Below are 70881 nucleotides of genomic sequence, written 5' to 3'. Positions count from 1 at the left end.
GCGTTGCCCGTCGTCGCCGCCACCAGAGCAAACGCCACCGCCACCGCCGCAGCACACGCCGCCATAGCAGAGGGGCTAGCTAGCTAGCTAGTAGCTGACACGGCTAATTAACCGTACAAGCTTAATTAATTAGCTGCGACAACTTAATTAGTTTGCTGGTTGATTAAACTTGAGTGCGTGGAAGCAGAAGAAAATGGAGAGCTTATATAGCTCACCGAGTTGACCTCGCCGACTCGAATAGTGCAGACAGCCGTGTTTATTTGATATAAGTTGTACAATGTGTTATCAATCTGGTTATTTGTATAATATTTAATATATTATTTTTATATTTTATATTTATTGCACTAATGATAAAGATTTTCCTGTAAAAAAGTACATGTCCAAGCAGTAGTCAAACGAATATATAACGATATTTAATTTTTTTTCTTAAGTTAATGATGTCACTTATGATAATTAATTTAATGTGAATGTATATAGACGATCATTGTCTCACTATTGTACCTGTGACACATGTAATTAAGAAGCAAAGATGAACTTATTCAGTTAATTAATTAATCAGGGTTTCGAAATGGTAGGTAGGAAAATCAAAGGGAATTCGTTGGATGTGGATGCAAATGGAGATCGTGGATTGAGTGAGGTGGGGCTTCTTGTCAAAAGAAGTGACTTTAATAACTAATTAAAAGTGATGGATCGATCGATGTGGTTTGCTATGTAATGCATGACGAAAGCCGGCAACTAATCGCGCGAGCTGCCGCCTTCGATTTGCTCAGCGAGCTTGAAACGATGGTGACCAACCACAAACTAACTCACAGCTAGCCAGCTGGTACTCTCTCTACTTTTAGAAGTTTTAGTTGTCGATCCACCACTAAAACACAGTAATTTTAGCTAATCGATAAATGAAGTACTGAAAGTTCAAAAAACATTGTGTGCTTTATTAAGGTGCAGTGAGAACGAGGAGGAGAAAACAAGAAGGAAATGCTATTGATTCTGTGACTAAAACAAAATAAAATAAGCAGTATTAAAGATGTATAATGAAACCTATTTTAAAAATACACTCTTGATATAAAAAAATTCTTAAAACTAAAACTATACTCCTACCACCCGAAAAGTAGGAATCACACATTTCAGAGTGAAAATGAGTTTCAGAGACCAAAATTCCAACATATTTTTAGACTTTTTTTAGATGTTAAAATAAAAGATCCCAGCCTATGTGTCATTTGATGAATATAGGGAAACATAATTTCAGAAATTCAAAAGGTTTCACTGAATTTGAAAAAAAAATCGCTAAAATGGATGGAGTAGTCTGGCGGGCAATTCCGAAATTTCACACCCTAATTAACGGTGGTGAGCAATATCTAATTTAGTGAGTAGGTCAGGAAGGTGGCAATAGTCCACTCCCTCTATTTTATATTATACTCTCTCCCCCGATTATTTTGAATTTGATCAAAAGATTTGTCCCAAATAAGTGGCTACTTAGGGCTTCAAGGGAAAAAAAAACAGAGTAAATTGAAGCACCCGCTGTTATTACACCCGTTGGAAAGTAATGTTGACGTATCTTTTAATCACTATTTTACATTAGCACTAATTTATCTGAAATTGGTCCAAAATAGTCATTTATTTGGGATGGAAGAAATAAGACGATTTGACTTTTTTTTTCTTTAGTCAAACTTAGTTAAGAGGGTGATTGGTTACCGGCCACACTTTGTCATATTTTACCATGCCGTAGGTTAGACAAATTTTGTAGGTATTTGGTTACAACTATAGTTATGACAAAATTTTCATCCAGCAAACTAGATCTCACATGTCCGTGGTTTAAACTAAGTGTGCCAAAATTTGACTCAAACGAGTGTGCCAAAATTTTCTTAGACATATGGCTAAGAATTTAATACTATCAGCTAGTTAAGTATGTTTAAAAAAATGATAACATCAATTAGTCAAGTTTGACAATGATTATTGACACGTGGTGATAAAGTATGGCCAGCAATCAAACAGAGCCTAAATTTAATCAAGTTTTTTAAAGAACATAGCAATCTCTATGACAGCAAATTAGTTTTCTAAATTCATTGTCAGACATATTTTATTTGTATATTTGTATTTATTAAAATTATTTTTATATTTACCAATAATTTTTTTAAAGTTAAAAATACTTTAGAAATAAAAAGCAAAACGCCTTACCATAAACAGAGGGAGTACTCAATGTTGCCATCCAGTTGGTGTACTGTACTGTTATAAAAAAAAAAAGTGTACCACGTACTACCATATCATCGTCTAGCTACAGTTAATAGAAATTAGTACTATTGTTTCTGCTCACTGTTGTGTTCCAGAATTATCTTGAATCGTTCGTTTTTAAATAAATAAATAAAGAAATGAACATGTGTCCATACATATGCAGAGCAGCTCAACTGATTAATTATCCGAATCTTTGTTTTGGCGGTGTGGTTGAACCAATTCTCAAGCTTACATGGAGAAGCTGACTGTGGTTTGCCCATAGTTTTCACACTGTGATACACCCTACTATTATTGAAATTCAGAAATGTATGGCGTTTTCAAAACCGAATTTTGTTATCTTCAATCATATATCGAATGGTGCGTTCCTGTGAAAATGAATCAAAATATGTTACTCCTATAACAACAGAACAAATTTGATAGTTTTTCACTAGCAGCATGTATGTGCAATCAGTTTACTCGGTTTGAGGCCAACCAAAAAAAAATGGGCTCAAAATTCTCTTCCATATCCAACAACTTCTCTATAATTAGATCTCAACAGTTTCTTACATACGTTTTTCGCTTCTGTTTATCCTTACAAACCAAAATTTATATTTTTAATCTTAAATTTAAAATTTATTTTAAGTTTTTCACTAAATTTTATTTTAGTTTTAACTTTTAAACCACTAAAAGTACATATATAAAATTTTATATACATAAATTATTTTGTTTATAAATATGCGGTTACTAATCACTCTAGTTGGCTAGTCCTATTGATCGATTTCTCGTCGCGGAGGGTCTGTCGCCGCTACTGCACAACGGCGCCCCGGTACTGCCATCGCCTCCGCTACTATTGTCTGCACTCTCGCGTGGAAAAGTAGAATTCTGAGACCACTTAAGAACAAACTTGTGTATAGAACTTTTCAGACATTTGTTCTTCCTTGAAGACTGCAGTGAGTACCTCTCAAAATTCACATCATTATTAAGAGTCTTCAGAACGTCATATATTGGATAAAGAAACAAGGTAGGGAAGAGATTTATAACACTGTTTGTCAAAAGACCATAGATAAAACTGAATTTTGTAGCCTCTAGATAGACCTGTATAATGCTAATGACAAGCATGTACTCACACATTCAAGTATATCGACTGAAAACTAGCTTGTGCTCACAACTCCTCCCAATAACTAAATATAACTATAAATAGATCGGATATTACCATCAAACATAGGTAGTTTGTATTAATCAGATATTGCTGTCTCATGGCCTCTCCTCTCCTTATCCTTTCAAATGGGCGGAGCTACAGTGCAGATATCAGGGTCTGGGTCTGACACCAACGACCTCCAACGAAATCTATGATTAAATTGTTTAACCAATAAAGATGACACTAAAAATAAAATAAGATTAATGTATTATGACACTGGATAACACCAATGATTTCTAGCTTTGCTAGTCAAGGCCACATAATTGCAAAATAAAAAGGAACATGATCAGTGAGCAAGAAGGCCAAATATCATGCCACTGGTATACTGTGATATAGTTTCCAAACTGTAGAAAGCCAAGTTCTGGTCAATTTTCAGAGTGTAGATCAAAGAGCTTTACACTAGTATCAGCATGTCACTACAAAACCAATCACCCAGGTATCAATTTATCATAATAGCCGACAATGATTAACTGATTATAAATAACCAGAAACAAAAGCCTGCACTTAAAACAAAAATCGGCCCTCCACAGCATCCTGTGCATAATCAAAGAAACAATTCCACTATTCCAGGAGATTCGCAACGATGGGTTTTAACACAAGTCTGAAACATCAACTCCCATTTTTTTTTCATGGGATACATCAGCATTAGCGGTGAAAAGAAAACATATCACATAAACCTTGAAGGATTTGCTTGAAAAAAAATCTCCTGATGGATTTTTATTAGACTGACCAAACAAACCTTAACTTTCATACGAATCCCCTGAGCGCAATGCAATTTGCTCATTAACAATTTGCCCGTATATCCAAATCAATGTGTCATTGTTTGCAGGGGCGGAACTACGAAATTTATTAAGCCTAGGGCTTAACAATGAAATATAAATCTTTTGAATAAATTTTAATTAAAAAATAGTGATTTTTCAATGCGATTTTTAGGCTAGGCGTGAGGCTTCAACCCAAGCTACCCCACGCCTGGTACCACCCCTGATTGTTTGTATAGAAATCGACAATGTTATGAATTTTGAAAACTTTAGAACAATCATATAACTGAATCGGGGAATCAAATCAGTTGTTTCTGAACCCAGGGCAATAGTTCTAAGCAAAAAGTTTTTCTTGAATGATTCTTCTTACTCCTGAACTTCACATTCGCCGATCACATCAAATTAATTATCAAGCGCAACAGGCCTAAGACCTGGTGTTCGGAATACAGTTCGTCAGTATACCAACATCAACCGGCATTCATATTGCAACTGAAACACATTTGTATTTTTTTTTTAATAGATCACCGATGAAGCGGTCTCAAATTAAGCAGGACTTGTTCATCCGATGAGGCAGACATGCAAGGAGGGGAGCGAAGACGACGAGGCATACCGATGGCCTCTCGCGGCGGTCTCTGCAAGCGAGCGAAGAGTGTCAACGAGAGATGAGGATGCAATGGCGTGGGGGGTAAAAATTTCCCCGGGGGAATACAGTGGCAAAACAATTAAATGCACAGGAGAGAAAACTGGAAGGGGGATTCGGTATCTGTTAGAGGACTGATTTTGGACTTAATTCCTGAGATAAATTAAGTTGACTCGTTTTGGGTACTACCTCTAGCCAAAAATAAATTTATTTTTCACTCCTACACATGCCCCAATAAAAATAAAAAACTAGAATATCCATCACTTTATTATATCTCATTGCAATTATTATCTACTTACGATCATTATTTTCCTACATTTATAAATTCAGATGCAAAGATGGCTAAAAATAAACTTATTTTAGAAAAAAATAGAGAAAAGGGTCCGCCTAGTGATTAAATGTTTGAAAATTTTAATTGCTTCAATCAAATCCAGTCACTGCCGTTGAATGATAATCCGAAGGCGTGCACGCAAGTAAAAAAACCCATACATACTCCCACCCCATAACCCCCGGTGTATTGTGCGTGTGTTTGACAGAAAAAAAGTCAAATATTTAATCAATAGTAAAAGTATAAAAATTTTGATTTAGGATATAGTATGACTATGTCCGTCCGAATCCGCTCTGTTAACATCCCTAATACAAACTACCTATGTTTGATAGCAACATTCAATTTATTTAATGCAAACTAGTTATATTTTGTTTCATTTATATTGCACTATTCAAAACTGCAAAATGAAATCTTACGCTAAGAATGGTCTAAGAGCAAGTTTAATCCCTCTATCTCTGCTTAAAAATGCTAAATTATTCTGCCTAAGTATTTTAAGGGATGAAACTATTATGGTTTTCACTGCACATTTGATCGTTTGTATTACTCAAACAAACTTGTGAAATTGTCATTTATTTTATTATGATTGGATTTATTACGAAATATATAATACTTATAGATTATACTTTTACATATTTATATATTTTTTAATAATACGAGTGATCAAATGTTTGACAAAAAATCAACATCGTTATTTATTAAAATAAGTAGGGTGTGTTAAGTTAGGCCTCAAAATCCTAAAGCATTAAATGCAAAGGGATAAATAAAATTATTTCACTAGAGTTGTAATAAAAAATCATACTTTTAATATTACAACATATAATAGTATTTAGGTGCAAATTATAGACGATAAAAATTCAATATGGTACGCAAGATATTTGACTAGACAGAGTACTTAATATGCAAGTGGTTTCGTACCGTACTTTCATCTACATGTTTATGCAGATTGAAATGCAAATACAAACGTAACATGGAGAAATTATACAGTACCCGATCTTCTCCCCGATCTGGCCCCGTGTTTTCCCTTTTCCATCTTTTCTTTTTTAGAGAGAATCAATTTTTTCTTCTTATTTAGCGAGATCTTGCACTTTTTGTATAACAGACCGGCCCGTTGCCCATTCGCATGGCGCGAGCGCGGATAGGCCTCGGCCTGTGAAGAACCGGCCCAACATCTGATCGCGTTTTAAACCTGAACCGAGTCAGAGTCCGCGGCCGTTCACGTCACCGCATCGGAGAATGGGGTCCGACTCCGACTCAGCTTCGTGCCTTCGCGGGCGATATAATGCGGGCGCCACCCGCCCATCCACCATTCCACCCCCGCGTTTCACCAGCTCTCGTCCAGTCGTCTCTCTCGATCTTCCGCACCCGGAGCTCCCATCCTTCCCCCGGTGAACGCATCCACGGCGGCATCCTCCGTTCGTGAGTCCGGCGATCCAGGCCAACTCGACCGAGGCTATGGCGGTGTACTACAGGTACAGGAGCGGGGCGGACACCTTCTCCGTGCCCGTGCCGGGGTCTTCCGTGTCCGTCGCCGAGCTCAAGCGCCTCATCATTGTTGGTTGATTTATCGGTTAGCCGATATTTAGGAAAGGATATAACCACCGTAATCCTATCCGTAATCCATCTCTAACTCTGAAATTCGTAACCCTTATGGGCCGTAACTGCGATCGGTGGTTACGGGTCAGAATCGGATTAGGAAAAGCTCCCGAGGCCCACCAGTGCTATATAAAAAAAGAGGAGCCCACGGGGACGCTCGTGTCGCTTATTCTCAAAACCAGAAATTCGAAATCAAGCTCTCCCGATCAGAGAAGCGCTGGAAGGGTTTCGTGCGGCGATTCCAGGACAGTGCCGTTGGAGACCCGAAGGTCGGAGATTCAAATCAGATCACCGGCGACCTAATCTTGCCGGAGACGAAGGAAAGAAGACAGAATTGAGGAAGAGAAAAGAAGGGAATCAGATGGCTTCACCTGCAGGTTATTTTGTTTTTCCGCATTTGAATTAATCGGTGATCATGTGCTGATTAGGGTTTAAATTCGTAATCTATTGTTTATGATTGAATTGAATTATCTAACATTGTGGTATCAGAGCTTTCCTACTCGTACTTGGTCCCATATAATCAATTTTCGGCCTAATTGATGTTGCAATCGGATTAGATTTTGAGTTTATAACACTGGTTGTTTAACATATAGAGTAATTGATTCGAATTCCAATCCGAGAAATCAAATAAACCCTAGATCAAAAAACCCCAAAATTCATTCACTAAAATCAATTCGATTCGATTGAATGTATTGAATCGAAGAATTTACCGGAGTGGAAGTAGTAATCGTCGTCGCCGTCGTGTGGACTTTGGTCACTGCACGGTGCCGTCGCCGTTGTTGCTGCTGCCTCCGCTTCGGGGAAATAGACCGCCGCTGCCGTGCGGGCTTCGCCCCGCGCGTGCGTGCACGCGGTCGTCGCCGCCGCCATGCGGGCTTCGCCGCGCGTGCGCGCGCGCCACCGCCTCCGCTCTCCTCCTCCGGCCACGCCAGCTCCGCCGTGCGTGCGCCGTCACCGTCGCCGGGTCTCCACGTCGACGGGAACGGCCGGCTTGGGCGCCGCCGCTTTCGGGCGCGCTCGCCCCCCCCAGCCGGTGGGTGATGGTCCGCGCTTTTGGCGCACGCCCTCCCCGCCGGACCGCCGCGCCATCACCATCTTGCGCCATGGATGCTCGCCGTTCGCCGCCAGAGAAAGGGGAGAGAGAGGAGTTCGATTTTTTGGGCTAGGGTTAGGGTTTGGAGCCGCCGGCTCCTTTTGCCCATGTCCTGCTGAATCTCAGCCGTCCGATCCGATCGGACGGCTGAGATCAATCCTGGGCCGTCGCCGCTATTTGGGCCGAGGGCGCCGCGTGGGCCGTTGTCCCCCCGCGCGCGCTGCCTAACGGGCCGACCTCTTGTAGGCCGGCCCGGTAACTGGATGGGCCGAAAATTTAATTTAATTTTGTTTAAATTATTTTTTAATTTCAGAAATCAATTTATACCTTGTTTGGGCTGTTTAAAATTGCTAAAAAAATGATAAAATATATTTTATTGCTCAGAAAATTATTTCTAGTCAAATGGATCCAACGGGAAGTTTGCTAGAAAGAATTTATGATGTGAAGTTATTTATTGACCAACGTTATTTATGATTTCACGTCAATTTAAATTTGATTATTTCTTCCTTGATTATTTCTGCCCAACGGTGATATAATTAAGGATTTATTTTATTTTTCTAAGTCTTTTCTGCCCAACGGTGATTAGATTTGGAGAAGTATTATACACATATTATTTTATTTTTGATCAAATGTTTTACAGTATAAATTGTCATCTGCAGCTTTGTCAGAGCTCAAAAGGATTGAGCCACTTGATGGGGCTAATTATGCTGAATGGAAAAACAACATGCTCCTGAATTTGGGGCTGTTGGAAAATGATCTCGCACTTAGAGAGGATCCACTTGTGGAACCAAAATTAGCTGACTTCATGGATGAGAATGATGAGGAATACATCAATCTCAAGTGGGCTTACGATGAAAAGTGGTCCGCTTGGGAGAAATCAAACAGAGTGTCCCTAATGTACATCAAGAGCAACATCTCTCCTTCTATTATAGGGGGGATTGCTGTCTCTGACAATGTTAAGACGTATCTGGCAAACATTGAATCAAACTACAAGGCGTGTACCAAAACCTATGTCAGTACTCTTATCATGAAAATGGGCTCTTCTGTCTATGATGGAAAGAAAGGCATCCGACAACACATCATGGAAATGTCACACATGGCTCATCAACTAAAAACGATGGACATGGAAATTTCGGAAGCCTATCTTGTCCATTTCATTCTGAACTCACTAAACTCTGATTATGATCCATTCAAAATTCACTACAATACTCAAAGAGAAAAGTGGACCATTTCAGAGCTTATCTCCCACGCAGTGGAAGAGGAAGAGCGTCAAAAGGCCAAAAGGCAGAAACACATTGACCAGCTCAACCTCGTCAACTCTAAGGGCAAGAGGAAGTTCCATCAAGGAGAAGCCTCTGGATCAAAGAAAAAGGGCAAGCCACCTCATCCTCCGAAACAAGGAGGGAGTAAGGCTGCTCAATCAACTGCTCAACCTTTAGCTGGGCCAAAATTCAAGAATCCTCACTGCACTTTCTGTGACAGTGATGGACATTGGCACAAAGACTGCCCCCGCTTCAAGAAGTGGTTGGCCCGTAAAGGTATAAATGAAATTAATGAAATTTCCAACGTTAATGAATCCCTATATATTGAGTTTTCCCGGAATTCTTGGTGGGTTGACTCAGGTGCCACCGTGCACGTTACTAATTCATTACAGGGATTGAATGGCGTCCAGACGCTAAGAAAGGGGGAGCACATCCTAAGAGTAGCTGATGGAGCAGAGATTGAAGTGGAGGCTGTTGGAGACCTCGTACTCAAGCTTCCCAGTGGCTACAATTTAATACTTAATAATGTCTTAGTTGCTCCTTCCGTTAAAAGAAATCTTATTTCAGTCAGAGTCCTAGCAGAGTCAGGATATGACTGTTATTTTTCCAAGAGAACTTGTTACATTAAGCATCTAAATAAAGTAATTGGTCTTGCCTTCGTGCGAGACAAACTCTACTTGCTCTCTTTGGATCATACTGTGATGAATGTCATAAATGCCTCCAATGATAAAAATGAGACTTCATCGAAATTGTGGCACTGTCGCTTAGGCCACATTTCTAGGGGGAGAATCGAACGTCTCATTAAAGAAGAATTATTACTCCCCTTAGATTTTTCTGACGCTGATCATTGCATAGATTGCATTAAAGGAAAATTTGCTAAATCAATTAAGAAAGGAGCCACTAGGAGCACGAGTCCACTAGAAATAATTCACACTGATATTTGTGGACCGTTCCCAGTGACATCTGTAGATGGTTTTGATTCATTCATTACATTTACGGATGATTACTCTCGTTATGGATATATTTACACCATAAGCGATCGTTCTGAATCTTTCGAAAAATTCAAAATATTCAAAGCAGAAGTTGAAAACCAGCACAACGCGAAAATTAAAATAGTGAGATCAGACCGTGGTGGTGAGTACTATGGGAAACATGCTCTATTTGGATAAAGTCCTGGTCCATTTGCTCAATATCTTCAGATTCATGGGATTATTGCACAATATTCCATGCCTGGGGAGCCTCAACAAAATAGAGTGGCAGAAAGACGCAACCGCACACTCATGGAGATGGTGCGGAGCATGCTTAGTCACTCCAACTTATCAAATAAATTATGGATTGAGGCATTAAAAACGGCTGCACACATACTAAACAGAGTTCCAAGCAAGTCCGTGCCAAAAACTTCGTATGAACTGTGGACCGGAAGAAAACCGACATTAAATTATTTGAAAGTGTGGGGCTGCCGTACAGAAGCGAAATTATTCAACCCCAATTAAAAAAACTAGACCCCAAGACTGTGAGCTGTCATTTTATCGGTTACCCGTCACATTCTAAGGGATATCGATTTTACTGTCCAGACTGTGTCACTAAATTTGTAGAAACCAGACACGCTGTCTTCTTGGAAAATTATGAAATGGGGAGCTCACAGGAAAGGGAAATTAATCTTGAGGAAATTCGGGTGAGTGTTTTTTCTCCTCCGGAAATCCAAGAGAATAATGTCCCTATTTTTCATAATGTACCACAAACTGTAGTTCCCACAGTTGGCGCTACGGCTACTGCTGAGGAAAATATTGAAACCCATGAAAATAATGAGCCTCAACAGAGTCCTATGATACATAATGAAAAAGAGATTCCGCAACCTGATCCTGAACCGTCTGTGGTCAATAATGAAAATCAAGAATTAAGACGATCACAACGGAACAGGAGATCTGCCATCCCTAATTATTATGAAATTTACATGGGTGAAGATATTGGGAAGGTAGACGACCCCACCTCATTTAAAGAAGCCATAAGCAGTAAAAATTCATCCAAGTGGGTTCAAGCCATGGAAGATGAACTCAAATCAATGAGCCAAAATAAAGTGTGGAATCTAGTAGAAATTCCTAAAGGAGTAAAAACAGTAGGCTGCAAATGGGTCTACAAAACTAAATTGGACTCCAAAGGAAATATCGAACGATTCAAAGCAAGGCTTGTGGCAAAGGGTTTTTCGCAGAGAGAAGGAATTGATTACAATGAAACATTCTCTCCTGTCTCTAAGAAAGACTCATTCAGAATTGTCATGGCGCTAGTGGCACATTATGATTTAGAACTCCATCAAATGGATGTGAAAATAACATTTCTAAATGGCGACTTAAATGAAAATGTTTACATGGCTCAACCGGAAGGTTTTGTTGTGGAAGGAAAGAGCCATATGGGATGCAAGCTTAAGAAATCCATCTATGGACTTAAACAGGCGTCAAGGCAATGGAACCTTAAGTTCGATGAAATTATAAAGAAATTCGGATTTAAGGAAAATAAGGTGGACAACTGCATTTATACCAAAATTAAAGGTGGGAAATTTATTATACTAGTACTCTATGTAGATGACATTTTATTAGCAAGCAGTGACAAGAATCTGCTGCGAGAAACCAAGGAATTTTTGTCATCGAAATTTGATATGAAAGATCTCGGTGATGCATCATACGTTTTGGGTATTGAGATTCACCGAGACAGGTCCAAAGGGGTGCTAGGTTTATCACAGAAATCATATATTTCCAGAGTATTGGAAAGATATAATATGAGCAAATGCTCGACATCACCTGCTCCAATTATGAAAGGGGACAAGTTTGGTTCATTCCAAAGTCCGAGAAATGAATTGGAAGAAAAAGAAATGACTAAGGTACCATATGCTTCAGCTGTCGGAAGCTTAATGTATGCTCAAGTTTGTACGCGACCAGACTTGGCGTTTGTAACCGGGATGCTTGGCAGATATCTGTCTAAACCAGGTATGGACCACTGGAAGGCAGTAAAGAAAGTATTGCGTTATTTGCAAGGAACTAAACATTACATGCTCACATACAAAAAATCTGATAAGCTTGAAGTTATAGGCTATTCGGATGCTGACTTCGCAGGGTGTTTAGATACCAAGAAATCTACTTCTGGGTATATATTCACTCTTGCGGGGGGAGCCATTTCATGGAAAAGTACTAAACAAACACTGACTGCATCGTCGACAATGCAGGCAGAATTTGTGGCATGTTATCACGCAACGGGGCAGGCTGTATGGCTTAAAAATTTTATCCCGGGATTACAAGTGGTTGACAGCATTGAAAAACCACTGACGATATACTGCGACAATGAGGCCGCAGTGTTCCATACGAGTAACAACAAGTCAAGTGAAGCTGCCAAACACATTGACATTAAATACCATGTTGTGAAAGATAGAGTACAGGATCAAACAATCAAAATTAAATACATAAACACTAAATCAATGCTTGCGGATCCGTTAACTAAAGGCTTACCTCCCAACTTGTTCAAAGAACATGTGGCCAACATGGGATTGTGTAATGACCTTGAATAAAGATCCTGGAAACCGGGGCAATTAAGTTCAGTCAACACCCGCTTAATTAATCAAGGGTTTATTCGTATTATATTGTGAACTATAAGTCTTGTCGTCTCAATGATGCGAAATGTTGTTGTGACACATTGCTTTAGGGAGCTGTATTGTATGAATGACTCGTAATTAACCTCTAAATCAAGGGGAGAATGTTGGTTGATTTATCGGTTAGCCGATATTTAGGAAAGGATATAACCACCGTAATCCTATCCGTAATCCATCTCTAACTCTGAAATTCGTAACCCTTATGGGCCGTAACTGCGATCGGTGGTTACGGGTCAGAATCGGATTAGGAAAAGCCCCCGAGGCCCACCAGTGCTATATAAAAGAAGAGGAGCCCATGGGGACACTCGTGTCGCTTATTCTCAAAACCAGAAATTCGAAATCAAGCTCTCCTGATCAGAGAAGCGCTGGAAGGGTTTCGTGCGGCGATTTCAGGGCAGTGCCGTTGGAGACCCGAAGGTCGGAGATTCAAATCAGATCACCGGCGACCTAATCTTGCCGGAGACGAAGGAAAGAAGACAGAATTGAGGAAGAGAAAAGAAGGGAATCAGATGGCTTCACCTGCAGGTTATTTTGTTTTTCCGCATTTGAATTAATCGGTGATCATGTGCTGATTAGGGTTTAAATTCATAATCTATTGTTTATGATTGAATTAAATTATCTAACAATCATGGCCACCGCGGGACAGGGCCACGGCCGGTCGCGCGGCCGCGGCCCAAGGGAGACCATCGCGCTGTACCGCGACAAGACCGGCGAGGAGTACACGGAGGAGGCCAAGCCGATCCCGACCGGCTCCATGGTCGTGGTGCGACGCCGAGTCGCCGGGCCTCCTGCAGAGACGATTGTCGACTCGTCCCTAAAGAAACCGCTGTCGCAGGGTGGTGGTGGTGGTTCTTCGTCGGACTCTGGTGCGTCGTCGACGGAGGCTGAAGCAGTCGACGAGGAGAGAGCCATCAGCGCCGTGATCGAGGCTGCAGAGCTCAAGTGGGAGGCCCCCTCCCAGGGAGGCCACTGCTATGGTCACAGCAGCACGCACGCATGGAGGGCGCCACCGGCCGGATACGTCTGCCACAGGTGCCGCGTCCCGGGGCATTTCATCCAGGACTGCCCCACCAACGGCGACCCAAGATTTGGAATCCGGAGGGTGGCCCCTGCTCCGGCGTCCTCAACAGTGCTGCCTGCGTCCGGGGATCCTGAGGGCGTCGTCGTCCCCGCGGAGCTCTACTGCAGGATTTGCAAGAAGGTGATGACCGACGCGATGTTGGCGAGCAAGTGCTGCTTCGACAGCTTCTGCGACATGTGCATCAGGGAGCACATCGCCGGCAAGTCCAAGTGCGCGTGCGGGGCACAGGCGCGCATCGACGGCCTGATCCCCAACCTGACGCTCCGAACCACCATCGCCAACCTGCTCGCCACCACCGGCGCCGCAAGCGTTTCAAGGGGAACAGAGAAGCCGAGGAGCTCCGCCGGCAGCAACGCGGCAGAGCCGGCGCCTCCTCACAGCCCAGCCGCTTCCCAGGCGAGCCGCGGCAACGTGAGTTCCTTGACGTCCACGCACAGCGACGGCGGCGCGTCGGCCACGTCCAAGAAGAGCGCCACGATCTCAGGTGTTCTCCGGCAAAGGAAGGCACGTGAAACAGACGGCGACCACTCCGCAGAATCCAGATCGCCAGCCATCGACGGCAACCGCCACGGCGCCTACGGCGCCCCGTTCTGCCCGGCGCCAGGCTACGTCGACCCCTTCTTCGGCGGCATGCCTTTCGGAGCAGCCTACTACGGCGGCGTGCCTTACGGTTGTGGTGGTGGTGCTGCTGCTTACAGCTACTACGGCGAGGAGCGCTGTAACATGAAGAGGACACGCCTACGATGATCGCACGTCACCGGTCCATTGTTGCCTGCTGCTTGCTGCCGAACCCTAGCTTGGAGATTTTTTTCTTCTCTCTCCCTTGTGTGTTTTCTGACGACTCAGATCTCTGAAGACACGTAGAGAATGTGCAACACTGTAGTAGTGTAGTACATGAGCATTTCAGTCTTCTTGTGTTTGTACTAAGTAATGTTATGAATGCATGTGATTCTTTTTTGCCAAATCAAAAACATGTTTGTCTCTGTACAACTGTATGATTCTTCTTTAGAAGGAACCCCTGCCGCTCAAAGGCAAGAGTTCACTAGGCACAGCCGCATAAAGCACCAGACGAACGTGGCGTTTGATAGCGTTAGAGCGGGGTGGGTCTAATGGGCGCGCGATTGGTTTTATAAATGCTTATATTTTAGAATGGTGAGAGTATTACCTAACCTAGCACGTGTACATTTACACTGTCCTCAATGGCTGGTGCTTTAAACTTGGTTATGTATAATCTTCTTATATTTGGTGTATTTTGCAAAAAATTCTATGCAAATGCTTGAAGGTCTTGTAAGCAGGGGTAATAATAACATTAGCTGATAACTTTTGTATATCATGCAATCTAGATCTATATGTGCTCATTAAACATTTAAAATGACATTAAATTAATTCTTAGTTAGGACTTATATTTAAATTTCAGAGAATAAAATTTGCTCAAATAATCTTAATAAAAATTGGTAAAATTTGACGCAATTTCTTTTTTTTTCTCCTTCCTTTTTCGTTGTTTTTCCCTTTTCTTTTTTCTCGTTTCCTTTTTTTTTCCACCTTGGCCGAACTCCTCCTCCTTCCTGTATTGTACGATCCCCTCCTCCTCCCCTCAACAGCCGTGAGTCAGCCCCCATCCACACCTCAAAACTAATTCCAATAAATTAGAACTCTAATTTTTATCCCTTTGAAACCTTATATATTCCTTGTTAACAGAAGATGGGTAACTAGATTTATCTCTAGCACCCCCTATAAATACCCCCTAGGGCCTCGCCTTTTACCTCTTCCGTTTCACTCCCGTGCGCAAGCCCTGCCGCACCCATGCCCTAGCCTTCACCGGTCTTGTTCGTCGCTGTCTCCCTGTGGGGCGGTCCAGATGGTCACCGCCGGCCATGCCTCTCTCCCAGCCAATTAATCTCTGCCCTGCGCCCTGCTGGTCGTTCCCATGCTGCAGCTGTGCTATTCCTGTTCAACATAACAGCAGCCAGGCAGCCTGCTGCCCCCATTCGCAGCACGTCGCCGCCGGTTTTTCTCCACCAAATCTCAGGTTCGCATAATTTTATTCTTGCGAATCAATCTAAACTCATCTACCATTTAATTGTTCAGGTTTTCTAGCCAAACAGCGAGGAACAACAGCAATCCGTCACTGACCTCTCCACCAAATCTCAGGTTCGCATACGTTTTGCTCATGTGAATCAATCTATCTTTGACCTATCCTGTAATTGCTTAGATTTTCTAATCTAATTAGCTAGCGTGAAGTTGATCTACAGTATGAAATTCAATTTCGTACACGTAGATTGATTTTACGTTAAAATCGTTTAATTTCTAGTTTAGCGAGTCGTTAAATCTCGATTTAACATGTCGTTAATCCTATCGTTGTTCCGCTAACAGTCCACGGTTTCACGTTTCGAATCTAATTCGTTGTGCGAATCCCTGATTTGTGCACGTTTTGGTTCTGTTACGTGTATACGTTATCTGCTTGCGATTTCCCGAGCCGTGGCCCAACCGCGCTCGAAGTCTGCATCGTATCCTCCGGCCCACTCCCGCCTCCCTCCTCTCTCTTCCCTCCCGCTCCGGGCCGAGCCATGTTGTGGCCCAATCTGCGCCCGAAGTCTACCTCACATCCCTCCCTCTCTCCCGGTGCCGACAGGTGGACCCTACCTATCGGGCTTGCCTTCTACCTTCGGCCGCCGCTCTCCTCCGCGTCGTGCCGCCGCAATGCCTTGCCGTGAGCGCATCCTGCTAGCTGCCACGCCGGTCGCGACCTCGTCGTGGTTGCCGCCTTGTCGGCCGCGCCTTATCGTCCCGCTGTAGTGTGCCGATAGCCGCCACGCGCCGGCGATCCGACGTCGCGCCAATGCGCCACACCCCGCCACCAAGCCTCCACTACCGGCGTGTCGCGTGCGCCGCTGCCTTGCCTGCTCGCCGCAACGCCATTGAGCCGGCCGTGCCACGCTACCATCGCCATCTGCGCCGCGTCGCCACGCCGTCTCGCCCGCGGTGTGCCCGCGTCCTCGCCGCACCGCCGTTGGCCGCTAGCTGCGCCACGCCCTCGCGCCCACGCCTCTGCCTTGCCGCATGCGCCACGCGTTTGCTCGCCACGTCGTCGCCTCGCCCACGCCCGCGCTGCTACTCTACTCTGCGCCGTCGCGCCACGTCGCCGACGTGTCTCGCCTCTGCCCGCTCGCCCCGCCACGCGCCGGCTTGCGCCGCCGCCTTTGGCGCGTTCCGTGCCCGCATCCTCGCCTCCGCATCCGCCCGCTGCTTGGCCTTGCCGCCGGACGACGATCGCGCGCCCGCGCCGTCGCTCTGTCGGTTTGCGCCGAGCCGCCGCTCTGCCAAGCTCGCCGAGCCTATCGCGCCCTCGCCGAGCCCCGGCCGCGCCACCTCCTCCCGCACGTGACCGCCGCTCCATTTTCCCCGAGCACCGCCGAATCCGAGCGCATGCCCGCGCCGGCCCAACGGCCATGCCACTTTTCCCGGCACCGCCGCCAATAACCCCACCGCAACCACCGTCGTGGATTCTCTACCTGCGTCGGCCCTGCGCTCGCTAACCGCCGGCCGCAACTAGCGCGCCGCCACGCTAACAACCAGCCCGCCTCCACCGCCACGCTAACCACCTCCCGGACGCGCCGGCCGCCACCATAAAATCCTCCCCTCGGCCGCCGCTCGCTCCCCTTCGGCTCGCGCTCGTGCCGCCGCGCTAGTGCCGCCGAGCGATCTCCATCGCCGTCGCCGATCTTCCTCGCCGCCGGTCATCACCACTTGTCCTCGGCCCTCACCGACTTGCCGCTGCCGTCCCCACCGCCGGTAAGTCATCGTCGTCCTCCCCCTCCTTCTCTTTTCCTCTCCGCCCGTGGACGCCGAGCCAGTGCCGCCGCCGTGCCCTCGCGCACTCCGGCTGTCGCCACCGTCCGTCCCGGCGCCACCTCCCTCGCCTGACCATCGCCGATGCGACCCCGCCGTTGCCGGGGTGCGCCCGCATTCGCCGTGTCGTCGCCGTCTCCGCCCCGCGCCATCGGCCGATGTCCTCCCCTCCGCGCCGCCCGTCGGTCACGGCCCACCATGCGCCGCCATCGCCGTCTAGTCGCCTGCTGTCGTCCACCACCGCCCGCTCCCCTCCTCTGATCGGCCGCTCCATCCCCCTCCTCTGCTCTCTCCCTCTGTCAAGTAGGCCCGACTCGTCAGTCCTCCCCTATCCTCTCTCTCACCGAACCATGGGGCCCACCTGTCAGGTCCTCTTTTCACTTTTGTCTCTCTCTCCTCGCGAGCCCCACATGTCATCTCCTCCACTTCTCTTTCTGTCACTGCCAGTGGGTCCCAAGCCGTCAGCAATTCCTCTCTCCTCTCATGCTGACGTCACCTTCCAATTAATTGCGCAATTAAATGCATTAAGGTTTTCTGTTTAGTTTAAAAACACAGTTAATCTTCTAAAATTCATAGCTAATTCATATAGTCTCTGTTTTAGTCCATTCAAGTTTCACTAAATCAAGAAAATACCAAGAATCCATTAAAAATAGTTTCTTTCTTTGTTTAGTAGTTTTATAGTCTGTTTTTCCTTGTTTTGCCTTGTTTGTCGTAGGTTTTGACCCCGTCGCAGCGCCGTTCGTTCTCGAAGTCGTCGCCGAAGTTCCTCGTGGGTTAGAGCAAGGCAAGTGGCACCCTTCTTTGATCATATTGAACCTATGATTATAAAATGCCCCGCTTTTACATTCAAACATGCATTGTACTCAAATGTATTTACTTTATTTATCTATTGGGCAATTACCACCCGTTGATTTCCATTTATTATTGTTATCCCAGGGTTAATTTGACTAGAATTAGGGTTAGTCAATGCTTAGTTCAACTAGCTCACCAATTATTTAATTATTGATTAAACTTTGATAGACCTTTAATGGTTGTGATCATTACTAATCTCCCGATGTGGATTAATATAACTAAAATATTGCTTATGGTGGGCTGTGGGTGCATGGTTTTGAAAGTCGTGCCCATGGCAGTTAAGAACCGGTTCTCAGGAAACCCTAGAAGTCTTACACGTACTAACCACAAGCCAAAGTGGGCAACGGTGAGACTTGTAGTCTAGCTTGTCCCTATTCGACGTACCTAGGCAAGGGTGGGCGTGATGGAGTATGGATGGGAATCGTGGTGTAACGATGGTCCTATGCTGCTTCCGGATTCACCTAGGCACAAGAGGGGGCTGCCCGACTTGGTGTAAAGGAGGGGGCGAAACCTGAAGTGTGGTACGATTGTCTAGGGATTGTTAGGTGAAAGGTCTTATCATGGTTTCCGTACTGAGGTATCGTGGTGATACGTTGGGGCATGGTAACATGCTTGGGAGCCATGTCTTGTGGGTAAAGTTGTACACCTCTGCAAAGTAAAACTATTCGAATAGCCGTGCCCACAGTTATTGGGTGAACTGACAGATTCACTGGGATTAGTTGAACCATTAATAACCTGATCAATCTTAGAACTGGTTTGACCCTGCGCAACGTGGTGTAACGTTGGCAATGGTTTGGTTCTGTCGCAATGTGGTTTAACGTTATACAGAGGGTTGACCCTGTTGAAGTGTGGTGTAATGCTGGACAGTGGTTTGGGCCTGTTGCAACGTGGTGTAACGTTGGACAGCGGATGATTATTTTAAATGTTACTTTACTTTTATTTTAGTCTATTTTTATCTATTATTTTGCTAAATTACTACAGCTTTGTGCAATTTAACCTTAGCCTATCCTTGATACCCTATTGCATTCATGATTGTTCCTCTCCTGGGTGTTACTTGTTGAGTATGGTGGTTTGTACTCAGCCTTGCTTAATTTTTCCCCCACCATAGCAAGTGCCAGGGCCTGAGTCAGAAGGTTGTTCCAAAGGTTGAAGTGAGGTTCAGTCCGCCGTAGAGAATGCCTGTGGTGTGGAGACGTCATCGCCAGCTAAAGCTGAAGATTAGATGGTTTAGTTTGTTTTCCTTTTCCGCTGCATTTCGATAGATAATTATTTTTATTTGTTTTTAAGTCGTGTAACTGTGTAGTAATTTGTCATAGTGTGTACTCGGGCTGATTCCTGGACCGAGATTTAATACATGCTATTGTTCAGAAATTTGGTGTAAATTTCTAGGCGTGACATCAAACCAGTTTCAAATTAATCAGGTTATTGAAGGGGTTCAACTAATCCCAGCGAATCTATCAGTTCGCCCAATAACCGCAGGCAAGGCTGTTCGAATAGTTTTACTCTGCAGAAGTGTACAACTTTACCCACAAGACATGGCTCCCAAGCATGTTACCATGCCCCAACGTATCACCACGATACCTCAGTACGAAACCATGATAAGACCTTTCACCTAACCCTCCCTAGACAATCGCACCACACTTCAGGTTTCGCCCACTCCTTAACACCAAGTCGGGCAGCCCCTCTTGTGCCTAGGTGAATCCGAAAGCAGCATAGGACCATCGTTACACCACGATTCTCATCCATACTCTATCACGCCCACCCTTGCCTAGGTACGTCGAATAGGGACAAGCTAGATTATAAGTCTGACCGTTGCCCATTCTGGCTTGTGGTTAGTACGTGTAAGACTTCTAGGGTTTCCTGAGAACCGGTCCTTAATTACCATGGGCACGACTCTCAAAACCATGCACCCATAGCCCACCATAAGCAATATTTTAATTGTATTTAATCCACATCGAGAAATTCGTCATGATCAAAACCATTAAAGGTCTATCAAGTCTAGCAGAAATTAAATAAGAATTGGTGAGCTAGTTGAACTAAGCATGGCTAAGCATTGCCTAAGCCTATTTGTAGTCAAATTAACCCTGGGATGAGAATAATAATAAGTGGGAATCAACGGATATAAAGGTAAATGCCCAATAGATAAAAAAAATAAATACATTTGCATAAAACAATGCATAGGTTTAATATGATCAAAGAAGGGTGCCACTTGCCTTGCTTAGACCCACGAGTAACTTCAGCGACGACTTCGGAAACGGACGGTGCTACGACGAGGGAAAAACCTACGACAAACAGAGCAAAACAAGCAAAACAGACTATAAAACTACTGAAACAAAGAAAGAAATTATTTTTAATGGATTCTTGGCATTTTTCTGGATTTAATGAAACTTGAATGGACTAAAACGGAGACTAGATGAATTAGTTGTGAATTTTAGAAGATTAACTGTGTTTTTAAACTAAACAGAAAAGCCTTATTGATTTATTGCGCAACTATTGGAGGCGCTAACATCAGCACAGGAGAGAGAGAGAGTGCTGACTGGATGGGCCCACCGGGCAGTGGCACAGCGGAGGGGAAGGGAGTATGACCAGTGGGGCCGACGAGTCAGAAGTGAGCCCATGGACCAGGTGTGAGAGAGGAGAGGGAGGCTAACTCGCGGGCCCGCGGGGAGAGAGAAGAGGGATGCTGGTGTGCGGGCCCGGCATGGCATAGAGTGAAAACAGAGAGGAGGGGAGAGCTCGATCGAGCGGCGGCGGCTAGCTCGGCGATGGCCGGGGAGAGGAGAGGCGGCGATGGTGCTCGGTCGGGCGGTGGCGCGGTGGCGACGGCCGGCGACCGGCGTGACGACGGAGCGGGCGGCACGGCAGCGGCACCAGAGCTCGGCAGCCAAGCGGAGGCGACGGCTCACGGGCAGCGATGCGGAGGCAAGCGGCGATGCGATTAGCAGCCGCGGTTGAGGAGAAAAGTGGCGGCGGTGGAAGTGGCGTCGGCGGCGCGAGCGTGGCGAGGGCAGGGGGCGACGTGGCCGCCGGGGAAAGGGCAGCATGAGGATGGGGAGACGGCGGCGCGAGGAGGAGGAAGGGGGAGACGGTGGTGACGGCCGGCGGCGCGTTGGCTAGCGACGGTGGCGGCAACAGCTTGCACGCGTGTAGGCGGCAAGAGGAGGAAAGGGAGTGGACGGGGAAGGGGTGGCAGTGTCGGCGGCGTGACGACACGATGTCGGGCGGGGCGGCGTGACGGTGGCGACGCGGCGCGACGGTGAGCGCCGAGGGAGAGAGGGAGGAGGAAGGGGAGAGGGGCTCACCGGCGACGAGAACGGTTGTAGCGGGTCGGCGTGGAGGAGGCAGAGGCAGCGTCAGGGTTGCGCGGCTCGAAGCGATGGCGTGCGGTGGAATCGAGTGGCAGCGGCATCGGCCGAGCGACGCGACGGCGAGCAACCGATACGGGCGTGGCGGCATGGGAGAAAGAAGGGGAGGGGAGAGGGCGACACTCGCAGGTAGAGAAGAACAGCTAGGAGGAGCGATGAGGGCGGCGCTTAGCAGCAGCGATCGGCGCTCGATGACGAAGGCTGACGACGAGCGGGACGGCGGGGACGATGGTGCGAAAGGAGAGCGGCGACACGGCCGGGGGGATTTAAAGGTGGCAGCCGGCGTGTAGGGCGGGGAGGTAGTTAATGGCGGACGCGTGGATCGCGACTGGCGATTGCGGGGTTGTTGGCGGTGGCGGTTAGCCGGCGCGGGCGGGACCTTGTGCCGGGATGTGTTGGGGTGTTTACGCCGGCGCGAGTGGTGTGCGCGCACGGTCACGGCTGCACGACACGCTGCGGGCGAGTGGCACGCTGCTCGACACGAAAGCGGGCATGCGACGAGCGTGGCAAAGTGGCGAAGAGGCGCGGGGCAGCGGCAGTGGTGCAACTTGGCAAGCACACAGTGACGCTGGCGCGACGGCGAGGCAGGCGCGCGGGCGTAGAGCGATGGTGCGCAAGGCGGCGGGCCGGTGAAGTGGCGACACAACTTGGCGGCCGAGCGGCGGGCGCAACCGGAGCGGCGGCGCACGGCGACGGCGCGACCGACAGACGTGTCAGCGACATAGGCATGGCGTCGCGGCACTAGCGTGGGTGGAAAGCGGCGCAAGCAGAGGCAAGGTGAGGCGTCAAGGGGTGCGGCCGACAGCGCGACGCGGAGCGCGGCGTAGAGGCACGGCGAGGCGACGTGGGCACGAGGGCACGGCGCGGCTAGCGGCGCGCAACGCGGTGGCGACGGCCACGGCGAGGCGGCACAGCGAGACGGAGGCGGGGAGGATGCGAAGGGCAGCGGCCGAGGTGCACACGGCTATGGTGGCGGCGAGGCCGATGCGCGGCGTGGCTGTCGTGCGGGCGAGCGGGTGGACAGAGGAAGGAGACGCCTCCGATAGGTGGGCCCCACCTGTCAGCGGCCAGGAGAGGGGGAGGTTAGCTGGACTTCGGGGCGCTAGTGGGCTACGGCCTATGGGCCAGCCCAGCAGGGGGGTAGGGAGGAGAGGACTAAGAGGAGGCCGGAAGGGAGGAGTGGGCCGGGGCTGTGGTGCCGGGAGGAGCGGAAAAAGAGGAGTGGGCTTCGAGCGTGGGTTGGGTCATGGCTCGAGAAATTTGCGAACAGCACAGTATTCGCATAACAAATCCAAAACGTGCACGGATTAGAGATTCGTACGACGACTCGAATTCGAAACGCGAAACCATGAACTGTTAGCGGCACAACGGCAGGAGTTAACGACCCGTTAAATCGAGATTTAACGACTCGCTAAACCGGAAACTAAATGATTTTAACGTAAAACCAATCTACGTGTACGAAATTAAAGTCCGCACTGTAGATCAATCTCACGTTAGCTAATAGATTAGAAAATTTAAACAGTTACATGATAGATCAAAGATAGAGATATTCGCATGAGTAAAACGTATGCGAACCTGAGATTTGGTGGAGACATCAGCGACGGATTGCGGCTGTTCCTCGCTGTTCGACTAGAAAACCTAAACAATTAAACGGTAGTTAAATTTAGATTGATTCGCAAGAATAAAAATATACGAAGCTGAGATTTGGTGGAGAAAACCGGCGAACGGCTGGTGCGAATAGGGAGCAGCAGGGCTGGCGACGGCTTGTTGTCATGCCAAACAGGGGCGGCACAGCAGTAGCGGAGGCGCTGGAGGTGCCCGGGAGAGGGAGACGGGGAAAAGAGGTGAGGCTCTAGGGGTATTTATAGGGGAGAGTTATAGATAAATCTAGTTATCCATTTCCTATAAAAAGAGAATAGATAAAGTTTCAAAAGGATAAGAAATAGAAATCTAATTGATAGGAATTAATTTTAAGTGGGAGAGATGGAGATGGGGTGACTTACGGCTGGCATGGGGGAGTTGGAGGTGGCGCACAAGCAGGGTGGTGGGGACAGAGGGATGTGCGATGGCTTGGGGGTTGGAGTTCGTACGGGGGAATAGGGGAGAGGAGGGGTTCAGCCAGGGAAAAAAAAGAGAAAAAGAAATGGGAAAAAGGAGAAAGAAAGGAGGGAAAAAAAGAAAAAGGAATGAGGAAAAAAAAGAAATTGCCTCTAATTTTGTTGATTTTTATTAAGTTTATTAAAACAAATTTTATTTACTGAAATTCAAATTTAAATCCTGTTAATAATTTAAAATACCTTCAGGGCATTTTAAAACATCCGAAAAGCTTCCAATTAAATTAAATTAATTTACACGGAGTTTTCTCTTGAACTTTAATTAAACAAATTATTTTTAATATATTATTTAATTATTTTTTGGCTAAGATAAAACTCAGGGCGTAACAGTTTTGGACTGTGTTTTCTTAGTGCTCTGGGAGTGGATGTTCTAGCTAGTCTTACGACGATCCTAGTGGGTGTCGTTTCCCTGCTACGCTTTTGATGTAAGCTGGTGTTCCCGGCAAATTGTTTTGTTTACTGTGGCTTTAAAAAAGCATGGCCCTGTGCCTTTTTTCTAAACAAAATGTTTAAGCTAATGCACCATATATACTTGCAGCTTTTGTAAATGCCAGTAGTCCGGAGTGCGATTACAAAGCCATCGATCGCAACCTCGGTCCATCCCCAACCCTCCGTATCATCTAATTTCTATACCATAAAATACATGGTTACATAAGCAAAAATTTTATGTGGTAATGGAGTTAATAAGGAGAGAGAAAAAGATGAATTAACCATTTCTCATACAAGAAACCATCTTCACATAAGAACCAATAACAAATTAAAATAAGATGATAGGTGGATAAAAGAAAAGAGATGAGAGACGATTGAATGAGAATTTAATTTAAAGACACCATTCATTAAATACATAGTTTCTATATATAATGCATGATAAGTTCCTGCGTTGGGAAGACTTTGCATTGTGCAGCTACAGTGAGGGCCACCTTTGGGACCTGCTGACAGCACAGTGCACACAACAGGAGAGGATGCTCCCACCCTTTCAAACCTAAACAGTTAGCGTCTTCCCCGATATTCGTAGTGTCTCGAAAAATCTATTTATCTATTGAGGAAAAGATCGATATATCTGTTTTATATATGTGACTTAATAGTGTAGTAAAATAAATTAATTTATAATATAGCACTCCACAAAATAGAAATTTAAATTTGACTTGTACTACCACTAGAGAGAAATAAGAACACTGTTGAGAAAATCCACTAGTTTTGTACATGTCATTTGAGAAAATCTATTTATCTATTAAGGAAAAGATCGATATATCTGTTTTATATATGTGACTTAATAGTGTAGTAAAATAAATTAATTTATAATATAGCACTCCACAAACATAGAAATTTAAATTTGACTTGTACTACCACTAGAGAGAAATAAGAACACTGTTGAGAAAATCCACTAGTTTTGTACATGTCATTTGAGAATATTACGGTAACATAAACTAATTTATTATATATCACTTCATAAACATATAAATTTGAATTTGACTTATGCTAACACCAGAAATAAAAATGCCACTGAGAGAAGATCCAGTTTTTTACATGCCATTCAACAATATCATACTAAGATAAATTAATGTATAATATATCACTCCACAAATATTTTAAAAAAATTAAGTTTCACTTATACTACAACTGGAAAAAAATTAACTATGATTCTGAATAGAATTCCATCCTTTTTAAAATACAAGCACTTTCCAGTATTTAAAAAGTACACCAAAATATAAGTACTTTTAGTTCTACTAACAACACCAAAATATAAGTACTTTTAGTTCTACTAACAATACCACTTATATCATCAATTACCTGTTATTCACTTATTTTTCATCCTATTCCCGATCACGCCCTTCCAACCTCGACCATTTCTTATTTATTGAGGGATACCAAAATATTTTCTCCCCTACTTAATCTATGGTAAACAATCCAAAAATGTATTATTTTGGAGCGGAAGAAGTACACACCATTGTCACTCATATTTATTTTTTTGTTTTTATTTATATAAGTTGAATTCAAACTTAAATATTTCTTTTGTATAGTGGTACATATGTGTCACGTTGATCTATCTTATCAATTATTTTAAATTTTTGAAATAGCCTTTTGCGTGAGATGCATAAAACCCCCAGTGGATGTCAAAGATCATTTACCTTATTATCGTTTCCATATCTTGTCATCATGGACGATCAAGTCAATATTGATCTACTCTGGTGTAAAGGACACATGTAGGATCTCAATTCTAGTAAATTACTACTAGATATAATTTAGTGTAGTAGGCATGCATGTTTTGATATGTATAGGACAACCTATTACTATGGTTCCTAATGCTCATATGCCTACTTCACGTACCGTGCAAAAACAAACAGATATGGAAGCCATTTTGAGAGATTCACTGGAAAAGGAATGAGGACATGCTCATCTTGTCCATATATAAGAAAGAAACAAACGTTCTCCAATCTCATTTGGTGGCTTCTTTTTTGGCATGGAGTAGGAGTATCTGCACCGATGGCTTCTTCTCCGGTGACAAGTGGCACCAATAGTTGAAGAACACATTGATCAGCTTCATTTCCCATCTTCAAGTATAAAACTTTTCTGAACTTTCTGTTAATATCTATATATTACCAATCTTACAAAACTAAAACAATTATAATTTACATGGTGGTAGTAACTTAGGGTATTAATTACTCCCTCCAATTTTTTGTTTGCCGCTATTGACTTTATGATTTACATTTGACCATTTGTCTTTTTTTTCAAAATTTTTTTGCACATATGTAAAATTATAAGTTATTTCTGAAATTTCTTTAGTAATAAATCAATCATAAAACAATTAAAATTTTATAAATATTTTGAATAAGTTGAATGGTCGAACGTACACCTAAAGGTCAACGGCATCGAATTAAAAAAAAACTGTATGGGGGTATATAATTACAGTGAAATGAGCTTCCATCCTGTCCAACTGTGTACAAAGAAAAAAAACACTTTTGCTATTGATCAAACGTTTGATTTTTTGTTCTTCTGTCAAACACGCGTGCAATCAGGGGCGGATTTGGTATGGGGGCGGCGGGGGCTCGAGTTTAAGCCATTAGAGGCCCCACGAAGCCCCTTTAAAATTTATGGCAAAGATCAATAGAAAGGGGTTCAAACTCTATCTAACTTATTCAGACCTCCTAATATCGCTGCCTAGATCCGCCATCGCGTGGAATGTATGGGGATTGAGGGGGAGGGTGTGTATGGGTATTTTGACTTACGTGCACGCCTTTAGATTATCATCCAACAGCAGGGACCGGATTTGATTGATGAAATTAAAAATTTCAAACATTTGATCACTGGGCGGACAAAAAAAAAAGTACACCTCCATACATTTGTCGCTATCTCAAGATTATAATTTCAGTCGTCGACTTTATCAAACTGAGAAACAAAATACATTTCCAAGGCCATACAATAAATAATTCCAACTTTGTCAAACCAACTTTTTCAAGGCCACACACCAATCCAACATACACTGTTCATCCATAATGAATTCCATGGAAACCCTTACTCCAACACCAGAACGTACTACTCCAGAGTCTCTTTCAGTACAGTTAGGCAGTAGAAGCTAGGTCAGATTAAGCCCCTCGTTGTGATCAAGACAAGCTAATCGAGTCTGATACTCTGATCAGCGAGTGACAGGGAGTGAGATCAAGTGAGCGAGCTGCAGCTGGAGTGATAACCTACCCGACTTAATTAGCAGCAGTTACTACCACCTGCTTCGCAACCCCCACCGCCATTAATGTCGTGATCGATCGACCTGCTGCTGTGCTGCTGCTACTGTGCTACCACCACTCTCTCCTCCTCTCCTCTCCTTGAGCTTGAGCTGCAGGTAGCTGTAGCTGGCGAGCGATGCTCGTGGCCGCCACCTCCCCAACTGTGAATTGAAACGGAGGGAAATGGTGGGAGGAGCAGCATAAAATCCAGCGTGATGCTCTGGGCTGGCCGTGTCTAAGCGCTCGGCTCTCTCTCTTCTTCTTCGTGCTGTTGTTTCTCTCTCTCTGTCTATCTGTCTCGCTGTCTCTCGACTCCATTAATGGGCGGCGCCGTGGGTAGCTGAGCTCTTTGCTGCGTTCCTCGCTTGGCTGCGCTGGCCGGGGTGAGCTAGCTAGCTAACCTAGCTTGCCTAGCTGGGGAGACAGAGAGGAGGAGGAGGAGATCGAGAGCATAAGGGCATCGATCTTGGAGGTGAGGAGAGAGGACAGGAGGAGGAGGTAGGGGGAGATGGAATACGGCGGCCGGGAAGGAGGAGGAGGAGGGATGAACGGCGGAGGCGGCGGGTCGGCGTGGGACGGGGCGCTGTCCCCGGCGGCGAGGTACGCGGAGTCCGGCGGCGCGAGCCTGACGTGGGAGAACCTGACGGCCGTGCTCCCCGGCGCCGGCGGCCGGGCGACCAAGAAGCTCGTGCAGGGGCTGTACGGCTACGCCGTCCCCGGCAGGGTGGTCGCCATCATGGGCCCCTCCGGCTCCGGCAAGTCCACCCTCCTCGACGCCCTCTCCGGTATGCTGTCCATTCTCATCTCATTCACCTCCATCTCTTCTTACTCCATGCATGCCCATCCTCCAACAAAATATAAAAAAAAAATTCAACACGGTTTTATTAAATTATTATTATTCGAGCAAGGTTTGAATTAACAAATTCATCGAACAGTACAGTTCAAATTTGCATTGTTTTTTGTGCTAGGAAAGGATTTGTATTTTAATTTAAGGCAAGGATTCGATAGATGGACATGGGTTTGATTGATTCAATGATTCTGTTTGAGTGAGGCTGCAGGGAGGCTGGCGAGGAATGTGCTCCTGACCGGGAAGGTGCTGCTCAACGGCAAGAAGAGGCGACTCGACTATGGCGTCGTGGTGAGCTACTAGCAAATTAACTAGCTCACAACTTCAGCATGCATGGATATATATATATTTATATATCCACACAATTTTCTAATTTTCACTCTGAAAATCTGAATCTTGATTGTTCACCAAAAAAAAAATCTGAATCTTGCTATGTTAATTAAGATGCTCATCAACCAATTAAGTTCATATTTTATCCAATTTCTCATTAACCAATTCCTCAGCTGGACTAGTGTCCTATGTTTGATCACTGATCAGTGTTAAATTATGCTCAAAAGATTTGATAAATCCCAACCTCACCAGCTAGCAGCTGCAAAGGACGAACAATGTGGACTTAGCAGTGGAACAAATTAATATAGGTTCAGATCTTGTTTGGAAGGAGTGGGATAAGTTATAGATTTGGTGTGTGTGAGTGTGTGTGACTGCCTGATGACTGCCAGAACTACGACACGTGTAGCCAATCGGTGCGTCGAATCGAGTATTCGACGGCTGAGGATGCATGTAGATATACACTAGCAATAGCACCCAGCCTAGATTCAGTCATACAGTACAGTAGGGAGCATGGCACCCCATGTGCACACTCTTAATTTTAGTTGAAACAATGTTACAAATGCAATTATGCATGGTACCAAAGTAGCATATACCAAACCAAGCCATTAATTTCGGGTTAGGGGGGGTGCAACAAGAGCTTTTATTTGATCTCCCAGTAGCTGATTAGTTTCCCTGTTCATGGTGGTTTCCTCTTCAGAGGGTCCTACATATGCTCCTTTCACCTTAAATACAAAGTGTTCTAATTTTTGCTGTCTTATATATCTTCAAAAAGCCAGGTCATCTCCAGTGGATATTAGTGTATATGGTGCTTAAAAATATCTATCACTGTAAGGCTCTTTGCAGCAGTCTGTGCAGTTACACTCAGAATGGATGGACTGTGAGAGTGACAGTTTGGTACTGCCCAACTAATTGTTCATTAATTCATTCCAATTAATAAGTGGACACATACACAGCATTGCAAATGTAGTTGTGAGTCGCTTTCATATATCTCAATGTGTGCATGCATGCCATGCATGCACTGTCACTGAAATTGCAAAGCCAGATGGGATGCCAAATACACAGGTACTCGATCCCTCCGGTCATAAGTCATAAAAATGTGTCCTTTTCAACATCCTAAGTCAAGCTTTGAAACACTAAACATTTTTATGTTTCAGATATTTGGGTTACATTTATGTAAATCACAAGAGTAGATTTATTTTGAGAAGTATTTTTTGTAATACTAAAATATTATAATAGAAATTAGTGGCCTGATACTATGTTATGGAAACTGTATAGTTATTTGAATAACATGTTTTCGTGACCGGAGGAGGGATTAATTCTGAAGATATTTCAGTATAAATGTCAATGGGAATTATAATTCTGCTAGTGCAAAACTTTAATTTGCAAACTCAAACACGTATTAGTTGTGACAGAGGTCTTCGCATAGTTAGCTGTCAGAGGTGAGAGAGGCCAGAAATCGCTTTACTGAGGTTGTGCTAATAAATTTTCATCAATATTCTTACAGTTAATTCATAACTGTTTTAGGAGCATTTCTAGCTTTTGTGAAGAAAACATGTCTGCAGAGCGATCGATTGACTATTCTCAAATCTATTACATACTACTAAAAGCTACTATCTCCGTTTACGTTTTACAATATAAGATGTTTGTCTTTTTTATTGTAATATTTGACTATTCGTTTTATTCAAAAGTTTAGTACAAATATAAAAAATGATAAGTCGTGCTTAAAGTTCTTTTGGTAATAAAGTAAGTCACAAGCAAAATAAATGATATTTCTATAACTTTTTAAATAAAACAAATGATCAAATATTACAAGCAAAAAAGTCAAACATCTTACATTATGAAACGAAGGGGTACTTTCAATACCTATATATGGAAACTAAATTAAGATTACTTACCTTTTCAGAGCCCTTTGGAACCTCAGTATAATTTCATAAGACCTTAGCAAAAATAAACAATATGATTAATTCTTGTATACATAAGCACTGCAACAAATCCATTATCATCTCAAATTTAGTTAGCCAAATACTCCACTAATTTAATTAACTTGTTAAGGCAAGAATAAATAAATAAAATCAATTAATCAGTGAAGAATAATTAACTGGAGATACATCGATCGATAGATGTAAGTGTGACACGTAGGGGTGTGTGTGGAGCAGGCGTACGTGACACAGGAGAACGTGCTGCTGGGGACGCTGACCGTCCGGGAGACGGTGACCTACTCGGCGCTGCTCCGGCTGCCGTCGTCCATGTCGAAGGCGGAGGTCCGGCGGGTGGTGGACGACACGCTGGACGAGATGGGGCTCCGGGAGTGCGCCGACCGCAGCATCGGCAACTGGCACCTCCGGGGGATCAGCGGCGGCGAGAAGAAGCGGCTGAGCATCGCGCTGGAGATCCTCACCCGCCCGAGGCTGCTCTTCCTCGACGAGCCCACCAGCGGCCTCGACAGCGCCGCCGCCTTCTCCGTCATCGAGACGCTGCGCCAGCTCGCCGTCGACGGCGGCCGCACCGTCATCTCGTCGGTGCACCAGCCCAGCAGCGAGGTCTTCGCCCTCTTCGACGACCTCTGCCTCCTCTCCAGCGGCGAGTGCGTCTACTTCGGTGACGCCAAGCTTGCTCCACAGGTACGTGTGTCATTAAATAAATCTTCACAAACATCCCACAAATAATCTTCCAGCCTGGTCTTTTCACTCCGGTGTATATTTATAAACTAAAATTTAAATTTTTAATCTTAAATTTAAATAGATTTTATGGTTATTTATTGGAGTTTATTTTTCAAAGCTTGAACACATATATAAAACTTTTATTCTTAAATTATTTTTCATTTGTAAATATGTCGTTTGAATTTTTTCCTAAATAAGCTAAATAATCACCGCCTTTTAGATTTTGGGTTTGTTTCATCATAATTATTTTTTAGGCTTGACTTCTAGGTTGCCGAGACTTCTAGACTAGTGAGAAACTAGAGTTTTATTTATAAATTATTTTTTATTTATAAATATATATTTTTTGACTTTTTTTCTACGGTCACCCACTCCAATTTTTGTCTAGCTTGCAATGAACAAGATGATTGAAACTAGAGTTTAGGCATCATTTATGTGACGGTTTCTGCAAATTTTTGTTGTTCTTGCAGTTCTTCGCAGAAACCGGGTTCCCCTGTCCTAGCCGGAGGAACCCGTCCGACCACTTCCTCCGGTGCGTCAACGCCGACTTCGACGACGTCGCCGCCGCCATGAAAGGGTCCATGAAGCTGCGAGCAGTACGTCTAGCTAACTGCTGCATGCTGTCCAGCTGCCAAACTTAATTATCCTAATCTTTTGTAAATGTGGCTGGTAAACGAACTGAATTTCGGACAATTCTGTCTTCCAGGAGGCAGATTTCGATCCACTCCTCAAGTACTCGACGTCAGAGATCAGGGAACGGCTGGTGGAGAAGTACAGGATCTCCGAGTACGCCATGACGGTCAGGAACACGATACACGAGATCAGCAAAATCGTAAGAGCAAAAAATCAAACTAATCATTAACCTGACCATCGATCTTGATATTGATAAGAGAAAAAAAATAGAGTCGAAATGGAAATCAATCAATTTCGATGCTCGAAAAATGGATGTGCAGGAGGGAGTGATCGAGGAGGCGGTGAAGGGGAGCCAGGCGAGCTGGTGCAAGCAGCTGACGACGCTGACGCGGCGGTCCTTCACCAACATGTCGCGCGACTTCGGCTACTACTGGCTGCGCATCGTCATCTACGTGCTCATGGCGGTGTGCCTGGGCACCATCTACTACGACGTCGGCACGAGCTACGCGGCGATCCAGGCGAGGGCGTCGTGCGGCGGCTTCGTCTCCGGCTTCATGACGTTCATGTCCATCGGGGGGTTCCCGTCCTTCATCGAGGAGATGAGGATGTTCACGCTGGAGCGGCAGAACGGGCACTACGGCGTCGCCGCCTACATCATCTCCAACTTCCTCTCCTCCATGCCCTTCCTCCTCGCCGTCTCCTGGGCCAGCTCCTCCATCACCTACTGGATGGTCAAGTTCCGCCCCGGCTTCAGCTACTTCGCCTTCTTCGCGCTCAACCTCTACGGTGGCGTCTCCGTCATCGAGAGCCTCATGATGATCATCTCCGCCCTCGTCCCCAACTTCCTCATGGGCCTCATCCTCGGCGCCGGCGTCATTGTTAGCTACCCTACCTGCACATTTCCACCATTGCTGTTAACTTGTTGGTGCATGTACTAATGTCTTCCCATGGATGTAGGGGATCATGATGCTGACTTCTGGATTCTTCCGGCTGCTTCCGGAGCTCCCCAAGATCTTCTGGCGATACCCGGTGTCCTACATTGTCTACGGCTCGTGGGGCTTGAAAGTAATTGATTTACTTTGTGCATAGATCGATGTAGCTTCGTGAACGAGCATGGCCATGGTGTTGATCACTGGGAATTGCAGGGAGCGTACAAGAATGACCTGATCGGGCTGGAGTTCGAGCCGATGATGCCGGGGCAGCCGAAGCTGACGGGGGAGTACATCATCACCAAGATGATGGGGCTGAGCCTCAACCACTCCAAGTGGCTGGACCTCGCCATGATCTTCGTCCTCCTCTTCGCCTACCGCCTCATCTTCTTCCTCGTCCTCAAGGCCAAGGAGGCCGCCTCCCCCTACATCCGCGTCGCCTACGCCCGCTTCACCATCAGGCGCCTCGAGCGCCGCGCCTCCTTCCGGAAGACGCTCGCCATGTCGACCTCCATGTCCAAGCGGCACAACCCGCCGCACCCCATGGCCGCGCAGGAGGGGCTCAACTCCCCATTGCCATACTGATCAAGAGGAGGAGGAAGAAGACGACGATTGATTGATCAATGGAGCAAGAAAGCCGGATAGTTTGGGGCGATCTTGCGACGACGAAGATGACAAGATGATCATATAGATGTTCGTGTGCCACGAATCGATTAAATTAATACTTGTGTATGTGTTGGCCCATGTTGGGCTCGTTTTGCAGCTCGTTGGAAGCTGCAAGGGTTCATAAAAGATACTGATAGCAGATTCTTTTTTTACAAGCTTGTTTTTTTACTGTAAGAACTCGGTCTCAGCTGAGACCAATACACATACAGAAGAATGCTGTATCTAGCTACTTGAGTGTTTCCTGCTGCTATTTTCTGGTTGCTTTATCTGAACATGATTGTACTTTTCACAAGAGTGAACTGTGTTCATCATTTGGGTCTGCACTCTGCAGTTGCTACATAGATGACTATGGCAAAACTGTGAAAAAAATATTTACTTATTTGCTTGAATTTTAGAATCAAATGTTTAGATTTGGATTTTTTTAGAGTACCTTTGGATAGACGTGAACCGTCCATTGTACCACATCCAACAAACGAGATGCTTATCTACCATACCTATTAGATTGTGCAGTGGTGTAGTACTAGGGTTATTTTGGAAAAAAAAACATGGCATTCCTGTGAATATACAATTGATGAAATGCATGTCTGTTTGTTTCTCTTCTATGTAGCTTAGGTTGGCCCGATTGATGATGGCCCTTGCGGCGGAGCGGGCGGTGGATGGAGACGGATGGATGCGACGATGAATCGAGGAAATAGGAGTGGCAGCAACGACGTCTGATTTCTTTCTCTTTTTTTTTGTGTTTTCTTCTTTCCTTTTTTGTGTGTTTAACTCACGGCATGTTAGGCTTACTACTAAACTCAGCCCAATTAATTTAAAAGACTAATTTGACCCTCTCATTACTTAAGCAAATGACAAAGTATCCCTAAAAATCAATGGTGACAAATTTATCTACTACACTGCCACTCTCCTAAATAGGAGGTACCGTAAAAACGCCTTTACATTTTAGATGCATCTGTTGTTCTTGAGGACAAAATGGATTCAAAATTATTATAGTAAGAGGGGTAAAGAGGATATACATTATCTACTCATATTACTAACAAGGTGTGTCATTTCACTGTGTGTGATGGAATATCTGAGGGAGATAAGTTACATATAAAGCAGGGTACTGAACAATCCAATATTTATAATTGCAGGAAAGAAAAAGCTCAATTCATTCGTTGTACTTTACTTCTTGGGGGTGTCGCAATATTAGAGGATTATGCGACTGCAAAACTTTTAGTTGCTTTTTTTTACCTATATGGATGAGAGCCGGTGATTGTCCCATCCCTATTATCTTTTAAACTATTGGACGATTAGAATTTTTACTGTGTTTGCGTATCCAAAGATATTGAGGGGTGGTCCAACATTGGTCGTTGATCAAGAGAGGGTTAAGGTGAAAACTAGAATTGTTGTAAGTGGTGGCAATGTGCTAATTAATATAGTGGCAATTACCTTCATAGACAAAACAAATGAACAGAACAGAGATGATTTCAGACAGAAGGGGGTCGGGAAGAACTTTGTTCATGTGTTCTCCATATATTTTCCTTCTCTAGGGTTTTGAATGCCGTCAGGGAGGCATGATCGATAGAGAGGCAGTGTCTTGGATGATGTTTTGAATGTGAGTAGGTCCTGCCGACTCCTATGAGATCGGAAGCACATATGGTAAAATCCATTCGACTTTTTTACATGGTAAATTGGTTAGTTACGTAGGTCTCAAGCCCTTCGCATTCATGCAGAGAAGTGACTTAGTCGATCCCTTCAGCTTATTCACATGGTTGATTAGTTAGTTATGTAGGTCTCAAATCCTTCTTTTACATGCAAAGAAGTAACTAAATCGAGAACCGGTCCTCTTATCCTATTATTTATTCTAGGGTTTGATCATGGTGCACTTGGAATGAGGCATTTTAGGGAGGGGAGCGGCGGCATGAAATAGTTTTTTTTATCATACACAATGTCGAATTTGAACACAATTGCATTGGGTAAGAAGTTCTCTTATAATTTACGCACTTGGTTTTTTATTTATGCATTTTCATGTTACTCCGGATTACTGCCGATAATGGGATGAATCAACGATGAATTTAGTTACTATTTTTCATAATTAGTATTATTTTTAAAGTTGACTATCGACTCCATCCATCCCTGTTTTTTTCTAGTTCATTTCACAAAACTTTGTCAATTTATATGGCCCAAAACTGGTTTGATCATTAACCTAACATAAAAAATTCTTATTTGTATACATTTCTTCTAGTTTATGCAATTCAGGTAGGGTAGTATAGAGGAAATTGCTACGTTGCAGAACCTTTTTATGGTTAAGTAACAAAACAAAGGTCATTTGGTTCTAAAATATGTATAATGGTAATTGCAGGGATATGTGACTAGGATTACTGGGATATTGTTTGAGAGTCTATCGGAGTATGAACAAATTGTATGCAAAACATTAAATACTAAGGAATAAGGAGTTCATTTCTACAAATACACATAGGATAAAGGATTTAGCATAAGAATATCTATGCTAAAAGAGAAAATGTTGCAAAAGATGTCACAAGGAGAGTGATTGTTTGTAGCAAGCAGGAATTTCAAGAATACAAGCATGTACACAGAGACAACAAGATGAGGAAGGTAAGAAACATAACAATTGGTTGTAGGGTCATACTAGAAATAAAGTTTAGCAAGGGCACGAGCCAATGGTAGGTCAAGGACTTTGTTGATTACCATAATCATTTGTTAGTTGCTTGAGACATGCTTCCTACATTCCTATAGGATTATTAGTGATGTGCAGAAGGAGTATTAGTTGGGATGAAGATTGCAGGAGTAAAGAAAAAATTTATGAATATTATGAAAAAACAGTATGGTAGTTATGAGAGTGTTGGTTTTATAGATATTGATCTATATAACTTATGTCATAAACACGTCACGGAAACAATAATGCATGTAGAGGAGAAATATGTAGATTTCTTCTTCATATTTGAGGTCGATGAGGATTGTCATGTGAAGTGACTATTTTGGGCAAATATTTAGTCTCGTCTAGATTATGAAGCTTTTGTAGAAATGATTGTATTTGACAGTACATATAAAACCAACAAATATAAGTTTTCATCCATTCCTTTTGTTGGAATGAATCTACATCGAAGCTTATTTGTGTTTGGTTGTGAGAAATTGTGAAATGATGTAAAAGTCTATGAATGGTGAAGTTGTTGGTGGTGACCTTGTGATGTAGAGTGATATAAGGTTTGTTTTACTGTATTACAACCACTAGCTATGCATATTGAGCATACCATAATAAATTATTTTCATGGTTCTAAAACCAACAAGGAATTATGATAATTTTTATATGATACATATTCTATTGAGTATATATAGCCTTTAGAGTAATAAACAAGATTCTTGGCTATCATGCATGGTTCAAGATGATGTTGGAGATGAGGCATCTAAGGCCTACAACATATCAAGTAGGTCATTGTTTCTTGAGTTCGAAGAGCAACCGATACATCGAGAGCCTAAACTCCACATTGCATAATCATCTTAATAGTCAAATGGCATTGTAGAGAATGTTTGAGCACTATGAATTGTGCCTATCAAATCTCCAATTATTGGAGGTAAAATTAGATTGTGTTGCATTCATTCAGTCCCATTTACTGAACCTTTTTGTGATGAATTTGAGAAATACATCTATCATTTTTTGCAATGGTGAAGAAAGAGATTGAACACACAAGAAATCATGGCATTGGGAAAATACTTGATGGTTGTGATTCACAGCATATATCATTCGCCCCAAGGGAAAATGGGAGAGAAAATTTGAAGTTGATTGTTTGGTCAATGGAAACACTTTGGATAGTGTGATCTACCCTTGTTGTAAGCTATAGTGTGAACACATATCAGTGGGCACATTTTTTGTGTTCTACAAGTTTTGGGATCTCAAAAAATCCCAAGTGTTGTGTTCTTTATAGGGAGAATATTAGAGCAAAGTGTCTACTTATGTCAATAAGTAAGAGTGGCTTGTATGAATGGTCAAAGTGTCTTGAGAGGTACTGAGAACTACACAAGTGCGGGAAGTGACATCTTTAATAGCATCTTAATCTACCGAAGGGTGTAAAATGATGAAGAATTATGAGAGAAACAATTAAGCACACAAGCATGTACCAAACACACCAATAAGACAAGGTATCATGGTTCTGAAGTGCATAATAGTGTCCAATCTAAAGCAAATGATTCAACAAAAGTTTTTTTTTATCCAATCCCGGTTAAATCGAGACGTGCTAAAAGGAATCAAGACATTTAGCATTGTTACAATCACGGATCAATGTTACACCACATTGAACAAGGTCCAACTTACCACTAGTACTATGCTACACTACGCAATACTAGCTTCACCTGTTTATGCTAGCCAGGTTATTACATTAGGTTTAATTGATAAAAGGTGGAACTAATCATGGTGATGCTCAATTGATTGCCCATAATTATGGGCATGGATAAAATAGTTTCACTCAAACCGGAGGCACACAACTTTATTCATAAGACAACCCCAACACATGTTCCAATAAGCCAGCGTGCCACCACAGCATCCCGATAAGAGATTATGACATGACCACTCGCATAACCATCCACACCACACGAGGTTCCACCCCACACACAGGCTACCCCATTGTCAACAAGCTACTTCCTTGCGTCACGGTAGATCCAAAAGCCGATTAAATCTTTTTCATGCCAACCCAACTCTTTCACTCCTATTCATGATTACCCCAGTAGATAAGAAAAATCTCATAAGGATTTCCTGCGAACCACTCATTAACTACCATCGGTGCCAGTAGCAAAACCAGGTACCCTCCTCTAGGTCTACGATGTCATGTTTTAGTTGATTGGTTAAAACCATTAGCCGGAACTCAAACAATTATGAGCTCGAAGCTCAAGAACTATAAAGTTTGAATGAGTTTATATGGTTCAATGCAGTTAAAATTTCATAAATTCATACAAAATCTAAACAGTTCATTCAACTTGCAAAATCTTAAATACCTATTGCCGATTGTTTTTCATTTTTGTCAGTTGCAATGCCCGAGCAAATTTTCATAGTATCAACACAATATCTGTAAGAAAACAACTAAAAGGAAAAAAACTCACATGGTTGTGGACTTCTGTGGTGGGTTGCTGCTTTGGTGGTGTGTCCTCACTCCCCAGTGACTGCGCGAGGCCCCATCGTCGTCGTCATTGGAGGAGGAGGCGTAATGTGGCCACCGCCACGACAAGTGTGGCATGGAACTATGGAAGAATGATGGGTTTCATGGTTTTTCCAAAGAGAAAATCCAACAAATATCATTGACAAACACTTAATTTCAAGAAGTGTCATCGATAAATGCGATTTATACAAAATGTCATTGTACAAACGAATTTGTCTAAAAAATTTCATTATCGTGAGGGTTCCGTTAGCATTTCTCGGTTAAGTGCTATACTATGAACAATGTATTTAACGACATAGATAGACGGAACCCTAACAATGATGATATTTCTTAGATAAAGTCGTTTGTACAATGATATTTCTAGAAATCATACTCGTCAATGATATTTGTTAGACTTAAACGTTTGTCAACGATATTTCTTAGACTTAGACATTTGTTAATTCTTAGATTTTTTTCTAAATCATCAAACTAATAAAGCCCAATACAGATACACATAGATGGACCTTACCACATGGGCTGTGAACAACACACTGTCCCTTCGGTCTTTTATTTGACACCGTTAACTTCTAGATTTACACTGACCATTGGTATTATTAAAAAACTTATAATTATTAACTATTTCGTTGTAATTTAATTTATTATTAAAGAAATTTAAAAATAATTTAAAAATAACTTATAATTTTGTATATCTTCTTATAATTTTTGAATAAGACAAACAATCATTTAAAGATGAACAACTTTAAACAAAAACTTATACGGAGAGGTGGAAATCAACGGAGAAGAGACGAATATCCCAAGTTGAATTTTTTGGATAAATATTATTCTTTTTATGGAAAATCATAAAATTAGAGTCTATCTGTGGAAAATCGCCAAACTAGTGGTCAGTCGAACACCGGTAGAATGACAAGGGACTAATCCAACATCCAAAGAGCGACAAGCTATCGACGGTACCTGTCAAACGTCCTTCATTCGTCCTCGTACCCAAGATCGACATGGCAGCGTAATCCATTTTCCTTTGTGACAAGCATCGATAAGCATGCATGTCTCAAAAGGCCCCGTCGAACTCTACAGGTCCCTCCCAATTTTTTTTGTTTGTGTATTTATTCTTGCTTTTTAGTAATATGTAAAATATTATTGTAGTATTTATTTACTTGTTTGTATATTTGTAATATTCATATTTGTAAAATATTAATGTAGATCTGTAGTATTATTTATTTATTGCATATTTTAATAATATGTAAAATATTATTGTAGTATTAATTATTTGTTGGTATAGTTGAATATTTATAAAATATTATTGAAGATATTTAATTGTATTTATTTAATTATTTACAAATTTAATTTTGTATTTTAAAATTTCACAAAACTAGCCTCCTCCAGCCCTCCAGAGGGCGGAATGGTGACGTGGCAGATGGCGCTGCAGTAGGCGAAGTGGTCCACAAACGAGGAAGGGAAGCTGCGGGTGGACGAATATTATGCTATTTTGGATAAATATTATTAAAATTGCAAAACTGTATATTTATTCATAAAAAGAATAATATTCGACCACCCGCAGCTTCCCTTCCTCGTTTGTGGACCACTTCGCCTACCGCAGCGCCGTTTTCCACGTCATCATTCCGCCCCAAGGAGGGCGGGAGGAGGCTAGTTTTGTGCATTTTTGAAACACAAAATTAAATTTGTAAATATTTAAATAAACACAATTAAATATCCTCAATAATATTTTACAAATATTCAACTGTACCAACAAATAATTAATACTACAATAATATTTTACATATTATTAAAATATGCAACAAATAAACAATACTACATATTTACATTAATATATTAAAAATATGATTAATACAAATATACAAACAAATAAATAAATACTATGTCACGCCCAAAAATTTCTCACACGAATTTCTGAACTTAATTGTGTATTAAAATCTCTGTCTAGGACCAGCCAGGGTACACAAATAGACAATGTTGATTACATAACCATCGTTCTTAGAAACAACTGAAAATAACACTTATTCTAATGAAAATGCAGCGGAAAGATAGGTAGACTAGCTCCAGCGGATACAACTCCAATCCGCAGGCAAAGCTTCGATGGCAGACCAGCTCACTCTTGAGAGTCACCTCCATCGGAAACAACTTCTAACTCTGAAGGGGGAAATTAGGCAAGGCTGAGTACAAACCACCGTACTCAACAAGCAGCACGGAAAAGAGGGTAATAAATGATGCATAAGGATTATCAAGGACAGGTTAGGTTTAGTTGCAATAAAGCAGCATTCAAATAAATAACAGAGATTAAATTGAAGAAAGGTAGTTCAATAAATACAAGAATAAGTAAAAAAACAGTTGTAAAATACCACAACACTGTCCAACGTTACACCACGTTGCGACAGGCGCAACCACTACTCAACGTTACACCACGTTGTAGTAGTCTCAAGTAAAAGCCAGTTTACCCAAGTCATTAAAGGTTCAACTAATCACAGTGAAGCCGGGAGCTCGCCCTTAACTGTGGACGTGGCTATTGAATAGATTTACTCTGATCAGAAGTGTACTACTGTACCCACAAGACATAGTCCCACTACACTTGAACGTGCACCGACATACCACCATGGCATACCGGAAAGGGAACTATGATATGACCCGTCGCATAACCCTTCCTATTCAATCGCACCACACTTTAGGTTTCGCCCCCTTCTTTAAACCAAGTCGGGCAGCCCCCTCTTGTGTCTAGGTGAATCCGGAAGCAGCATAAGCCATCATTACACCACGACTCCCATCCATACTCCATCACGCTCACCCTTGCCTGGGTACGTCGAATAGTTCACAATTACACTCCAAATCCCACCGTTACCCATTCTGGCTTGTGGTTAGCACGGAAATAACTTTTAGGGTTTCCTGCGAACCAGTCCTTACTTGCCATGGGTGCGACTCTCAAAACCATGCACCCACAGCCCACCATTAGCAATATTTTAACCAGGTAATGAATCATTATTACAGCTATTCAGAGCTAATCATGATTAACAAGTGATCCCATGAGCTACTTGATCTAAGCACGACTAAGTATTAACCTAGGCCTAACACTAATCAAGTTACCCCTGGTCTAGCATGGATAAAGCTGGATAAAGAACGGCATAATAATAAGGATTACCCGAAAAATAAATATTGTAAATACTTGAATTAAAATAGTGCATATTTGAATAAATAAAGCGAGAAATTTGCAATAATAGGTTCAATATGATCAAAGATGAGTGCCACTTGCATTGCTCTGACCCCTAGGGAACTTCGGCGACGATCTCGAAATAAACCGGCTCTTCGGCGGGGTCCGAATCTAAGCGACAAAGCACAAAAATAAATAAAATAGGCACAAACTCTACTGAAACAATAAAAGAAAGTATTTTTAATGGATTCTTGACAATTTATGAATTTAATAAAATTTGAATGGACTAAAACGGAGACTAGATGAATTAGTTATGAAATTTAGAAGTTTTCTGAGTTTTTTAGCTAAACAGAAAAGTCCTAAATCAATTATTGCACAATTAAGTGGGGTGCTGACGTCAGGGAGGAGAGAGGAGGGCGGCGTCGACTGGTGGGGTCCACCTGTCGATGAGAGGAAAGGGAGAGGGGTGCGGCTGGTACGACCCGTGGGGCCTGCGGGACAGAGAGAGGGGAAGAGGGGCAGGAGGCCGACAGGTGGGGCCTGTCGGTCAGAGAGAGAGAGCAGGGGAGTGGGAGGGGGATGCTCGGCCGATGGCGCCGACCGGCGGGTGGTGACAGTGGCGGCGCACGGCCGGCGGGGACGAACGCGGCGACCGGCGGCGCACGAGGCCCTAACGGCGAAGGGGGCGAGGGGGCGGCGAGAACGCCGGCGGCAACGGTGCGACGACCGCGTGGCGGTGGAGACGGCGCCTGACCAGTGCGGCGGTGGTGATCGGCGGCGCACGGGCCGGCGACGGCGACCGAAGGGGAAGGACGAGGAGGGAGATGGGAGTGGGGTCGCTCACCGGCGGAGGTGAAAGTGGCGGAGGGTTGGCGACGAACGGCGTCTGACGGCAGAATCGGATGCGGCGGCGAAGGGGACGGACGCGGCGGCGAAGGGCGCTAGGGTGCCCACCGGCGGCGGTGAAGGCCGGCGGAGGGTTGGCGACGTCGAGGCGGAGACGACGACGCGACTGGACGGCGATGACGGGCGGCAGAGGGCGAGATCGCACGTCGGCGGCGAGATGACGGGGTGCGGCGGCTCGGTGGTGGAGGGGAAAAAGATGAGCGGCTGCGCGAGGCGGCGGGGATTTTATGGGGGGGAGGAGCGCCGGCTAGGGTGGAGGCGGTGGTTAGAGACCATATCGGCCATGGCGCGGAAAAGGCGGCGGCAGGTTCGGCCACGACGCGGCGGCGTGGTGACTCGGGACGGAGGCGGACTCGAGCGCAGCCGGTGTGGCGGGGGTGCGGTTGCTGACAAGCGGGCCCCGCCTGTTAGTGGCGTGAGGAAGGAGGGAGGTGGCGGCAGACTTCGCGTGGGAGAGGGGGCGGAGTTGGGCCGAGCGGCGGCCCAGGCGGAGGGAGGAGGGCGCGCGCGTGGGAGAGGGGGCGCTGGGCCGAGCGGCGGCGGAGGAGATGGGCTGGTCGGCTGGGCCGGCTCGGGAGGAAAGAAGGGACGGTAAGGAAAAGAAAGGAAGAAAAAGAGAAAGAGGAGGAAAATTAGACTTCGGCCCAATTTGAGAAGGAAGGGAAAAAAGAGGGAAAAAAAAGTAAGGGCCCCACTTTTACCGAATTTTAAATTAATATTTGGGCAAAATTTTATATTCTTCAATTTGAGTTTAAATCGAGTTAATTAATTTGCGAACCTCGATTTAATTAAATTAATTTCTTTAGGGAGATTTTTCCTGAGTTAATTAAGCTAATTATTATTTAGGAATTTCTTTTTATGAATTAGGCTTAAAATTAAACTCCGGGTGTGACATACTAGAATAATATTTTATATATTACTAAAAAGTAAGAATAAATATACAAACAAAAAAATTAGGAAGGGACCTGTAGAGGTCGACAGGGCCTTCTGAGACATGCATTCTTATCAATACTTTTCACACAGCAAAATGGATTACATAATTCTACTGCCGTGTTGATCTTCGGTACAACGACAAGAATGCTTGTCCAACTTCCTTCGTTCGACACGTAGATTGTCGCTCTTCGGCCGTTCAATTAGTCCCCTATAGTTCTACCGGTGTTCGACTGGCCATTAGTTTAGCGATTTCCCGCGAATGGACTTCAATTTTACGATTTTTCATAAAAAGAATATTATTTATCAAAAAAAATTCTTCCCAGTTCCCAACACGGCAAGTCAAAAGAACAAGAAAAAAAAAATGGAAATGCCAACTCTGCTTCGTTTCCACGCGCAGGGAAGAGAGGCGGAACCCTAGAAATCTCCCCCTCGACTCCTCTCACCGGGGCGCCCCCAAACCCTTCGCCTCGTTGTCGCGCCGGGCTCAATCCCCCGCCGCCGGAGCCGGGCAATCACGTGCCCAACTCGATCTCTTCGGGCGGGCGGGCGGCGAGCGGCTGCAGGATGGTGTTCTACTTCAAGGTGCGCCCCGAGGCCGGCGACTACACCATCTTCATGGGCCTCGACAAGTTCGAGAACGAGGACCTCATCAAGTACGGCTTCCCGGAGGACATCTGGTAATCTCCACGCCACCCCCCCCCCCCCCCCGCCTTTGTCTCTTTTGTACTGCCAGCTTTGATTGCTTGACTTGTAGATGAAATTCGTCCGGGATGTAGAGGATTGATGGATGGATGAGTCGCATGTGTACGAATTGCAGCTGGAAAAAGAATTAATCCGATCCGTAGTCTTAAACTATGTCAGTTTATTTAGGAGTGCAGACTTGTATATCTGTTTCAGTGTTGTCTTGGTTTAGGAATTAGTATATAGCTACAGATGTAGTGATAGTGTTTGACTGGTGAATTTTACTATTTTTAGAGGAAACATATTTGATTCCTGCCAGAAATTTTTGCTAGTTCTTGTCATGGGTTGTTAAAGATTTGCGTGTGATATCATACATTCATACTGAAGAATTCTTCTCACCTATTGGTCTGTGTCCATCGTTATGATTTTCGTATTTGCATGTGTAAGTGATATATTAATCGCAGTGAACGTACTCTGTTCGTCCTGTAAAAGAAATGCTTAGCTAGTGCAATTATGTGATGTGCACTTCTTTGGGAACAATATTTCCAGGTTTTTTTAAACTTTCGCATAGTGTTGTCTTTTTAAGTTTTGAACAGCATTTAAATGTAAGCTATAGTTGCTTGCTAGCTTCCACCTGGATAATGAAAATCTCAATACGTTCTCCTGCTTGCATTTTGTTCTGTTTTGGGTGGAAGAATATCTCCAACATTGTTTTAGTTTGGTGGACTTATGAGCCACTGGTCCATGAATAGATGTAGCTGTTTTCCTGGATTCAGCTGCAATGAATTTACCATAGTGATTATGAAATGATGCAGAAATAGTTTAATTTTGCACTTTGCAGCTTAACTGGCAGGATTTGGGTGGTACAACCCTTCCCTCTATGGTCAAGTTTGGTAGTATAAATTATGAATCTTTACTGTATGATTTATTCTAACATTGAAGTATGCAAACCTAGTACTCTCTCTGTCCCAAAATATTACCTTTAGGTCTGGGCACAGTCTTTAAGTTGCTACTTTTACCAATAATATTTACAAAAATATGATACTTATAAATAAAAAAGAATTGTATATTATGATAGTCTGTTTAGTCATAAATATAGTAATGTCACTTTTATGTTATCAATCTTTTTAATTTTTTAATTAATAGTTAAAATATAAAATGTTTGACTTAGCACTATTCTAAAGGTAGCTATATTTTGGAATGGAGCTAGTACTTGTTAGTTGATTGATTACATGTATTGTTTGTTCAGGCACCTAAATTTCCCTTGCTAAACATAGGTACGTGTTGATCTATCACATTTAGTTCATGTACATGCATTCTTTTTTGTCATTTCTGAGTTCGTCTTCTGTACTTGCAAAATTGATTTATAATGCTATATCTATTTTAGATTTTTACATGTGATTTGCTCATTCAACCTTCCTACAAAGTTGTTGAAGTAACAAAGAGTCATCCTATCATGCTTTGTGGCTGAAAACTATTTTTCTTTGACACAGGTTCCATGTAGATAAGATGTCCTCTGCACATGTATATTTGAGATTAAATAAGGGTCAGACGATGGATGACATAAGTGAAGGTGTGCTTGAAGATTGTGCCCAGCTTGTGAAAGCTAATTCCATTCAAGGTTGTGAAAGATAACATCTGAGTCAAACCTTTTGTTTTGCTTTTCCTAGTTGGGTTCTTGGTCAGCCACATGTAACGGTTTTTTGTTAATTTTACAGGTAATAAGGCCAATAACATTGATGTGGTTTATACACCATGGTACAATCTAAAGAAGACTCCATCCATGGATGTGGGTCAAGTGGGTTTTCACAACTCTAAATTGGTGAGAAGCTACTATTTCTCTTTCTTCCTGTGTTCACTGTTTTATTCAGAAATCTAGGCATGTGTAATTTGTATATACCTTAATTTGTATATGCCTTAATACTTATTGGAATGCTTATACAGTTATAGCTTAATGTTGTGGCATACAAAGTTTGGCTAGTGTTATGATATCTGGGAAGTTATTCCAGACTCCTCTTCTACTGAAAAGTGACTTCCGCAAATTCTGTGTGTCTGATGATCTGTGGAAACACGCTTCACCTTTCAAAAAAAATACTTATAGGCAAAATATAGAAGTAACGATTAGTCATATGATCATATCTAGTTTTCATTTTTTTTGTGATAGAAATGGTTTATAGTCACTACATAAGTTCAATTTAGGGAAGCTTACTTTGTCCTCCTTTCATATTTATGCTTTTCAGAATTGTCTGTTTGTCTTTATTGACTGTGCAACAATTGTTTTCTGTAATGTCTTTGTGGAATAACTTCAATACCCTATATTTTTATTATTTTGAGTTATTTCTATATCCTAACATGTAAACAATTTTATAATACGGTGGTTTTATCCTTCTTTAAACACCATTTAACTTTGAAAAATACTTGATTTATTCCATAGGCATTTCTTGTTTCAGCTTGCATAAAATTTATATATTGGAAGGGTTTATTGTTGTGATTGCTAACCAAGTTATTTGATACTACTCAATATCTTAGGTCTTAGATTATCTCCTATTGAACTATATTTCCAGTTATTTAATGTATTCTTCATCATTTGTTCCATTTTTAACCGTGGGCTGATTGCTCTGAGTCCCTAATCGATGAGTATGCTTCCAGGTTCGGACTATTAAAGTAGAAAAGCGGATTAATGAGATTGTGAACCGGCTGAATAAGACAAAGGTGGAGCGCAAGCCTGACTTGAAGGGTAACACTTAGCCTCAATAAGATTTTTTGTTCTGCTCATAGTTGTAAACACGTTTCTATAAGCAGAAATAAAATTTTTGCTGAACAGCTTTTCTTTTTGACTTAAAGACATTAGTTTTCTTAACTTTATAGTTTTCGAGGAAGCAAGGTACTGATGAAGTGCTGGTCTGGTGGTTTAAAACTATTTTGTCTAACTTCATGGTAGACAATTATCTGATGCTGGTTTCTAAAGATTGTAACTAGGTATGTTCAAAAAAATAGGAAATGCTGTTATTAAAACTATGGAAACTAGCAAAATACCTGTGCTTTTCAATGGAAACATATTACAAAATACCATAGAATTTGTTTATCAACTATGCTAGCATCACTTGTTTGAATCAAATATGGACTATTCCATAATATTAGGAAATACCAGGGGCCAATTTGTAAAAAAACTGTAGAAAACAATAGGGTGGCAGATTTACTGCCACCACCACTAGAGACATTTAAGGTAGTATATAGATAGCGCTCAATTTTGTTGGTATCAGCTGGAACTTTGAACTAAGAAGTGCTATTGTCTCTGAGTGTAAACGTGTGAAATGGATGATTGTGCCTAGATATGAACAATTTGATGACCACACATACTTGAGTTTTGTCATGTCATTCCATTCTCTGTCTCTCTGTTACTTGTGATTGCAATTTGTTTTTACAGCTTAAATCTTTTGCTACAGCTGAAAGAGAAGCTGTGAGCGCAGCAGAAAAGGCAGAGAGAAAGGTGCAGCTTAGAGATAAAGTAAGTTATATTTCATATTCTCATCTTAAATCCCGATTTGTTGTTGAGTATCAGGTTATTATCAGCTATATGCCTTTCTATTAATGAAATAGGTTAATTAATCCACTGAAATGTGAAACCAGGCAGTCCACCCCTTGTATGAAAACCAATATAATTTACCCTTGAGGTGGTGTTTAAGAACTTCTGCGAATGTGTACCATGACAAGGATGATGACATGGCCATAGATTTTGATTAAATGTTTTTTCACTAGTCGGAACCAATATGCTAGTGCTGACTAGTGGTCCTCTAGCCAAGCCTGTCAGAGAGAAAACAAGACTGGTTATGCCACGTTATTGCCTACATGCAAAATAATGTCAGGAAATAAAAGCCATGGATTTGTCATACATGGTTTCATACTTCGGATGGGGATAAGTAGACCAACCACGATATTTCAGGAGATTAGGTAGATGTTCCTTCATAAAATTACTAGATGGTTTCACAAAAGAGGTAATTATCAACGTGTAAAAATATGTTGTTTTTCGTTTATTTTGCTGAGCCCTAGTGGCCAGGATGAATATTGATTGAATGACATTGCAGTCACGAAATGCCTTTATTTTATCGCAGAAACGTAGGGAAGAGATGGAGAGGCTTGAGAAGGAGAAGCAAGCTGAAATCAGGAGCTACAAGAACCTGATGGTCCAAGAAAAGATGACTTCCAACAAGCAAGTTGCATCTGGTAGCAAGTCCTTGGAGGAACTAGAAGATGACTTCATGTGATAAGATGAAACAACAAATTCATACTGCCAGAGCTCTCTAAACTGTTTCTGTCAAAGACAGGACAGGCATCTCTAGTTTTGCAAGATTTGACGAGATTATTCTGGGCAGGGCTGCCTTGATCTGTTATGCTTCATACTCTAATGGCCTTGCGTTGACCTGTTTGATGTTGTGAAACAAATCATTGTGTGGTATAACTGTGGTTGATGTATTTGATTAGTTAATCATCAACCTGGCAAGATAATAAAACTCGCTTTCCTTGATTCTTTTTTACAATGATGAGGCGTAAGACTTTCACCTTAAATATCCCATTCTTTCCCTGGAGCACACTTTTGGAATACAGTACTCTCCCATGTGAAATTTTGGGTATTCCAGTCTTCCTTTGCAGTTTATTGCAATTGCTTGTGTGATTTCTTTGGGACCTTTAATTGTATTGTAGTTGTGACTAGAAATAAACAATTGGTTACAATTTTCATTGTATCCTAGATGCTAATTTTTGTCCATTCGTTTTTTTTTTTAATTCTGATACTATCTGTGTTCACGTGTTGCTTTTTCACTTGCTAGTTTAAAACTGTTACCATCTTCTCGGAATGAAATTTAAATGAATTTTATATAACTGAACTACTTAATACTTTCACTTAAAGTTTAATGCTGTTACTATCTTCTGGGAATGAATTTTATCTAATTGAACTATTTGTTCACGTTTTCATTTGAAGTTTAACGCTGTTATTGTCTTCTCTGAATGAAGTTTAAATGAATTTTATGGAATTGAACTGTTTATTCATGTATAAAATTCTTTGCATTTTAGAAGAGGCCTCAAAGGTAGAGAAAGGAAAGAAACGCTTTAGGACATTGCTTTGGTATCTATTTTGAAACATAAACATCATAATACAAATTCCCTCTGCTCAAATTTATTTCACTTCACGTTAGTTTAGTCCTCCTAGTTTGTCAAATATTGTTTTTATTAGAGACCTGGAATACGAAGTACTTTTGTGCTCAAAGTTTTTTCTGTGTTGACTAATTTCTTTTAATTTATAGGTCATGTTTTTTTGCATGCCTTATATTGTATCAAGATTTATTGACACTATAATTAACACTATCTCCGTATGACCCTCCCAACCCAATCTCACCACTGTCCCTCACCCTAACCCACGAAGTTCTTTCATATGCTTTAGAGCCATCTTCTTATGCTAATTAAAATTGTCGCGATCTCTTCGCTTTAGAAACTCCAAATATATTTTTTCTAGTCTAACTTATTTTTCCTATGGTATCAATGTAATCCGTTCGTTCTAAATATAACATATAACTATTCTTTTCATGTCTCGTGGTATAAGGCGTGATGCAAGCATACATTAACTAGCATATCTATTTCCTCTATATTTGATTTATTTTACATTATTCATCATCGAAATACCCAATCATATTATATACATGCATACATAAGCCATGATATTCTAAACGAGACGATTATAATTCTTTCTTAATTTTAATGTAAGTGATAGTCGTGGCTTATATTTTGAAATGGAGGAAGTAATTATATAGTTTTCTTACGCACAATGGACTTGACCGCTACCTTTATCTGGATACTCACTTGGCTCCCTCATCCGCTATAGTCTTCCGTTAACTAACCTTCATCCTTAATCCGAGCCCTCCGCCCTATTCCCTCCATGACTACAACCATAAAGTATGATACATGGACTTGCCAAGAAAAAAATCTACTAAAATCTAGGTGTTATCAATGCTAAGGACTTACCAAAGAAACAATCTTTTTGGTAAATCCACACCATCCTCATCACCCTCTCACCCCTTTTGTTCGATAAAATGGATCTTAAAAATAGTTATCGGACTAATTTCACTTAAAAAATCTCAATAGCAAAGTTTTTTTCATTTATCTTTGGAACACCAAAAGTCCTCCAAAACAAAAGAAAATTGCTATACGTACGATGAAATCATACAATCAGTGTACGATTTCAGTCGTTGCTTAAAACATACCGTCGTCGCCATGTTTTTTTTTACCTAGATGGACAGACGCACCGCCGCTGCTTCAAATGGGATGACGAGGCTACCGTTTCATCATGCGTTAATCGTACGATGAAAACGTACTATGAAATCGTATGAATAGCAATTGCTCAAAGCAAAATTAGGGAGCGACCTCAGGGCATCCACAGTGCGCACATAAGATAGGTAGTAAAATAGTACTACTACTAGGTTGTATACATTGTGAAAATAATAAATAGCTAATACCAGGTAATATGCTTACTATGTCATAAGGAATAAACAAATGATTTCTCTCATCTTTCTCTCTCAAGCTAGTGATGGTAGGATCTAGCTTGCTACTCACTTTTATTCTTTTAACATTGTGGCTACAATAATAACTAAGGTCACCTCCAATAATAGAGATAGCAAACTATCTCTAAGCATTCTAAAAGACAACTTCTTAAATAGTCTAGCTGTTAGCAAGTAGCTGATAATACAAATGACCCTGCAAGTCATTCTCACTTGACAATAAAATATGTGCAAGAGATTGTCTCTTAATTAAGAGATATCTTTTATCTCTCTCCTATTAAAAAAATATATAATACATAAGATAGCTTATATAAGATAGCTTATAGATATCCATTAAAAGACCTAATATCTACTGACCACCCTTATTCTCAAAATAGATAGCAACATTGCTGATGCCCTCGGATCACCTGCCCAATTCTTTGCCTCCATGGCACGGCTGGCACAAAAATACATCATCGTTCCAGAAGCCTCTCTCTGGAAGTGGGCCCCACCTTTCCTCATAAATCCCGGCCTCTCCCTCCCTCTCGCAGCAACCAGCAAGCAAACCAAAGAAGCAAGAGAGAGAAGGAAAGCCATGACGGCGCAGCAGCTCCTCCTCCTCCCGGCGCCTTCCAGAACCTTCTCGAAGCCGCTCCCTTCCCCTCCCTCCTCCCTCCCAGGTTTCCGCCTCTCCTCCGCCTACGCCGCCACCGCCGCCGCCGGCCGCCGCGACCTGCTCCGCTCGCTCCGCTGCGGAATGAGGCGCTCGGGCTCAGGTGACCCGCCTCCTCCTCCTCCGGCCTCCCCCCCTCCCCCCTCTTCTCTTGTCGCGAGGCCGCGAGGGAGTGGGCTCGTTGGTTTGATTACGTGTGGCTGACCTGTGCGCATTCGTGATCAGACTTGGTGCCCGACCTGGAGCTTGCCAAGGACAAGCAGTGGCAGGGGAGACGTCCCAATGGGATTTTCTGGATCCTGCTGCTCAATGTTGGAGTCTATGTCGCAGATCACTTGTTTCAGGTACCACTGCAGCGCTAAGCGAAAGTAGGATCGATTAGTTGGTTGTTTCAGTCTGCATAAACCAATCAATGTAGGCGTTGACGCATTGTAGACTGGGCTCTGTAGGCTAGAAATATTGCATAAATCAAGTGAGGATGGAAGATGCAGCCTCAGAGTTGTTCCGTTATGTTGTTATATCTCAACCGTGCTAATTGAACCAGAAGGTTATAAATCCATTTTGGCATTTTATGATGGATTGCCATTGCAAATAATCCTTAGTGGAAGATTAATGCAAGGACAATGCAAGCGTATTTATTTATTTTTTAAAAGAATATCACTTATATAGATCAAAGGATTTATGCTCTGATTTTAGAATCATGGAATTCAGATACAAATTGCTGTGATACAAACAGTGACGAAACTTCTGGAAGAGGCACCCTAATGGTAGGGGAGGCTGTTCCACCAGCCACAACCAGATTCAGGCCCTCGGATTGACTCGGAGGTTTCTATGCAAGAGTCCCTGGTCTTTCAAAAAAAAAAATTCATAATTTCTAACTTAGTAAGAGGTATCTCATGAACTTTTGTTACTTATCTTTATTCAAAACAGCACGAGCAGTTAGGCACATCTATTGCAAGGCTGATTTATATCGAAAACAACATAGGCACATACCTGTTCTTCTTCATCTGTTGAAATTATCCTTACTTATCATTTTCTGTCTTCTTGCACTCCAGATTCAAGATATAAAGGCAATGTACTTGTACCATGCTTTCCCTACTTGGTTTCAGTTTGTGACATCAACATTTTGCCATGCAAACTGGTTAGTTTTTACTCAATATTCCATATTACTCTTCACTTTTCGCTTGTTGGTAAATTTAGATAGATTTACTCATTTATTAAATCTGTTCTATAAAGGAACAAATATGGTAGCAAAATCTTTGAATTTTCTAAGCTGTGATCTGTTTAACCTTCCTTTGAGTTCATGATCACTTATATTCAGTTCATGATCTATTGTAGGAATCATCTTTCAAGCAACCTCTTCTTTGTGTACATTTTTGGTGAGAATCATTTCCTAAACCAAATGTTCTGCTTGATGCTGATAGTTCTGTTAAAGGATCACTATGTTTGATAATGCAGGGAAGCTAGTTGAGGAGGAAGAGGGTAGTTTTGCATTGTGGATGGCATATATTTTGACTGGTGCCGGATCAAACCTAATTTCATGGTTATTTCTTCCAACGACCTCCGTGTCACTTGGAGCATCTGGTGCTGTTTTTGGTCTTTTCACAATTAGTGTTTTAGTGAAGGTGAATATTTAAATCTTGGCCACATTCAATATGTTCCCTAAATGAGTCATCATATCATTCAATTACTTTTAACCCTTAAATCCCTTGTTGCAACAGATGTCATGGGACTGGAGAAAGATTCTTGAGGTCCTTATCCTTGGTCAATTTGTTGTTGACAAGGTATATCATGACATTTTCTTGGTTCTTTACTTAGTCATTGAACTGTAGACTTGTATGCAGAACCATGCATCAATACTTTCTTAGACAAAATATATAAAAATCTGCAGGGAGGTTCATTTTCAATTTAAAATATATATTCCCCCCTAACCAATTTCGACTGGGCCTTAATTGGTTTTTCATGTTTTGAAAAGAATAAAATTTGAAGGCTGAGGTTATCAGCATTTGATATTTGTATCATGTGTAGAAAGGATAATACATCTGTTCTGCAAACAAAACTTGAATCAAATTGTGCCAATCATTTAACCCATTACCCAGCCCTTCTCGTAAGGACAGGTACTCAGCAAAATTTGCAGTTAATCTGCTTTCTGGCTGATAAATTGCCCACCTGTCTGCTGGTGGGATGTCCAGTCCATCCAATATTTGACTATGAGATTCTAAATCCAGAAATAAACAATGGTGGCTGGTCCATTTTGGTAAATGACTTGATTCTATTAGAAAGTTTTGGTAAAAATTCATATAACCATATACTCTAATTCCAAATAATAATTGTTTTAGACTTGTTCATAACAATTAATAAAATAACTTAAGTGGCTCTGCTGCCCTTCATTTGTACTACATTCGTAAATTTGAGGCATTTTTTATGAGGTGTAGCATCAAGGGCAAACAGGAAAAAAAAAGGAAAATATGCCTAGAAATTATAAAGCGTCTTACATTTGAAAAAGAGTTGATGAGTCTAAAATGACCTACATTTGGAATTGGAGGGATTAGATACATTGTAAACATTAATCCATCTATAGTGGGGCAAACCATCCATCATATACACAAATATCTAAAAGTAAAAACCCCACTTATTTGATAATTCAGAGCAAGATCACTGCAATGATCGATAGTTGTTCCTGCCAATTTTTTTGCAAGTGGTGTTAAGTTCTAGGATAGGCAGTACTCCTTGAAAAAACAGGTAATGTTCTACTTCTAGCAACACGTTTAAAGCACACCATATGTAACTAGTGTTATAGCAGTAAATTAAATGCTTCACTAGTTGTGTTACCAGTTTATTATATTTATACTGATCTTCAAGTACTAAATGAATATTCTTGAATAACCCTTCATTGTTTCGTTCCTACCTTATAGGTTATGGAAGCAGCACGGGCAACAGCGGTTACAGGCCACTCAATGCAAGTAAACAATATTGCCCATCTATCTGGTGCTTTGATTGGTGCTGCACTAGTGTTCTTGATAAATCGTATCCCTTTTCCATCCGATGGCGATAGTCCAAAATCCTCTAAGGATAGAAAGGAAAAAAGAAGCTAATTTTATTGTCCATAGTCCATATGATAATTGCGACCCTAACAAAATTAACCCAGTACGTTTTAGTTTTCTTGATAGTTCTTTGTGTGCAAATTCAGTTGTAGTTTGGTTTTGATTTGACAATTTGGAAAGAAGTCCTCATACCTCTCATATGTAAAATACATTTCTAATACCTTGGAATCATTATACGGAACTGACATTAAAAGCACATTGCTGTTTTTTTTTTGAGAACACAAAAGCACATTGCTGTTAAAAAAACAGAGTTACGCATTTCTTATATCGAGAAATTATGTACTGATGCTTTCAGCCGATGCCAGGCAGGACATTTTGATTTGGCATTGTGTTTTCCGAGTGAATCTCGTACTATCAGGGAAGAATCACTTGGATTCACTCACGTTTGCATGGACTAATGCTTTTTCTATATTACTATCAGTCTATCACCTCATTATTAATTTATTATATATGAATAGATTAATTAGCTTAGTCTTAAAACGTTATATATTAAAATGTGGTGGCAATAGCTTTTAGTCTACAGTCCATATCATCACAAGCCACTCTTGTGTGTGGTGTCTAGTCTCCACAAGCATGGTGCGGGTGCCACGTATTACACTCATCTCTTTTCTCTTATATTTATGTTTATAAGTTATATTTTAAATTTTAAAACTTAAATTTAAAGTCGATTTTATAGTTCTTAGTATTTTTTTACCATTTAATTTTAGATCGCTAAGAACATTTCTATAAAAATTTTATTAATAAATCATTTTTATCATTAATAAGCTGTTTGGTCTATACTTAATTTGAGCAAGAAAATAGGGCTTCCCACCCTCCTGACATTTAGAATTTTCTACCGAAATCATCCGTGAGATAAGTGCTCAATAAATGTCTGCTTAATTACTTGCGTCCCACAGGATCAGCAACTACTAATTAAGGTGGGAACAGGTGATCAGTTCTGCGTAAGATCATGTCCAACACTTCATCTATTTCATTCTCTATCCTAAAAATCAAAAATAGAAAATAAAAATTAAGCTCTAACAGAATATCCATCTTATCTTCTATTTTTAGATGTCATTCATATTTGGAGAGAGAAACTCTATATTTGGATATTCTCTCCATCCTCCAAAGAAATATGAAGAATGTCATATATGGATGATCTGCTGTAGTACAAAGAGATATAGAGGATAAAACTATTTTAGATGATCATCTAAATAAAGATATGAATGATTAAATTTAGATGACTTGTTGGAGATGCTCTAAGAATCTCAACTCTTTGGGAGTTTCATAGGTAATAAATAAAGTGCTATGTAGACACTTTTGATGATATGACAACGTATTAATGAAAAGAGAGATGAAATAAGTTTTATGGGATGAAACTTTGTATGCACTGTTACCTAGACAATTTATGTTTTGCATGTAACCTAGAAAACAATAATAGATATAACTATTCATTGAGAGAGGAGTGTTTTATTCTAGTTTCAAAATTTTTAGATGACATATCACTCTAAATAATCGTGTCCATAAAACTTACATTGAAAATGGTTTTACTCTCAAGGAAATTAAAAATCCTTAAACATATGATATTACATGCTAAGCAGTCAAATAAGCGTAAAAAACAAGCACTCGCTCTGTTTAAAACATCATATTCAGAAAAAAAACATGTATATATTGTAAACAAATTTTAATGTTTAATTTTCCAAAACAAAGACATTTTAGAATGGAGGGAGTACCGAGCTGTCGGTAAACGATTTTCCTTTTCAGTTGTAGTGCAGTATATGTTGTGTTGGCTGTATATTGATGACTACAATTTTAATTGGTACTCATCATTTTGCGGACTATCTCGCCTCACAGTTAATCAGTCAAATCTTTTTGCTTTTGCATATGATAATTATAAGTAAAAATTAAATTTTAAGTTAATTTTGATGTTTTTTTATTATAGTTTATTTTTTGAACTTTTCGATAGCTATAAATACGTATATAAAAATTTTATTAATAAATTATTTTATTTACAAATATATTGTTCGGTTTTTTTCTGAAACAGCCGAATGATTACTCCTGTATTTATCTTCTCCTAATAAAAAAATCTTCAAAATTTTGATTTTTTTTAAAGAAAACCTCTAAAATCACACATCCACTTAATCCATCCGTGCAGCCTCGTCCACAACTCCTCCGCCGCTGCTCGGTTCCAAAGCCGACTCTACTGCCTGCCGGCGGCGTGCCACGTGGCAGCACCCTCCGCCGTCGGCGGCGGTCGACGGTGGACCGCCCGAGCCGGGCTAACCGCGTCGAGGGCCCTATCGGATATACACCCCATCGTCAGCAAGCCGCCGGTTCTGCTCCTCCGGTTGCTCTTCCCGGCATCCGTGTGCCGCCCGCCGCCGCCGCCGTTGTGGTAGTAGTAGCAGTGGTGGTAGTACCCTGACGCCGCGCTGGAGAAGTTGCCGGCAGACGCCGCGCCGTCCGCGGTGACCACGCTCCACACCACGCTCGCCTCGCTCTGCGGGTGCACGCACTCCATCTCCCCGTCCCACGCCGCGTCGTCGCCGCCGCCGGCCGTACCTGTACCGGCACCGTCCCGCGCCGCCGTGCTCCCGGCGACGATCGTGAAGGCAGAGTTCTGATGCCTTGCCAACGGGAACATGTCCGCAGACCTGCGCCGCGGCTCGTCGGCCACCGATGAGGCGGCTCCGGGATTCAGCAACCGCGCTGACAGTGACAGCTCACCGGGGTCGGCGGCGCGGAGGCTGCGGCGAGGCTCCGCCAGCTGCACGAGGGGAGGAGGCATGGCAGCTCCGGCGTCGAACGCGTCGCTGCCGTGGCCGTCGCAGGGGCCAGGCCTCATCCTCGTTGCGGCGATCACGTCCACGGCGGCCTGTGTGCTCTTCCTTCCCGGCAACGCCGCGTCCGCCTCCCCGGCGCTCCGTTTCCCCCCACCGAGGGCGACGCCAGCGGCACGCGCCTCGTCGCTGCGACACTCGTCGGCGCTGACCGCTTCCTCCACGCCACCGCCGGCGCAGGCGCACGCAGCCATGCCGAGCAGCCACCGCAGAAGAAGGTTATGCGACGGTGACGCCGACGCCGACGCCGAGGACGGCTTCGCTCCGAGCGTGCCGCGGTCACCACCTGCGCCGGAAGGCGCCCCCGACCCGACGGAGGCGGACACTGCCGGATCCCTGTCCCTCAGAAGCACGGAGCGGCTGTTCCAGCTGGCCTCCGACGAGCTGGTGGCCGCCGTGAGCGTCGTCGGCGCAGCCGACCAGTACTCCTGCTGGCCGCCGTTCTTGAACGCGGACGACAGCGAGGACGACGAGCGGCCGCACCACAGCGCGTCGACATCGCCGCCGCTGAAGTAGCGCTCGGCGGTGAAGACGCCGATCTCCTCCTCCTCCTCCTCGCCGTGGTGCACCGCTGCAGTGTCCATGGGCACAGCTTGTGTGGTGGGGAGACGAGGAGTGAAGCGAGCTCGCTCACGCGAATGGTTGGTTAATCACCACCACACGTAGAATATTTGCGATTGTAGAAGATGGGAGCGATGGTTCGCCTTTTTTTTAAAAAAAACTAAACGACATATTTATAAATTAAAATAATTTTAAATTAAATCTTTATATGTATGTTTTAAAAATTTAAAGTTAAAGTTAGAAAATAAATTATAGTACCTCCGTTCCTGTTTGATTTTTTTTACAACGTTTGACCATTCGTCTTATTTAAAAAAATTAGTACAAATATAAAAAAATAACAAGTCGTGCTTAAAGATAAGTCGCAAGCGAAATAAATGATATTTTCATAATTTTTTAAATAACACAAATGGTCAAACATTGTAACTGAAAACGTCAAATATTTTATATTATAAAACGGAGAGAATAGTAAGTAGCCTAAAATTAACTTTAAATTTAAGGTTAAAATTTAAATTTTGACTTACAAACATAAACTAAAATGATGACACCGTCAACGTATCAAGACGGATTTAGTGGTCTTTTTCGAAGGAATAAAATAAAGAAAACGGATATGAGAGATGACGTGTCTAGAAGATGCTAATGTATACACGAAAATGGAAACAAATGATTAAGAGCAGATCCAGGTTCGCCATGTCTATGGAGGGCACAGATACGACCAAATTTTCAAATTTTGTCGGTTCAAAAAATTGATCGAAATTTGAAAAATGGTCATTTTGAATAAAATTTGCAAAGTTCAAACGCACTGAAAATTTCAGGTAATTTTTTTGTCCTATCGGGGTGTCTGAAATTACCGAAATTTTTTTCCTGACATTGTGAATAATAGTATGCCTCATGGATAAACAAATTTTACAGTGTAAACTAATCTCTGTATTAATTACCGTGCATGACATTTCTATACCTCACGGATAAACATCACTAGTTTGCACTACTAGTTAAAGGATACTAATCCCTTGAAGAAAGATGCTAGAAAAACGAGAACACGATATATTTGGAGTTAATGACCAGAAGATATATTTCAATCAGTTTCGATCATTCTAATGACACAATCATGTCCCGGAGATAACGAGGGCTGCTTAATCTTGAATCCTCTAAAGTTTGAGAACTACATTTGGCCATCACCTGATATGTAAGTTTTCTTTAAAACATCACGACGAATGATTCAGGGAGAACTAATTTAATTAAGGGCTTTTGCAAATTTGTCATTAAGTTTTTTTAAATTGTAAGGATGTCACTAAAATGACGGTTCTAGTGATAATTTTATAATTTTTTAGTGACAGTTTTATAATAACGTTTTAAATTAGTGATAATTTTGTAATTGTCCTAACTAATTAAGATGAGAGGAGGAAGACAAGTCGTGGGCCCTGCCATAGTGCAGCTGAAAAATGTGAGTTCATCTCGAAGTATGATGGGAGCACCATCTTCAAGCAGACAAGCCGTTTCTGTGGCGTTCCTTTCCTCTAACCTGGAAACACCTCCACCTCCATCTTCTTCACCCCAACCATACAACCTAGTTTGTTGGATATAATTTGTTTTCATAACTCGGTAGTAAAAATTAGAAATCCGTGTGATTTTATCTCTAAATTCGTATCAAATGATGTATAGTAAAATTTACGAAATAATCATCTAGTGATTGCAGCGATCTAGGTATCATCCCAAGGTCCTATGTTTAAATCTTTATATGACCAAATTTTAGATTGGGTTGCTTAAGAAGCTAAGTTCTCGATTTAAAAAGGTTGCATATATTCGATTAGATACAGAGGCAAGTAAAAAACAACCTTCTCTAAGAAAATAAAAAAATTGAAATAATTGTTAGGGCACAAAAAGACCAACAACAAGGTTACAACAGTTGTGCAACAAGGAGGTTCTTGAAGATTCAATATTTGTGAGAACGCCAAGAAGAGGCATGGCTCCTATGATGCCATTAAGAAGGGGCATGGCTCAAATCGTCGTCTCCATATATATCAAATCCAATTCCAATTAATAAAAGAAGGATAGAAAAAGATTAAGATCAGATCATAGGTTTTTATCCCTACTCGCGTGTGCCAAATCTCACGCATATATGACATCTTTAGAAGTAAAATGGTTAATTAGCAGTGTCATCTTTTCGCTTTTGCTTATGCTTATACCAAAATATAAATTTACTCTTAAATTTGGGTAGGTTTTGAGATTTTTTTAATCATAACTTATTTTTCAACCTTGGATTTTAGATAGCGAAGAATACATATACAAATTTTTCTTCACCAATTATTTTTTATTTACAAATATATCATTTGACTTTTTTGGTGAGTAAGCTAAACCATCACCCCTGGATCAGCATTTATAACCGGGTAACTGAGACGAAGGGAATCCTATTGAATCTAACCTTATTTCAAAATTCAAACAATAGAATGCTTGAGGAATCATCTCTAGAAATTTGTCATGTTGTCATGGTCTAAATCCGTTTAAGCAAATGTACAATTATATCCAGCTGGGTTGTAATAATTCCATGGATCTAAAAACAATTCGTATTATTATGTTCTATAAAGTCGTTGTAAAGCCTCTATCATGGTGAATGCAGTATTGATGGAATGTCGAGTTGATGTAGACCTAGGCCCCATAATATGATTTGACTAGAATGTCGTGTATTACACAAATTTGTGCTGCTTATTTGGAGACCTGATCCGTCACATATGGCAGGGCATAATTAGATACAGTGGCAGTTTACCATCCACATGCACAATATGCATACCACTTGTTGACGCTTGAGAGGGGAATGCCACATGTCATTGGTATATTATAATTACTTAATGGTATATGGTGGACATGTCATTGGTATATTATAATTACTTAATGGTATATGGTGGACATTAAAAGGAAATTGTTTTGTGACAGTGGTTCCAAACAATCATGCGATGAATAGTGATTTTTTTTAAAAAAATTATTCATGGTACTGGTCTGACATATTTGGGATAATGTTGTTGTATAATTAGTGGACCGGTGTTTCAATTTGCACTCTGTTTGTCCTCTTAAATTGTTTCCCATGTACTGTAAAAATGCACACATGCATAAGCCATGGCCATGGTTATGACAATAGATGCACAATGGAGACAATCTTTTATGTGGAATTTAAACCCTTTTTGAAAAAAAACCACAGACGTTTACCAACAACGGACGGTTACAGCATGAAGACAGAGACAACAAAATTATTCAAGCTCATAAAAATTCTATCAAAAGTATATTGTCGATGTAGCCATGTGATCCACCAAGCCATAGGGCGTGCAAAGGCGTGAGGTAGTAGTGGGTTGGTAGCCATGTGTAGGGTAGTCGCAGTCGAGATAGCCGTAGTTGTGTGTGGATGACGAGTGATCCACCAATCCATAGGACGTGTAAGAGGCATCATAGAGTGGTAGCAGATACATGGGATGGTGTTGTGGACCAAGGTGCATGAAGATGTGCTGCTGATGAAGGCGGTGAAGCAATATCATGATAGCCATTGAGGAAGATGGCGTAAAAGAAGGTGATTGCTTTGTATAAATTTATTCCTTATCTCCTCTCCCATGTACCTCTATATATATACTAGCCCTTGAGGCATAGTACAATTATCGGGTTATGTTGTACATATTTCTTTTATACTAATTAATTTTGTCAACATTCGATTCGTGATAATTAAGTGTGAGTTATGCACTCTCCGTTCACAATTTAATATCCTCTCTCTTCTTTTTGCAAAATACATTACATGCAAGTGATTATAACATAGACACATTCATCCTTATAAAGCACATACACATGCACACACCCTTTGGTGAAGGTGACGACATATCTTATGATTAATGAAGTCACCTGTCACGCTCGGAGTTTCATCCCAAGCCTAAAATCGTAAAAAGAAATTCGTAAACAACAATTGGCTTAATTAACTCAGGAAAAATCCCTCTAAAAGGAATTAATTCAATTAAATCGAGGCTCGCAAATCGATTAACTGGATTTAAATTCAAATTGAAGAACAATAAAATTTGATCAAACAAATTAATTTAAAATTCGGTAAAAGTGGGGTTTTCCTTTTTCCCTCATTTTTCCTTTCTTTTTCCCTTCCTTCTCAAATTGGGCCGAAGTCCAATTTTCCTCCCTCTTTCTTTTTCCTTTTTCTTTTTCTTTTTCTCCTTCCCGGGCCGGCCCAGCCGAGCCGGCCCACTTCCCCTCGGCCGGCCTAGCCTACCGGCTCCGGCCTCCCGCCCCTCCCGCGCGCGCCTCCCCTCCGCCTGGGCCGTCGGCCCAGATCGCTCGCGCGTCCGCGCCCGCGCTCGCTGCGAAGTCTGCCTCGCCTCCCTCCTTCCCCGTGCCACTGACAGGTGGGGCCCACTTGTCAGCGACCAGGCTTTGCCCGCGCCCGCGCCGCGCCGCACCGGCCGAGTCCGCCTCCGCCCGCCGCGCCGCCGCCGCAACCACCGCCGCAACCGCCGCCGCCGAGTTCGCCGCGTCGTCGACTCGGTCTCCACCGGCCGCTCCGCCCTAGCCGGCGCCACCACCCTATAAAATCCCCGCGCCGCCGCCCCGCCGCCACTTTTCCCCTCTCCGCCCGAAGCTTCCCTCCGTCGCCGCCAGCCGCCGATCTCCTCGTCGGCCGTCGGACGTCGCCGCCCACCCGCGCCACCACCGCCGCCCCTACCTCGCTGATCTCCCGCCGGCCTTCGTCGCTGCCGGTGTGCACCCGAGCGTCGTCGCCGTCGTCGTCGGACTCCGCCGGTCGCCGGCGGCCCCTGCCAGACCGTCACCCAGCTCCGCCGTCGTCACGTTGTCCTCGCGCCACCCGCGCCTTCCCGCATGGCCGCTTCCCGCGCCCGCCCGCCGTCGCCGTGCCGTCGTCGCCGTGCGCCGCGCTCGGTCGCGCGCCACGCGCTGTCGTCGGACGCCGGTCGTCGTCGTCGCGCCGTCGTCGCCGTCGCCGCCCGCTTTTCGCCGCCCGACGTCGTCGCCGACGCCGTCGTTGCTGCGCCGTCGCCGCCTCCCCGGCTGAACGCCGCATCCCATCCCCCTCTCCCTCGCGACGCCGTCGCTGAGCTCCTCCGCCCGCCGCGCTGCTGGCTGACTCACCGCCGCGCCGCCCCGATCCCTCTCCCTCTCGGCCGTGTCTCCATGCCGCCGTTCCCCACTTCGTCGCAATCGTCATCTTTGCGCCGCCGTCGCCCCTCCGCCCACCACCACCTTCATCTCCGCCCTTCGTCACCGTCGTCGCACGGTCGCCAAGTCCTGCTGCCGGCGTCCGTCACCGTCTTTCCCTCCCGCCGCTCGTCGCCGCTCCGAGCCGCGCCACCCCATCGCTGTCTCCGCCTCCTCCGCGTCGACTCGTCGTCGCCGTTCTCGTCACCACCTTCGCCATCGCCGCCTTCCCCATCGCCTCGCGCCAGCGCTCGCCGACGCCGTCGTCGCCCTCCCGTCGCGCCGTCGTCGTCGTCCTCCCCGAGCCGCCGCGGTTCTCCCTTCGGCGTCGCCGCTCCTAGCGCCGTCGCCAGCTCTCGCGTGGCCACCCACTGGGTCGCCGCCGTCCGCTGCATACCCGCCGGTCCGCGCCGCCGTCCGCCGGTCGCCGCTCGCCGCGCCGTCGCGCCGTGAGCCGCGAGCCGCGCGCTCTGCTCCCTTCCTCTCTATTCCTCTCTCGCTGACGAGCGGGACCCACTCGTCAGTCGCCACCGCGCCAACCCCTTCCTCTCTCTCCTCCCCGGGCCCGCGTGTCAGTCTCTCCCTCTCCCCTTCTCTCACCGACAGGTGGTCCCCACCTGTCAGCCGTCAGTTTCCTCTCTCCTCGCTGACGTCAGCAGCCCCATTAATTGCGCAATAATTGATTTAGGACTTTTCTGTTTAGCTAAAAAACCCAGAAAACTTCTAAAATTCATAAGTAATTCATCTAGTCTCCGTTTAGGTCCAGTCAAGTTTCATTAAATCCAGAAAAATGCCAAGAATCCATTAAAAATAGTTTCTTTCTCTGTTTCAGTAGTTTTTTAGCCTGTTTTTCTTGTTTTGCCTTGTTTGTCGTAGGTTTTGACCCCGTCGCAGCGCCGTTTGTTCTCGAAGTCGTCGCCGAAGTTCCTCGTGGGTCTAAGCAAGGCAAGTGGCACCCTTCTTTGATCATATTGAACCTATGTTTATAAAATCCCCCGCTTTTACATTCAAACATGCATTGTTTTATGCAAATCTATTTACTTTATTTATCTATTAGGCATTTACCAATATACCCGTTGATCCCCATTTATTATTATTGTCACCCCAGGGTTAATTTGACTAGAATTAGGGTTAGTCAATGCTTAGCCATGCTTAGTTCAACTAGCTCACCAATTCTTGTTTAATTACTGTTACACTTTGATAGACCTTTAATGGTTTTGATCATTATTAATCTCCTGATGTGGATTAATACAACTAAAATATTGCTTATGGTGGGCTGTGGGTGCATGGTTTTGAGAGTCGTGCCCATGGCAATTAAGGACCGGTTCTCAGGAAACCCTGAAGGTCTTACACGTACTAACCACAAGCCAGAATGGGCAACGGTGAGACTCGTAATCTAGCTTGTCCCTATTCGACGTACCCAGGCAAGGGTAGGCGTGATGGAGTATGGACGGGCAATCGTGGTGTAACGAAAGCTTCTCCTGCTTCCGGATCTACCAAGGCACAAGAGGGGACTGCCCGACTTGGTGTAAAGGAGGGGGTGAAACCTGAAGTGTGGTGCGATTGTCTAGGGAGGGCTAGGTGAAAGGTCTTATCATGGTTTCCGTACTGAGGTATCGTGGTAATACGTTGGGGCATGGTAACATGCTTGGCAGCCATGTCTTGTGGGTAAAGTTGTACACCTCTGCAGAGTAAAACTATTCGAATAGCCGTGCCCGCGGTTATTGGGCGAACTGACAGACTCACTGGGATTAGTTGAACCATTAATAACCTGATTAATCTTGGAACTGGTTTGACCCTGCGCAACGTGGTGTAACGTTGGCAGTGGTTTGGGTCTGTCGCAACGTGGTTTAACGTTAGGCAGAGGGTTGACCCTGTCGCTACGTGGTGTAACGTTCGACAGTGGTTTGGGCCTGTTGCAACGTGGTGTAACATTGGACAGTGGATGATTATTTTAATTGTTTACTTTACTTTTATTTCAGTCTATTTTATTTACTGTTTTGCTAAATTACTGCAGCTTTTGTGCAATTTAACCTTAGCCTATCCTTGTTAGCCTATTGCATTCATTATTCTCCCTCTCTTGGGTGTTACTTGTTGAGTACGGTGGTTTGTACTCAGCCTTGCTTATTTTTTCCCCCACCAGAGCAAGTGCCAGAGCCTGTGTTAGAAGAAGGTTGTTCCGAAGGTTGAAGTAAGGTTCAGTCCGCCGTCGAGAGTGCCTGTGGTGTGGAGCCGTCTTCGCCAGCTGAAGCTGAAGATTAGATGGTTTAGTTTGTTTTCTTTTTCCGCTGCATTTCGATAGATAATTGTTTTTATTTGTTTTTAAGACGTGGAACTGTGTATTAATTTGTCATAGTGTGTACTCGGGCTGATGCCTGGACCGAGATTTAATACATGCTATTGTTCAGAAATTTGGTGTAAATTTCTGGGCGTGACATCACCACAGATGCCCTGTTGTGAATAGATGCATCACTTATCACTAAAAGAATAATTAGCCATTCCTAGCTTTTATCCTTCTGCTCCTATATGCTTAGGGTCCATTTGAAATAAAAGATTATTTACTTAATTATATGTATATATTAATATTTTAAATCCTTCTACTCGTACGTACTAAGGCTGTATTTGGCAACCCTATATTCCCAACCTATGTTTCCTCTTTTTCTGTGGGAATGATTTTTAATACCTAAACAATGTATTTTTAAAAAAAAATGAAAATTGATTTGAAAAATCAGATTAATCTATTTTAATTTTTTTATAGATTATAATTAACTAATCATATATAAATCTACTTGTAAGTTTTTTTTGCCAGTTACTTAACCAACTAAAAGAACGTAGCCTATGTGGTTTCCATTCTTTTTTCTTTTGCAACTGTCTAAAATTTGAGGTACGACGGTCTATAATCAATGGCCCAACTAGGTGCACTGGGGAATTGGGATAGGAATAAGTCAACTTGAGGTCCCTTAATTTATCGTCCGGTCTGTATTTTGTCTTTGGACCATAAAACCAGATACAACCGGTCCCTGAACTATCAAAACTGGTGCAAAAGAGGTCACTTGGCGGTTTTAAAGACGGTTTTAGCTGACTTGGTGCCTACATGGCTAGTTTGAGGTCTCCGTCCCACGTGGCATTGACATGACGCTTACGTGACAATTATATACAGAAAAATAGTGGGCCCACCTGTCAACTGAGAGGGGAGAAGGAATGACACGTGGGGTCCACGTGCCCCCCATATTTATTTCTTTTGGGTAGTTGACTATGTGCCCACGTGGGCCTATCATTTTTAAATCATTTTTTATATGCAGCTAATAGGTGGGCCCACTATTTTTCTAATATATAATTACCACGTAAGCGTCATGTCAATGCCACGTGTGACGGAGACATAGTCAACTATTCATATAGACGCCAAGTCAGCCAAAACCACCTTCAAAACCTCCGAGGGACCTCTTTTGCGCCGGTTTTAATAGTTCAGGGACCGGTTGTATTTGGTTTTGCGGTCCAAGGATGAAAAACAGACTGGATGATAAGTTGAGGGACCTCAAGTTGACTTATTCCATTTGGATATTACTGCTGGGCTATCTATCACAGTTTGGGCCTTATGCCTACTGGACTTGGCAGCAGCCGGAGAAGCGGAGACAAACCGAGGTTTTGAGCCATTCCGGTGCCTCAAACCAAGCTCTCCCTCTCGTTGCAGCGCGCGCATGCATGCAAGCTCTTGAAACCCTCTCGATCTCTCGCGTATAGACGTCGACGATCGATCGGTCGAATCGATCGAGCTAGCTAGCTAGCACCATGCAGCACAACCACGTCGCCGCAGCGCCGTCGCTGCGGCTGCTGCTCCAGCTGGCCGTCGCGTCCGCACTCGCCGCCGGCGCCCTCGCCGACGGGCCCCCGGGCTTCACCGTGACCGGCCGCGTCTACTGCGACAACTGCCGCGCCGGCTTCGAGACCAACGTCTCCCACAGCATCAAAGGTACGTGCGTGCGCACGCAGCGGCCGGAGCAGCTAGCTATCTATCTATCTAGCTAGGTGGCTGACCGACGACGGCCGGCGAGCGCGCCATGGATGGGTGGGTGCAGGGGCGACGGTGCAGATGGAGTGCAGGCACTTCGAGACGCAGGAGGTGAAGCACAGGGCGGAGGCGGCGGCGAACGAGTGGGGGTGGTACAAGATGGAGGTCGGGGGGGAGCACGAGGCGGAGATCTGCGAGGTGGCGCTGGTGCGGAGCCCGGAGGCGGAGTGCGCGGAGATCGAGCGCTTCCGCGACCGCTCCCGCGTGCCGCTCACCCGCAACAACGGCATCAAGCAGGACGGCTTCCGGTACGCCAACCCCATCGCCTTCTTCCGCAAGGACCCGCTCCCCGCCTGCGGCGACATCCTCCGCTCCTACGACCTCTACGACGACGACTCCGAGAACGGAGATTAATTCTTTCTTTCTTTCTTAATTCTTAATCATTCTAGACATTTGACGTTATAAGATTTTCCGTTCTTACCTAGATTTCTAGATTTATACATGTGCTAATGAATTCAGACACATATACAATATATATATATATATATTGATATATAAATAAATCTAGGTATGCAAACTCAGAAATTATTATAATATAGAAGAGATAGAGTATATAAGTATTTGTTCGTTGACTTTTTCTGGGTTAATAATAGGTATTGGTTATAATTAAATTGTCTCTTGATGATTTTGCATGGTTTCTTGTTTCGTTTAAATTACTTATCGATCGTCCACTTCTGAATTTCGACGAATGATCAACCATGTAGAAGTACATATAGCTTATTAGATAGGCTATGATAGATTTTCCTCTTTGATGCATGTACAGGATTTATATATGGACCATCATCCATCATGGTATTCTTTGGTCCACAACGCCAATTTTTCGGTGTAACAGGTAGGATTGGACATAACATCTAGAGTGTGTTTGGTTGGCTGGAGATACCTAAATAGAAGATTGCAATGTAGTTTTTTTTTATGGGTTTGGTTCGTGGATGAAGCTGGATATTATGGTTTAAGAACAGAGTATTCTATACAGATATTGGATGAGTGTATCCGAGTAAATTGGCTAGATGAGCTCATCCACCTTTACTAACAGTGATAATTAGTTATTATTTAGTGGTAATTAACGTATGTTGTTATTAATTATTAATTACCAAGTTTAAATTAGTGTTAATTAGTGACCATATATATATATTTTGTTGTTAATTTGCACTATTTACAATAAGGTTTATGATGATTAATTTACATTATTATTTATTAGTAATTCAATATGCTCATCGCATTCATCCTCATCCATCTAACCAAATAAAAAATCCATCTAACTAAACATAAAACTGGATCATCATATCTCTTAAAATATAGATGGTTATATACCATCCCATCTTAACGGCCAACCAAATGCACCCTTAGACAGTCGGTAGGCCTAAACCAGTCCACAGGAATTTGGAGCCAAACATCTACTAGTTGGCCAAATTTAGGTCGGGTTGCATGGGCCTTTACAACTAGGCCCTAAAAGTGGCGAAGCTAGAGAGAAATATTTTTTGTTGGGGGGAGGGGGTGCAGCATCACATTTGAATGACAAATTAACTATGTAAGGATGCGCTGCTACCACATATGAATGACAATGCGTAGGAGTTCCATGCAATCTTATACTACTAGGTAATATAATTTTAATGTCATTAGCATAACACACTTGATAACGATATACTGGTGTCGATTGACAGAGAACGGTGACAAAAAGTGCGTACCATACCAAAACAAATACTAATATTGTCAAATACACCACAGTAGCAGTGGCAACCAATAATACTAATAATAAATTTAGAAGTCGATAAACTAAAGGATGTCAAAAATGTTTCCTTGTCTCCACCATTTTTTGTGAAAGCTCACCAATAGTTTGTATGTTGGAGAATCTCTTGTCTTCTCGCACATCGGCGATGTAGAGACAATGATGATGCCTAAGATCAATCAAATCCCTAGAATTAAAATCACAAGGATAGAGCTTTGCTAGTCTCCTCAAGTCCTTAGTGTTAAAATCACGAAATAATTCTCTTGGACTGAAAGCACATGAGCGAACAAGTAGTTCTGATGTTGTCTTGTTGAAGCGGTTATCAAGCTCTTGAAGTAGCCAATCAACAACATCATTAAAATAATCCACTTCATAATGGTGTTTGTTGGTAATTCCTGTCTTTTGCCTTGGTTCCTTTGGATTGATGTACGCATGAGCCGTTTCAAGCATGATAATATCATATTTATCACAAAAGGCATACACATCACCAAGTAAATTTTCCCACCCATCTCTTGTTAGATCGTGGAAATGGCATCTAGTTAATTTCACACATTTTACTGCATTCACGATGTCTTGATACTTTCTTTACAATGCTAATGACAAGGTGTTGGTGATAATTTATATAGTTGACATAAGATGCAAATAGAAGACAAAGTCAAAAGATTGAAAACACACTAGAAGGCCACTTGCTTTATTTCTGTTTGCTATATCCCTCTCATCTTTTTCCACAAATTCTAACACTTTGACTATTGCTGGAAAACATGTCAAGCAAACTTTTGAGAGTTTTGTAATGAGAACTCCAACGAGTATCCTTTGGTCTTTGAAGACATTGCTCTTGATTTAACCATGTCCTAGTTTGAAGCATCCCACAATGTAATGCTTTGCATATTTGTTCATAATTAATTTCTCTAATCATGTCTCTTCTCTTGGATGAAACTCCCACCACATTCAACAAAGCAGAAACCGTATCAAAGAAATTACTAATGCCTTTATGTTTTCTCACAACGACAACAACAACTAATTCAAGTTGATGCAAAAAACAATAAATTTAATAAGTTGAATTACTTCCTCTCATGATCATTGATTGTAGAATGTTATTCACCTCTCATGTTACTAGTGCCATCATATCCTTGGCCTATTGCTTGCTTCAAATTGAGCTGAAAACCTATGAAAAGAGAATCAATAGAAGTCTTAAGATAAGAAGTTGTTTCTCTCACATAAATAAGCCCAATAAATCTCTCTTTGACAACTCCACACTTCAACATATATCAGCACCACTGCCATTTGCTCTTTGCATGCATATCTCTAGACTCATCAACTAGCAAAGAAAACACATCATGCCCAAGTTCTTCCATAATAAAATGTAGTATTTGCTTTGCAAAATATTCAACAATTTCCTTCTAAATATTAGAACATCTCAAAAGATTGTTCCCTGTTGTATCATCACACATTGCCTTCCCTAAAGTAGGATTGTTTCAGCTAGCAAATTATGAAACTCCAAAAATTTCCGTTTATGAATCCTTGGACTCATTGTGGCCACAGAGAGGTAATCCTTGCTTCAGGAAACATCTAGCAACATAATTGAGCCACTTAGTCGAGTAAAATAAGCCTTTCTAGGAGCTTCGC

The 70881-nt window shown here is 42.9% G+C and overlaps 7 protein-coding genes across 7 annotated transcripts in view; 5 read left to right on the top strand and 2 right to left on the bottom strand.

Moving 5' to 3' along the window:
• LOC121054469 (peroxidase P7-like) overlaps positions 1-148 on the bottom strand; it is a 1492-nt gene extending 1344 nt beyond the window's left edge. Inside the window, exon 1 of the mRNA XM_040524313.1 lies at positions 1-148. This exon is cut by the window's left edge and continues 142 nt beyond it. Coding sequence (XP_040380247.1) covers positions 1-65 — 65 coding nt within the window. The 5' untranslated portion in view covers positions 66-148.
• Positions 149-13345: 13197 nt separating this feature from the next.
• Positions 13346-14545, top strand: LOC121054418 (E3 ubiquitin ligase PQT3-like). The gene has a single exon (XM_040523918.1). It carries the CDS (start codon positions 13346-13348, stop codon positions 14543-14545), a length of 1200 nt encoding a protein of 399 aa, XP_040379852.1.
• A 13226-nt stretch (positions 14546-27771) lies between these two features.
• Positions 27772-34103, top strand: LOC102717121 (ABC transporter G family member 12-like). The gene is made up of 8 exons (XM_015843459.2): positions 27772-28485; positions 28759-28838; positions 31034-31498; positions 32005-32130; positions 32241-32366; positions 32488-33045; positions 33125-33232; positions 33313-34103. Exons 1-8 carry the CDS (start codon positions 28209-28211, stop codon positions 33679-33681), a joined length of 2109 nt encoding a protein of 702 aa, XP_015698945.2. The 5' UTR covers positions 27772-28208; the 3' UTR covers positions 33682-34103.
• A 10139-nt stretch (positions 34104-44242) lies between these two features.
• On the top strand, positions 44243-49111 carry LOC102717400 (coiled-coil domain-containing protein 25). Its single transcript, XM_006664847.3, has 6 exons — positions 44243-44582; positions 46080-46207; positions 46305-46408; positions 47236-47323; positions 48033-48094; positions 48699-49111. The coding sequence occupies exons 1-6, from the start codon at positions 44470-44472 to the stop codon at positions 48849-48851; spliced, it is 648 nt and encodes a 215-aa protein (XP_006664910.1). The 5' UTR covers positions 44243-44469; the 3' UTR covers positions 48852-49111.
• A 2520-nt stretch (positions 49112-51631) lies between these two features.
• On the top strand, positions 51632-55146 carry LOC102717674 (rhomboid-like protein 11, chloroplastic). Its single transcript, XM_015843457.2, has 7 exons — positions 51632-51889; positions 52012-52130; positions 52842-52927; positions 53125-53165; positions 53245-53411; positions 53508-53570; positions 54702-55146. The coding sequence occupies exons 1-7, from the start codon at positions 51709-51711 to the stop codon at positions 54879-54881; spliced, it is 837 nt and encodes a 278-aa protein (XP_015698943.1). The 5' UTR covers positions 51632-51708; the 3' UTR covers positions 54882-55146.
• A 1751-nt stretch (positions 55147-56897) lies between these two features.
• On the bottom strand, positions 56898-58350 carry LOC102718237. The gene has a single exon (XM_015843458.2). The coding sequence runs from the start codon at positions 58291-58293 to the stop codon at positions 57070-57072; it is 1224 nt and encodes a 407-aa protein (XP_015698944.2). The 5' UTR covers positions 58294-58350; the 3' UTR covers positions 56898-57069.
• Positions 58351-67156: 8806 nt separating this feature from the next.
• Positions 67157-68001, top strand: LOC102718516 (major pollen allergen Lol p 11-like). The gene is made up of 2 exons (XM_006664850.3): positions 67157-67430; positions 67537-68001. The coding sequence occupies exons 1-2, from the start codon at positions 67250-67252 to the stop codon at positions 67881-67883; spliced, it is 528 nt and encodes a 175-aa protein (XP_006664913.2). The 5' UTR covers positions 67157-67249; the 3' UTR covers positions 67884-68001.
• Positions 68002-70881: the final 2880 nt, after the last annotated feature.

Source organism: Oryza brachyantha, chromosome 5, assembly GCF_000231095.2.
Source record: "Oryza brachyantha chromosome 5, ObraRS2, whole genome shotgun sequence".
Classification (NCBI taxonomy): domain Eukaryota; kingdom Viridiplantae; phylum Streptophyta; class Magnoliopsida; order Poales; family Poaceae; genus Oryza; species Oryza brachyantha.
Note: the sequence above shows the minus strand (reverse complement) of the source record. Positions and strands in the feature narration are given on the sequence as shown.

Coding starts and splice junctions, on each gene's coding strand:
- LOC121054418 (XM_040523918.1), top strand. CDS start 13,346: ATGGCCACCGCGGGACAGGGCCACGGCCGGTCGCGCGGCCGCGGCCCA.
- LOC102717121 (XM_015843459.2), top strand. CDS start 28,209: ATGGAATACGGCGGCCGGGAAGGAGGAGGAGGAGGGATGAACGGCGGA. Junction 28,839..31,033: donor GACTCGACTATGGCGTCGTG/GTGAGCTACTAG, acceptor TGTGTGGAGCAG/GCGTACGTGACACAGGAGAA. Junction 32,367..32,487: donor TACACGAGATCAGCAAAATC/GTAAGAGCAAAA, acceptor ATGGATGTGCAG/GAGGGAGTGATCGAGGAGGC.
- LOC102717400 (XM_006664847.3), top strand. CDS start 44,470: ATGGTGTTCTACTTCAAGGTGCGCCCCGAGGCCGGCGACTACACCATC. Junction 46,208..46,304: donor GAAAGCTAATTCCATTCAAG/GTTGTGAAAGAT, acceptor TTAATTTTACAG/GTAATAAGGCCAATAACATT. Junction 46,409..47,235: donor GTTTTCACAACTCTAAATTG/GTGAGAAGCTAC, acceptor GTATGCTTCCAG/GTTCGGACTATTAAAGTAGA.
- LOC102717674 (XM_015843457.2), top strand. CDS start 51,709: ATGACGGCGCAGCAGCTCCTCCTCCTCCCGGCGCCTTCCAGAACCTTC. Junction 52,131..52,841: donor TCGCAGATCACTTGTTTCAG/GTACCACTGCAG, acceptor CTTGCACTCCAG/ATTCAAGATATAAAGGCAAT. Junction 53,412..53,507: donor CAATTAGTGTTTTAGTGAAG/GTGAATATTTAA, acceptor TTGTTGCAACAG/ATGTCATGGGACTGGAGAAA.
- LOC102718237 (XM_015843458.2), bottom strand. CDS start 58,293: ATGGACACTGCAGCGGTGCACCACGGCGAGGAGGAGGAGGAGGAGATC.
- LOC102718516 (XM_006664850.3), top strand. CDS start 67,250: ATGCAGCACAACCACGTCGCCGCAGCGCCGTCGCTGCGGCTGCTGCTC. Junction 67,431..67,536: donor CGTCTCCCACAGCATCAAAG/GTACGTGCGTGC, acceptor GGGTGGGTGCAG/GGGCGACGGTGCAGATGGAG.